The sequence below is a fragment of the Pinus tabuliformis genome, chromosome 8, assembly GCF_031772625.1.
Source record: "Pinus tabuliformis cultivar Carrire ecotype Pingquan chromosome 8, CPIR1, whole genome shotgun sequence".
Taxonomy (NCBI): Eukaryota; Viridiplantae; Streptophyta; class Pinopsida; order Pinales; family Pinaceae; genus Pinus; species Pinus tabuliformis.
In genome coordinates, this window is record NC_142294.1 from 1619106239 (window position 1) to 1619178327 (window position 72089).

The 72089-nt window shown below is 36.9% G+C and overlaps 2 non-coding genes and 1 pseudogene across 2 annotated transcripts; all 3 read left to right on the forward strand.

Annotated features, from left to right (window-relative positions):
- Window positions 1–28088: 28088 nt before the first annotated feature.
- LOC149242284 (U5 spliceosomal RNA) lies at window positions 28089–28156 on the forward strand (annotated as a pseudogene).
- Window positions 28157–29358: 1202 nt separating this feature from the next.
- On the forward strand, window positions 29359–29477 carry LOC149242285 (U5 spliceosomal RNA). The gene has a single exon (XR_016246860.1). It is a non-coding gene; the product is annotated as a U5 spliceosomal RNA (small nuclear RNA).
- A 26453-nt stretch (window positions 29478–55930) lies between these two features.
- Window positions 55931–56046, forward strand: LOC149242286 (U5 spliceosomal RNA). The gene has a single exon (XR_016246856.1). It is a non-coding gene; the product is annotated as a U5 spliceosomal RNA (small nuclear RNA).
- Window positions 56047–72089: the final 16043 nt, after the last annotated feature.

Below are 72089 nucleotides of genomic sequence, written 5' to 3' on the forward strand. Positions count from 1 at the left end.
TCTTTCTGTAGTAAAACAGTAGCAATAGTGTGTTCTGATGCAAATGAAAATATTATGAAGTCTCTGTCAAATTTTGGGCTTGTAAGGACTGGTGTTCTGGTCAAAGCCATTTTGATTTCTTCAAATGCTTGTTTAGCTTCTACTGTCCATTTAACCTTGGAATCTTTTTTCAGCATATTGTTCAGCAATCTAATTAGCTCAGCCAGATTGGGCATGAATCTTCTTAAAAAATTGATTTTCCCTAGGAAAGCTTGAAGTTCTTTGACATTTCTGGGATGGGGTATTTGTAAAATGGCTTCTATTATGTCAGGATCAATTTTGATGCCATCTTTAGAGATTATATGACCTAACAGTTTGCCTTCCTCTAGACCGAACAAGGATTTCTTAGGATTTAAAGAAATACCATATTTTCTGCATGTTAAAAACACTTGTCTTAGATGATCTAAATGTTGCTGATCTGATTTGGAAAACACAGTGAGATCATCTAGGTATATGACTAGAAAATCATGAATTTCTTTAGCAAAAGCTATGTCCATTGCACGCTGGAAGGTTGCCCCTGCATTCTTGAGTCCAAATGGCATTTTCACATATTTGAAAGTTCCCCATGGGGTTGTAAAAGTAGTTTTTTCCTGATCATCAGGGTGAACTAAAATCTGATTGAAGCCTGAAAACCCATCCAGCAGTGAAATTCTAGAGGCACCTACTACCCTTTGTAAAATGTGGTCCATCTTAGGTAAGGGATAGTGGTCTTTCAAGGAAACCTTATTTACATTCCTTAAATCTACACATAATCTGATTTCTCCTGTTTTCTTCCTAGTGGGCACTAAATTAGAGACCCATTCTAAAAATCTGATAAGTACAATTATCCCAGCTTCATACATTCTTTTGACTTCCTTTTCAATTAAAGGGAGTAGTACAGGATTGACCCTTTTGAGTTTTTGCTTGAAAGGTTTCTGATTTTCTTTGAGGGGTATTGTATGTTGAATCACAGAAGTATCATAAGATTTGAGATCTTCATAGCTCCATGCAAAAACATCCTGGAATTCCTTGAACAGTTCAACATATTTAAGCTTTTGGTCAGGAGGCAAAGTTTTGGACAATTTTATCATTTTAGGATTTTGTTCAGTTCCTATATTACAGTCCTCAATGTCTGCGTTTAAAGGCTGCATTTTGGGTTTCTTTGGGATATCATTAGAATCAAAGAAATCTTCCAAAGGAGTTAATCCCGTGGGCAAATAATTGTCTTTTAAATCAATAACTTCGGATTCTCCTCCAATAGCCTCATCAATGTCTATTTCTTTAAGATCTTGCAACTTTCCCTTGGTAAATTTTGTTGGGTGAAGTATTCGTGTTGCAGTTTCTGCTAAAATTTCTGTTTCAATTTTGTTTATTTTTTCAACTTCTCCAACAGTGTTTGTGTCCATATTAGTGTTACAAAACTCTTCCTTTAGGGTCAAGAAATTGTTAATCTGAGTATCATTGTCAAACACTTGCCAATTCTTTACATTGTCTGGTATGGTTGGCCTGTGCCTAATCTCAGCTGTAAACTGATGATTGGGTTCAAATGGCAGTTTACAAGTGCTGGCAAATGTTGCCAAACTGTGAGCATGCAAATTATGTTTCCTTGGAATTTTGGCAAGCTGTGTTTCAAGAAATGTATTGAGGATTTCAATTGCTGCTCCTCTGTAAGATCTCAATCTTGGATCATTTGTGAGGAAGTTCCCTTTCATTTGTTGAATGACTAAATTAGAGTCTCCCAATATTGATACCCTAATTGCCCCTAAACTTTTGATCAGTTTAAGTCCTAGCAACAGAGCTTCATATTCAGCCATATTATTAGTGCATCTAAAATTCACCCTGTAAGCATGTCCTTCAGCATGATCATTTTCTAGGTTGTGCACCCAAATTCCTGCTCCTGCCCCTAGTTTATTAACTAATCCATCAAATTCCAAGTACCAGAGAATTTCATGTTTATAATTGGAATCAGGAGTTCCAACAATCTGTTTGCTAGGGAAATCTGGCTTTTCAGTTTCATCTTGTTTCTTTTTAGTGTCTGATATGTCATTGTTCTTTGAAATTTCTTGAATTTGAATACTAGCCTTTTTGTTTATAACTTTTTCTTGTTCAAGCGCCAGTACCTTGATATTAGTTGCAGGATTAATTTCAACATTGTATAGAATGAAGGAGTCCATGTCAGAATGCATAGAATAGATGGGAAAATTCTTGGGTTTCTCCTGACTGCTTACCACGTATTTCATTAGAGTTTCTCGATACAATCTTTTTGGCTGACCAAATACTGAAATGGTGGCATAGGACATGTCCAACTGTAAAGATCCTTGGAACTTTGCACCCCAAGATCTAGACAACAACATTCCATATTTTGGTGGTATGTCAGCTACCACTACATCCATTAAAATTGTCTTGGCAGGGTGTTGGACTAATGATACACATAAATATTTGATCAATCTTAGACATCTGACCTGGCTAGAATCAAAAGAGAACAAGTCTTTGTATGGCCTGGTCATATCTAGGTCCAACTTTTCCATTACAGATTTAGGCATTAAGTTATGGGAAGCTCCAGAATCAAACATGGCATTATGAAGTATTTTATCATGTATGTTCAGACTCACATAGAAAGGAGGAACTCCCCCATCTACTGATTTTCCGTTTACCTCAGAGCCAAAAATTAATTCTGGTTGGTCATCAAGGACGTTTACTGCATCTTTGTTTTCTGAAATCTGGAGTGATCTGCTAATTTGATCTCTGTAGACATCATGCTTAGCCAATTCTGACAATGGAATTGCTATCTTTAATTTGCCTATTTCGGTCTCAAGGTTGAAAGGTTTTTCTGTTTGTATTTTTGCATTTCGGGCAGTGAGATTTTCTTTTTCTGTTGTTTTTTCTATGTCTTTCTCTTTTATAGGAGTGGTGTTATGAGCTGAAGTTGCTTCTATGTCAATTTCTGGAGGTTCTTCCACCTTCCCTTTGGGAGGAGTGAAAGTTGAAGGTTGTTTATTAGGTTGTTGATTATCTGATACATCTTCAACTATTGGATGATTTGGGTTAGGAGTTGTTTTAGGAGGGGTTTGTACAGGAGGGTTCTTGATTTTAGCTTTGCTAGATTGCTTGGTTTCCTTCTGTTTATTGGTTTCATGGACATCTATCCTTCTATTTCTTAGATTGTACTGCTTGTGAACTTCATAGATGGTTGTATCATATCCTTCCCTAAAATCAAATGATTCTCCTGATTGAACTTGGAATTGATTAAGAGTGTGAGCCTCTTGGTCTTCTTGGGTCAAGACAATTTGTTGTTCACTATTGAGACCCATTAAGTTAATTTGAGTATCTTCTGTGGGCTAACTAGAAGTTGAAGCTTCAACAAAATTTTCTTGGAATGGCGGTCTAATATTTTGGTCAGGGCCAGCCTTTCCAGTATTAGGGTTCTGATTTTTTCTAAAATTTGGATTTCTCCCAATGTTGCTCGGTTGAACATCCTAAGGGGATTTCCTCTCAATTATTTCTACTCTATCATCAAGTCTATCCATGCCTTTGATTATGGCATCTAATTTCTGTTCGAATGCAGAAGGCTCTTCTTTGAAAGGTGTCCTCCTTTCGGCTCTAGCTCGAGCTCGTTTAGAAATCAGGTTGGCCTCAAGACTGACAGCTATACTCTGCATGTCTTCTAAGCTTCGAGGAGCTCTTTCCCTAAGCTGATATGCCATGTCAGAGTCAAATGCATCACGGAATTTGATCAAGGCCAAATCTGGTGGAGGTCTGAGATTCTGAGGAATAGAATTGTATACATTATTAAATCTGGAACAGTAACCTTGAACAGTTTCTTGTGGGCCTCTTTTCAAGTTTTCATATTCTGATAAGATGTGGAGAGGATCTTTCTTCTTTTCCCATCTGTTCAAGAAGGTTTGATAAAGAGTTTCTGGGTCAGCAATAGTGTTTGCAGGGAGTACTCTAAACCAGGTTCTAACATCTCCAATTAAGCTTTGAACAAATACTTTCATTCTCACATCATCAACATCAATCTCATAGTTTTCAAAATAGTCTGTCATTTTCTTAGTATGTTGTTGAGCTGTGTAAGTGCCAGCACCATCAAAATAAGTGATTTTGCTTTGATAATATTGAGGCATAGCCCTTAGATTTTCAGGTAATTGTAGGGGAGCATAACGGTTTGCCATGTTTGCAGAGATAAGTGTAACAGCTGGAAGAGCAGGGATAATAGTGGAAATATATGCTATGGTTGGAGTGGGAAGGATGGTTTGAGATGCTGATGGAGTACTTGAAGAAGCTATAGTAATGGCAGAAAAGATTGGTGTTTTTCCAGGAGTAAGCTCAGATTGGATAGGGTTCTGCTGATGTATTTCACTGGGTGAACTAGCAGAATGTTCTTGGCTCTCTTGGCTTCTAAGGATCTTAGGAATCAGATTAGGATTTTCAAAGTTAGGTGGAGGATTTGGATCTGGATTTGATCTGGTGTAATGGATCTTTTTCTTTGGAGCCAGCTTCTGAGTATGTTTTTTATTTTTCTTGAAATGGTTTAGGAATTTTTAGATGAGGAGTTTATGAATTTTCCTATAGATCTACTGAAACAAGGGACTGATCAAGTATTTGAGACAATTGTTCAGTACATAAACTAGACTAGAAATAGACTGAAGTAGCATTTATTTATTTCTGCAATTGTAAAACAAAAGCAGTTTCAAAGGCTCCCTCGCCAACTTCAGGCTCCATTTGTAGCTTATGAAATAAACAGCAGTAACAAACAATTATTCAGGTCCCCAATGGAGTCGCCAATGATGTTATCACTCAAGTTGTTCCCCAAAGTTGTAAGAAAGGGAATACGGCTGAGGTAACCACAGACCAATCTTTTAGATACAGATTCTAGCCAATCTGCATCCAAAGAGGGCTCTCTCTTTATAATTTAGCTTTGTTTTGAGGTATATTAGGCTAGCTATGAAGTGCAAGGGTTTTGTTTTGAGTTTGGTTGGAGGGATGGAGATTCAATAGAACAGTGAGGTAAAACTGAAAAGTTTCAGTCCATTGGGCATGATGGAGTCAAAGAAGGATAGCTTCCTGGATTAGGTTTCTTATCAGAGGAGGTATCACAGAGCAAGGTACTCAAATATGGAACAATTTATATGCTGGAATCAGATGGAATGGAGTCAATGGGTGAAGGGCAATTAAGAATCCTTCATCATGTTGACAGAGGGAAAATGGCTGACTACTGTTAAGGAGCAGTTAAGAATTCCTTAGCAAATATTCAAGATGAAAGAATCAGGGGAAACAGGAGCAATTAAGAATTCATTGTTTATTCTAATTCTGAAGAAAACATTGATAATAACAAAGACTGAACACAGAGTGCAATCAAGCAAGTTCTGAGTTATTCTTTCTCTCTATTATTTAGATCATGAAACATAGATGATAAAACATAGAAACTGTAAAACACAAGTTAGAGGGGACTTATTGATCCATAAGATGATTCAAGAATTCTGTAAAATGGTCCTCTGCATCAATTCCTCATTCAGTAAGCCAGACAAAAATGGTTCCAACAGCCTTTTTATTCCAAAACTCTGTATTACAGCAATGTCTGAAAATGCTTCCCAATCAACCAACCAACCCCCAATACTTCGTTTGGGGGGGTATTTATACAAAAAACATCAAAATATCTTACATAATATCTGATAGAAATAATATCTGGTGATCATTAATGCATTTTACAAAGATAGAGACAGACAGTCTCGAAAACAGGGGAACAATAAATTGATGTTGTGCTGGCTGTTCCGTCTTTATGAGATGTACTGGAGGTAGGTGCTGTGAGTCGGCTCATGGCCATCTTCCATTGATACTCTATGTTGGTTGCTCTGTCTTGGCCGGACTTTCTTTAACTCTGATGTGATGCGCTTTGACCCGCATGACTCTGATTCATTTCTATTCTCCGCATTATAGTAGATGGTCCAAAATTTCAACTGACTAAAGATAAGTTCATAGAATCTCTAACATACTTTGCCACCACTCTGGTCCTGGTAATTTATGTCTCTGAAGCTTCCTTAAAGTTTCGTCAGTTTCTGTGTATCTGAAGAAATTAGGTGGGATGGTGAACAGATGTTTCACCTCGTGCTCAATGTAGAACAAATTTTCTAGGCTGTCGTAGAGGGCCTGGCCAGATGGAAGTGCCTTCTCTCCTGAAGTACTTGATGATGTATTAACTTGATCAACAACATATGTATTCAATTTATATACATAGTCTTTGTGTTTCATCAGACGATCATTACTTCCCAAAGGACTTGGAAAACCTTTTTCATGCAAGACTTTAAACTTTTCTGTGAAAGAATTAATCTCTACCTGCATGTCCTGGCATCTCCTTTCCAAATTTTGCATTAGATTTCTCATGGTTAGAACTCTCTTGATGTCTAGAATGGTGCATGTTCTGTCTCTAATTTCCAGTGCTTCCAATTCTTCACTAGTCTTGGTGTTCAAAAAATGTATCAGCTGGTTAGCTTGTTCAGGCATGTGTCCCAATAAGGCTCTTGTTTTTTGAATCTCCACTTGGGCCACTCTTATCAAGTCAATCTGCTCATAAATGGTTTGGATAGACCTACATACATCACTAAGGGATTGAGTGATGTTGGTCCACAAAATTCCTCTGATTTCTACTAGAGGTTTATTTAGAGAGAGATCTTTTTCTAATGCTCTCACCTTATTCTCCAATGTTTTGACCTCCCTTGTTTTCTCTGCCACATTCATCTTGGACTTATCATAACTCTGTTCAACTTTTGCCAACTTCTCCTTTACTTGCTTCAGCTCTGACACTTGGAGCTTCAATTCTTCCATGGCTTTTATCAGCTGTTCTGTACTCATAGTAGTACTACTGCTTGGTGCTGTCACTAAGGTACCTGTGATGATCTCTACTGTTGATGCTGGGATAGTGGGAGGCAACGCTGTTATAAGTGTGGAGGGGGCAGTAGTGACTGTTGGGACTATTTCAAGTGGCTGAGAGGTCGACTCTCCCTGCTTTTCTTGTAGAGCTTTCTCCAATGCCTACTCTGTCTCACTCAATCTCTCATTCAGTCTCATGAGCAGGTCCATCATGTTCTCTTCAGATTTTTGTTGTACAACTTCTGCAGTCTGTGGATGCATAGGAGGACATTTTAGCTGTTTTATGAGGGCGGCAATGTCCTCTTCTTTCTTTTTCATCAATGCCTTTATGCCTTTGGCATCTTTGGGATCATGTCCCAGTTCAATGATAATTTCTTCCAAGGATTTGATCCTGTTGTCCTTTGCTAGAGAAGAAGCTTTCTCCAAATCTAACTGAGCGGAGGTATTATTCAATGAGTTTTGCAATTTATGAGCTAACATAGCTTTATCAGCTAGCGTGGAGTATAACATCTCTCCAGTCTGTTTATGTAGCTCAATTTGGTCTATTGGATGAATATCCTTGGCCAAGACCTCCAGATTTTTCCTGATGTAATCAGCTGCTGATTGTGGTTTTTGCACCTTGGGCTTGAAATAACTCATGATCATATTTCCTTCTTTTATGTCATATGCTAACATTAATCTTTGCTGCTTTGTGGGAGCCATCTTAAGATACTGGTTGTAAATTTGAAGCCTTAGTGGATCATTCCTGGCCTTTATCTCAGTGAATGTCCTTTTGATGTCAGAGGGTTGCTTGCCTGGTGGCCTGGTAGATGAAACTTCCACACTATGTTGTCTTTCTAGCTCCTGCCTATGTGAGCTAGTTGATGTCTCTATCACTGGGAGGTCTACTCGCTGGTTACCCTCTCACCTCTTAGACTTTCTATTGTTTCTTCAATGATTTCCTCTTCAAAAAGAGGATTCAGTCTTTGCTTTTTTTCCCTGGTTGTTCTGCAGGCCCACTGATAGGTGTGGCTTCTTCCCTATCTCTTTTCTTGCCTCTTTCCTCATTTAGCGGGGTCTGTAATGTAGGAATCTCTGCTGCTTTGGTCTGGACTGGAGGAATTTGCCCCTGTTGATCAGTCATTGCTTGCTGCTCCGTGTCTGCCACTTCCTTGCCCTTAGAAGACCCTGTAACTGGTGCGCTGGTCTCTTGTACAGGCTGCTGTGAAGTTCCAGCAGAGGATGTACCCACTCTGGTTTGCTGAGGCAGCTTGAAAGATACCTGTCCAAAAGAGTCCATGTCAAGGGTCTTTTCGAGATCTTTCATAGCTTTTTCCATTTTTTCTTGTTCAGTAATCTCTTCTATTAATGTACCCTCTACCCACTCATCCTGATTAGCAAATTGTTCAATTTCAGGGATCCTATGATGTATATAAGCCGATAGCCTATTTCTTACTTTTTTGTCACTTATAAAGCTATTTGGGTCATATGGCACCCACCAGAAACTTTTCTTCAATTTAAGGTCTTCCCCTAATATCTTATCAACATCTTCCCATGCCTCCCTCTTATTGATGATAAAAGGGCCTAACTGGTTTCTTATTCTCAGCTGAGCCTTTTTCTTTACATTGCAAAAGTGGGTTAAATCTGCATTGATAAGCTGCCTGAAATACTCCAGTACAAACAGTCTCATGGGCACATATTTGGGCAGCTTGTAAGGGCACAGTTCACAGCCATATATTCTAATTTTGGTGTGATTCTGGTAGAGGTACCAGTCACCTATTCTGTAGTTTTTGGAGAGCTGTAAGATCTTCTTTATATCACCAGAGAGCCTAGGAGGAGGAGCTCCTATCAATAGAGTGGAGGTTTGATGTACAAACAAGTCAATGAATTCACAGTAGGTATAAGGGGATTCACAAACATTGTGGAAGACCGAGGTCCAAAAGATCACAGACCTCCGCTCTCCTTTGGAATCCAACTTCCTGATGGGAAATGAGAAGCTGTCTGACTGATAATGTAGCAAAAGGTGGTATATGAATGAAGTGTACTTGAAGACTCCTTCTCTGTCCAGATTTATGAATTGCTCATTGATTTTATTGGTAATGAAAGAGGCATAATCATATTTGACAGCAGGGGGCAGTCCTGGAGTAAACATTGACAACATAACTAAGATGGTCTCATCAACAAATTCACTGGTTTTGAATCCCAAGATAAAATAAATCATGTCAAGAATAATCCTACCAGTTTCAGTAAACCAGGAATGCACATAGGGAGGTGCTCCTTGGGGATGGCAATCTAGTTTCATAAATAATTGAGCAATCCGGGTTATTTCTGCATTGGGCAATTGAGAGCCTTGCTCAAGCAAAAATCCCATGGAAAGAGGAGCAAGGGGCTGAGTGGGATGGAAGTGTAACATCTCATTGATAGATTCAACAGTTATGTAAGAGAGAATAGTTTGGGATGGGGTCATAACTGCTTTACTGACAGGGTCATAGTTGGCACAGCAATGGTGAATAATATCTGGGAACACATTAACTGAGGGAAGGTAATACCTGGGGAGATTAGATTCCCATATTCCAAGGATATCAGAGTTACTCAAATGACTATTCCTAATTCGACAAAATGCCTGGAGATGGTTCATATCACCAGATAACTCTTTTATTTGAAAATCTCTGTCAGCCAAGGGTAACCAATCCTAGTCTTTATGAGGTGCATTGAGGGGCGCCACATTGAGGGCTACGGGAGCTTCCATTTTTGGTTTTTGTATCTTTAAACTGGAGGTCGGGCTTCTGTAGGAAAAGGGGCAAAACAGCAGTGGTTCTGGTGTCCTTGTATGGCAACTGTGGACTGTTTTCAGCTTGAATTTGGCTCTTTTAGGTAAAATTCACAGAGGAAAAACAAAATTACAGGTTCGGGAAGTGAAAACGGGGTAAATACCTGTGTTTAGGCGAAAAACAGTGCGATTCGCAGGTTGACCGATGAGTTGCAGAGCATGGCACTGTAATTTCTTGACCGGGTGGCGGACTGGGTGCTCGAGCAATCAACGAACGTAATGTGCATGGAAACAGTTCGCAGATAAAGTAAATGAAAATGACATTTTCCAGATAATTTAACAAAATTTGGCTTTGGCGGGTAATTTTGACATTTAATGACAGATGACATCAGCGAGGAGACAGGTTGTCGTGTAATGGGGGTACGAAATGGTGACATGGAGGTGACGTCACCTGAGGGCCCACGGGAGGGCGGTAAGCGGTTTTGGCCCGCACCGCTTATGGGCCAGAGTGGTTTTGGGCGGAGAGGCAACGAGCACGGCGGGAGTGCACCATGCATCCAAGGTACGGGCGCAATACCGCCGACTCCCCATGCGGTAAACTTCGGCGGTGGAGGGGCTCGCGATATGATCGTGGGCCGTTGGATGAGCAGGCCCAGATCTAATGGTCGACGGCATTGGGATATGGCAGATGGTTAATGTGCGGGGCCCGATATATAACAAACGTTAAAAATATATCAGGGTTGTGCTTATTGGTTGGTGGGGTTTGTTTAAGTCAGGTTATTAATTAACCAGTCGTTAATTAACCCTTTGGATGGCGCAGGGGCGAGTTATTAACAAATCCCGAATGGATCTATTAATCCCCTATTATGTTAAGAGTATAGTCGTATTTCGACCTGGGGCAGGATATTACATATTGGGGGTTTTTATGTGATATATATACAATACGGGGATGGGAATAATTTACATGGGATTTACAGAAAATAGGGTTAGAGTTAATATGAGAAATATGTTGAAAAAGAGCGCTAAGTTATAGAGTTTAAAATCTTAGGCTTAAGGATACAAGTTTATGTGTGACTTTGCACAATCTCCTAAGTAACCAGGGTTTTACTTAGGCCTTTTTATGAAATGAGATGGAGTAATTTGGGGATATTGAGTAGATCTCAATATCTCTGGGGGGAATTAGCAAGTGATTTGGAGAAAGGATGGAGGGGAGTTAGTCATGCTTCTGCCATAGTACCTGTGATAGAAGTAAGATTTAATCATTCTGAGAGACAAAACTTATCACAAGTTTCTTTCTGCAACATCAAAACTACCTACCCAGCCTACAATACCTAACATTTTTTCTTCTTTTGCCATTGGGTGCACTTGAACTGGAAAACCCTCATTCTCTTCTTTTCTTTTCACTGCATTCCTATCTAGATCTACCCTTATCACATCCAAGGGCTCAGGTTTAACAGTTGAGCTCCTTTGCTTCTCTACCTATCTATTTATCTGCCAAGATTGAACAGTTTGGACAGATTCTATTCTCTATCGCTAAAACAGGAAATTGAAACATGAACTAGCCAAGATTAAGCTGTTTGGCCATTCATCAACTGCAGCATGAAGTTCAACAAACTGCACATGAAACTTTATTTACAGAACATGAAATAGTAGTGGCATTTGGACTTGCACACTTTCCTGGTCCTTTTTCTTTGGGGTTCATTTCTTTCATTTTTTCTTTTGACCATTTCATTCTTTTTACCCTTTGATTTTTCTTTTAGGGTATACCCTCTTTACATTTTTTAATTTTTTTGATCTTTCACAATATGGAAACCTGTACAGCAGGGAAAGGATGAACATATTACAGAGCTGATCAAGTCAATCATGAAATATGACACCTATTGGTATAGGAGCATAACAAGTTCAAAGCCTTGGTTGAGAGAGAATCGGGAAAGAATATCAGGGCCTTAAGAATCGACAATGGTGGAGAGTATGTCTCTCAAGAGTTTAAGGACTTATGTGCAGCAGAAGGAATTAAACGGGAGTTGACGGGACCTCATAACCCACATCAGAATGGGTTGGCCAAGAGGAAGAAAAAAAACGATTGTGGGAGCAGCTCGGGTGATGTTGCATGACCAAGGCCTACCACTTCAATTGTGGGCTGAGGCATGCAACACAATGGTTTACTTGCAAAATAGAAGCTTGCATCGCATACTTGGGATGAAGACACCAGAGGAAGCTTTCTCTGGGAAGACACCAGATGTGGGTCACTTTAGGATCTTTGGCTCATTGGTTTATTTCCATATGACCAAGGATGCCTGGAAGAAGCTAGAGCCGATAGCAGAGTTTGGGATACTTGTGGGGTACACTGATACTCCCCACAATTATCAGGTGTATTTGCCTACCAGTCAGAGGACAGTGGTTTGCAGAGATCTTAAGTTCGATGAGCTGAAGGCCATGCGAGTTTCCCTTAAGAGGGAGCTCAAGTTGCAGGCAGAGGAGGAACTTTTGGTTCCTAAGGAGGAGGAGTCTCAGACTCATGCGGAGCAGTTGCATGTAGAGGTTCTAGGAGTGGAGACATCCACTCATGCAGATTCTTCCAGAGAGGGGCGGAAACGCACAAGGGTGGTTGAAAGATTGTTGATGGATGTGAGAGAGAATGTGGGAGAGCCATCTTCTCCGCACAAACAGAGGAGGTCACTTGAGCGGTACATTGGTTACATGGCCCTTGTTGGGGAATGTGTAGATACCAAACCATCTTCCTTTAAGGAAGCAGTGCACCAGCTAGTTTGGATTGATGCTATGGTGGAGTATGACTCCATAGTTTAGAACAGTGTTTGGGATGTGGTTCCAAGACCGGAGAACAAGTCAGTTGTGAGTTCCCATTGGCTTTACAAGGTAAAGCATGCTGTTGATGGTAGTGTGGAGAAACATAAGGCAAGGTTTGTTGCCTGTGGTTTCTCACAGGTCGAGGGGATCGACTATGATGAGACTTTTGCTCCTGTAGCAAGGTAATCATCTATTAGATCGATGTTGGCACTATCAGCACAGATGGGTTGGAAGATCCATCAGATGGATGTGAAGACTGCATTCCTTAATGGCAAGATTGAGGAAGAGGTGTACATAGAGCAGCCGGAAGGTTTTGAGACCTTCGATCATGAGTTGCATGTGTGCTGACTCAAGAGATCTTTGTACGGGCTGAAGCAAGCACCTCGTGCTTGGTACACCAAGATCGAAAACTACTTCACCAGGTTGGGCTTCACAAAGAGTGAAGCGGATGCGAACTTGTACCACATCATGGTGGAAGGTAAGCAGTTGATCATTGTTCTTTATGTTGATGATCTGATATTGACAGGTGATGATCAGTTGATCATGTCTTGCAAGGAGGACCTTGCAAGAGAGTTCGAGATGAAAGACATGGGTCTCATGCACTACTTTCTAGGCATGGAAGTGTGGCAGAAGGATGGGGAAGTGTTTGTGTCTCAAGGCAAGTATGCCAATGAGATACTCAGGAGATTCCACATGGAGAAGTGCAAGCCCATGCAGACTCCTCTAGCAGGTAACTGGAGGAAGGAGGATGCTACTTCAAGTGAGGTAGTAACTGCTACTATGTATTGGCAGCTTGTGAGTTCATTGATGTATTTAGTGAACACATGACCAACTTTGTGCTTTGCGGTGAACCAGCTGAGTCAAGCTATGGTCCAACCTACCAAGCTATTTTGGAAGGCAACAAAGCATGTTTTGAGATACCTCAAAGGCACATCTTAGTATGGATTATGGTATAGACGGACAGAGGGAGTGAAGCTTCAGGGCTTCACAAATGCAGATTGGGCAGGGAGTCCATCAGATCGGAAGAGCACATCAGGAGGAATTTTCAACCTTGGTTCAGCTATAGTTTCTTGGTATAGCAGGAAATAGAGGTCAATTTCACTTAGCTCAGTAGAGGCTCAATACATGGCTACAATCCAGGCAGCATGTGAGGCCATTTGGATGCGGAAAATTCTAGTTGGTTTGTTTGATCAGAGGATGGATCCAACTGTGATCTATTGTGATAATCATAGTTGTATCAAACTCTCTGAGAATCCAGTATTTCATGACAGGTCCAAGCATATCAACATTTGGTATCATCGTCTCAGAGACTATGTGGCAAGGAGGATCATGTTGTTGCAGTATGTTTCGACCAAGGAGCAAGATGTTGGCATTTTGACTAAGGCATTGTCAAAGTGTAAATTCGAGTTCCATAGAGACAGGATCAGGGTGACAGAAAATCCCTTTCTTGTTGAGAGGGAGTGTTGAAAATAGCAACAAGAAATGCTAAAATTAGCATTGCTATAAATAGCATTTCGGGATATATTCAAATTTTGATTTGCCCTTGAATCAAAATTGAGAATTAAAATTCGAATTTAGTCTCACTAGCTGTTTTAAAAAATAATTGATTAATTCATCTTGAGTTAATTAGTTGATGAAATTCAAACATGAAGTCTTTGTGAAGTCATGCAACAATTATCCCTTTGATTGAGGAAGTTATCCCTTAATTAAGGAGATAAGGATGAGTTGTATTTGAGTTGTAATTAGTTAGCTCAGTTAACTGAGTTAAGTCATGTTAAATTAGTTCCAAACAATTTGTGGTACTAATTGTGAGTTCAGTCAGTTAATGCATGCATGCATGCAACTAGTGTTCCCCAGATAACTGAATATTCTCTCATAAATAACTCATGCATGTCAGTTCAAACAAAGACCCGGTTGAAATTAAAGGCATGGACAGTGTACTATCAGTTGCTAGAATATTCCCATGTGAATATCTCTTGCATGCAGAAGGAATTCATTCCTTGAGGATTGCGCAGTTACTACAGAGGTTAGAGCAGTGTGTGAGGTGAGAATCACATAGGTGGCAGCTAGAGGACCCAGGAGAAACGGCGCAAGGTAATAGGAGGCTTCGAGGACTGAAGGTAAGGCATATGTGTTGTCTATTCTATCTATAAGCAGCAGTGGGGGATTGCACTAAGAGCTGAATAGTTGTGAGAGCTAAAGCTTGTGTAATCCTGAGATTTTCCACTTGTATGATAATACAGATAGCGGGGTTTTTAGCTGAGGCTTTCCCCAGAGTATTCTTTTGTGTTTCATGTGTGATTGATTCTTCTTCTCTGTTATATGTGTTCTATTTTATCTTGCTCAAAATCGATTAAGCTTTCGCAAGTTTGATTGTAGAAGTAGATTAAGTATTTTTCTTTAGTACATTACGTAATCAGTTTAATCTACAGTGAGAATTTCTACATTCATGTATGTATTGGTTTGGCATTCCTTAATCAACTAAATAGGTTATTATTGGATCTGCTATTGGTTTTGGTATGTTTTGTTGTCTCTTGGTCACTTGTGCAAGTACATAAGAGCTGGAATAAGTAGGAACAAGTCCGTGGCACAAGCAGTTTGAGGATCACAACAAAGGAAATCGGATTAACATCAAAGCAAGGTAGGCCTTCTCTCTTGTTCTATTTTTCAATTATAATCTAGGAAGATGTCTAGTTGATTATCCCTTCAATTTCTAGACCCATTCATTGGGATAGAGGGATTGTCTCTATCCGTAGAGAGGATTAACCTTGTCAACAGGGTCCACTTGACCTTTTCATTGTTACATGTGCATAGGGCCGACCTGATCCTGAATATATGTATGAATAAAATAATTCATAACTCAACTTTTGCTTGTCCAAATGAGGTGATCTTTAGGTCGATTTTGGTCCTCTCAAAAAGAGGAATTCAATGAAATCATCATATCCATAAAATGAGTATTCCAAAGTGTAATTTGACTGCAATTGCATATTTTTAACACTCCCTCTCAACTAGGAAGAATTCCACCTGCCAATATCGAACCATCGATCAACATGACATACGTCCCATCTCAAGTATATCATCATCTCAGATCATCAATGTACATCTCTTGCTTATTCTTTCTTATGTGTTCCTTCTCATACATTGAATATTCTTGAATCTATAAGAATAAGAATTGGATACCAGAGGGGAACTGAAGCTACCACCCTTTATTTATCGGGCTACAACCCGAAATCTCTACTAGCGGGCTACTACCTGGAATATTTGTCAACGGGCTACTATCTAGAATATCAGTTAGCAGGCTACAACCCAAAATATCAATCGATGGGCAACTACACAAAATAGCAGTCAACGGGCTACTACCCAAAATATTTGTCATGGGCTACTACCCAAAATATCAATCGATGAGCTATTACCTAGAAATATGTCAACTGGCTACTACCGAGAAATTTGTCATCAGGAAACTACTTGGAAATGTGTTATCAGACTACTACCTGGAAAAGTCATCGGGCTACTACCTAGAAATATCGGCAGGGAATCAGATCTATGACCCGCATCAACATCGAAGAGAATATCATCAGGGAGAAGATTTCAACCTGGAACCACATCGGGGAGCTACTACTCAACTAGGAATATCATGGGGGAGTTGCTACTATGACCCCATATCAAGCAATAGGTGATATAGGGGAGCTACTACTCAACCCATCCTATTGCCTATTGATCTTCCCATCAATGACCCTGAATAGTCAAGTGGTAGGACACCTACATCATAATCTTATATTGGGTGAGATACTCGACTTACCAAAGGTAAGCGTCTCATGTCCCCAAGCTTCCTCAATTGTTGGCTAGATGGAGAGGGATAATCCCAACAAGCCCAACTTGTGGGCAGATGCCAACTGGGGTATACTCTACAAAGACCGGGATAACGTGAGATACTACTCCAACCCTATGGGTAAAAGATAGGGGTGATACCTTATTTTCTAGAGTTCCCTCAACCCCAAGAGCCCTCTATCTCAATTCCATAACCTGGGAGCTTAGACCAGAGAGGAAGAGCTTGGCTCAGTGTCCTCGATTAGCGTTGCTCTCATCATACTCATGTCATTGTACTTGTATCAAGTAATCATCATCTATAAGTAGCAATTGTCTCTTGTTTATATAGGACATCAAATCAAATCACGTTAGAGCATAAATAATAATATAAATCACAAAAGGATACCATAATCATCCTCCCTCTCAAGGAGGTGCCAACCACAAGCCTAAGTTTGTCTTGTACAGCCACACTGCCTCAATATATGAGAGTATCGCGATCCCAACTATATATATATATATATATATATATGGGATTCTTTGCCAATCATATCCCACTTTTTATTATCGTAATTTATCCATGTCATATCCAGATCATGTTCAAACAGCTCTCTAAGGAACTTCTTCATCTTGCTCATAGCTATTCATGCTAGCAACATCGTACTCAACCTTGGTTGTGTCATAGACCTTCATCATGACAGATCTCATACTAAGGCAACACTCATATGTGCTCATCTCATCAATAATCAACATTCGCATATCCATACAGTCATATATCATAGGAATAATATCTCAGACCAAGAATAGATCATATCATGCAAACATCTCAAAGGATTCTTGGCGACAATGTGTATGAAGCAGCTCAATCATGAACTTATTCAAGTTCTATGCACATCATATATATATATATCTTTATATATATATATATATATATATATATATATATATATAGATATATATATATATATATATATATATATATATATATATATAGACAGATGGATGTTCAAAAGGGAACATCAATGCTTCAATCAGCAGTCAGATGCCAAGTCAATTTCAACAACATCTTAAACTTCAAATCAGAGTGTCCAAGGATTTGAATTTCCGATTTTCAATTCTTCTTCAATAGCTTCACAATATAGATTTTCATTTCCCAACTTGAGAAATTGATTCATCATGCCATGATATATTATTACGAGCTTCAGAAGACATCTCCCTCTTATATCATTAGAGGCTCTTTACCCGACACCAGTAGATCGTCAATATATAAAAACCAAAATCAAAATCAAAGTCATACCTTGGAACACTTTTGAGGTAAAAGGCTTGGATCAACACATCATCCTGGCTTCATCAGATAACTGTTGATGCGGATGGATCGGGGGGGCTTGCTTCATGGAATGCTCATTGCAACCGTAACACTTTACCAAACCATCATCCTTTCATAAATCCTTATTGTGAAATCAAATAAGCTCATCAAAGTTTAGAAGCCAAATCAATACTAATATCAAAAGTCATCAATATCTCAGTGTCAATTCTTTGAACCAGATGACAAGTAGGGCTTTCATCAAGTCATGACATCATCTATTATCACACCAACAGGTTGTCATCAACCACAAAATATCAATCAAGTCATTACCATAATACAAGTCATAGGAAATCATTATGCTCATATATCATTTCATCAAGGCAAATCATAGGTTGTCAAGTCAAAACATTAGACATCATGTCAATATCCAAATTTTATATCATAGTAAGATCTATAGTTCAAGACATATCTCAATCATTGAGTCAGAGATTTAGGTCATCATCAGACATCATACAACTCATATATATCAATTAGCCAAATCATGTCAAACTCTTGTAGCACAAACTTCAAACATAATGACATATCTATATGTATGTCATGGTCACCTGCAAACATTCAAACTTCCCTGCTTTCAAATCTTTCGGATATCTGCTACTTATCTGTGGAACTGACATCCTCCAGGTGAACATCTTGATTTGGAGTTTAGACAACTTCAAAAATCTTCAGATGATGGTCAATTATAGTCAAACCTCTAGATGCTCCCTTCAAGTTAGCATGGGAGCATATTTATCTACTTGGATGGTACCTAGGCCTTAGCATTCGTGTGTCCAAGGACAAGTATTCCTAGTTCTATGCTTGCGATCGAAGCAGAAACCCTAACTTTTGCACAGGCTTCAGATATGAGACCTTGCTGCAGATCAATAATGTCAGATGCACATAAATCATATTCCAACAGTATAGGATTCAAAAGGTAATCATAGTAAGAATGTTGAGAAGAGATTCTCCCTCTAACTGGGAATCTACTTCATTCGTCTTCTTTCAAGTCATCAACCTGTCTTTACTAGAGTCATGCAACAACAGATCTGTTAGATCCTAGAATCAAACATATATCCACCATGGTCATAACATGCTCACGTCAGCTACTACATCATATCATGACATCAATCTTTCATCAAAGGTTAGATTCACATGATAGAGACAACAGACATGTGGGACAACATACTAATATCATAAGTCGTCGATATCTCAGTGTCAATTCTTTTAACCAGATGACAAATAGGGTTTCATCAAGTCATGACAACATTTTTCATCATACCAATAGGTTGTCATCAACCACACAATATCAATCAAGTCATTCCCATAATACAAATAGTAAATCACTATGCTCATATATCATTTTCATCAAGGCAAATCATAAGTTGTCAAGTCAAAACATTAGATATCACGAAAATATCCAAACTTTCTATCATAGTAAGATCTATAGTTCAAGATATATTTCAATCAATGAGTCAGAGATTTGGGTCATCATCAGACATCATACAACTCATATATATTAATCAGCCAAATCATGTCAAACTCTTATAGCACAAAATTCAAACATAATGACATATCTATATGTATGCCATGGTTACCTACAAACATTCAAACTTCCCTGCTTTCAAATCTTTTGGATTTCTGCTACTTATCTGTGGAACTGACATCCTCCAAGTAAACATCTTGATTTAGAGTTTAGACAACTTTAGAAATCTTCAAATGATGGCCAACTGTTGTGAAACCTCTAGACGCTCCCTTCAGGTTAGCATGGGAGCATCTTTATCTGCCTAGATGCTACTTTGTCTTAGCATTCGTGTGTCTAAGGATGAGTATTCCCAGTTCTATGCCTGCAATTGGAGCAAAAACCCTAATTTTTGTACAGGCTTCAGATATGAGACCTTGTTGCAGATCAATAATGTCAGATGCACATAAATCATATTCCAATAGTATAGGATGCAAAAGGTAATCAGAGTAAGAATATTGAGAAGAGATTCTCCCTCTGACTGAGAATCTACTTCATTCGTCTTCTTTCAAGTCATCAACCCATCTTTACTAGAGTCATGCAACAATAGATTTGTTAGATCCTAGAATCAAACATATATCCATCATGGTCATAACATGCTCACGTCAGCTACTACATCATAGTGTGGCATCAATCTTTCATCAAAGGTTAGATTCACCAGATAGAAACAATAGATAGGTGTGACAACATACTTCAAATATCATGAACACAATATCACTTCTATCAAGTCAATCCATCAGGTTAGGACATTCGGTTTTACCATAATTACTATCAAAGACATGACCACCGTTAATTAGAGATCTAGAGTATCAAACTCATAGTCTGTCATCAATGTTACCATAGGATCAAGGCAGGTTATTCAATAAAACTTTACCAAAACAACAAGAGTGTCAACATACTTTCATCGTACTTATCCCAAGAATTATCAATATTAATGAGGTAACCTTCTATAAGAGATCCATCATGTCAAGTGCATGTCAAGAGTATCATTTACTAGAGTTAAGGTACTAGCCTTCTTTATAGAACCAGGATCTCCAAGAACAATAGATGTTAGCCAAACATCAAGTTATGCCACTATATCTAAGATCAGCAATAAGTAACCTCGTAGAATCAAGAAGATCAACATGATCAAAATATTCAATACAAGGTGCACCATTTCATCATATAAATCCAAATCTCTTTCATATGCAAGCATGAGCCATTTGCGAAGGAGACATTCTCAACATACCATAAGGCTTACCTAGTCATCCAATGTTATCACTAAAACATAACATTGAAACAATATACCTTTCATACCTTGTAGTGTTTAAATACATGTACACCTTCTCATAGGCAGCTTGTAGTGTCTGTCACCTTTTTATCAAGTGCCTCTTTACCTCTTTCAAGATCTAGCTTTTCTTTCCTGCATCCCAAATGATCCTAAAGAGGGATCCACTTATCACATCTCATCAAGGAGGTTAGATACATCCATATACTCAAATATATATGTAGGAAGTATAAGAAATGATCAAAACAATAATCGTAATAATCATATCCATAAGTCTAAACAAGAGTACAAACACAAAGAAACATCATAAGTCAAGGATTACTTATATTCAATGAGAGGTGATCCTCTCCCTCTTGAACCAGCCTTCAAGAGTCATCACTATCCATAGTCCACATAAGATGTTGCCTTAAAACAACTTTATATATAACCAACCATCTAGGGCTTCATCAAATTTGTCCCAAGTGCTTAAGCATCTTCACATAGACCATGCTAGAGTTTCTTAAACCAAATCTCAAGTCTTTGCCATAAAACAGGGTTTCTCTCAAACCCTAACCATCAAATACTTGTGAACTAACTATATAGGGTTCCCTTCATACCCTAGGATTCTTTTAGGTCTCCACCATCCTCTTCTTGCTTCCATCAAAAGTGTCTCCATGGGGGTGATCTCCATGGCTTTTATTCAACACAGCTCTGATAGCATGTTGATTTTTCATAGGGCTATATTGTTCTTTACTTTGATAATTGCATTTCTCTGTTAAAACATTAAGTTCACCCATAGCATCATAACATTATTCATATTTACTTCATTATTCATCAACATATGCAACTATGTAGAAAGAACGATAACATCATCATCGATGCAGCAGAACATAAAGGATCAATAGAAGAAAATCATGCACACATAGAGACACCAGGATTGGTCAGAGACTAAGGAAAAACCCATTATGGGGAAAACCCTTGCAAATATTCTTCTAATAGATTGTCATCAAATGATTCAGAAAAAGAGAGTATGATGATCCATAGCTTTGTAAAAACTAGAATATCCATGAAATGCATCTAAACATCAAAACTCTAATTTAGATAATTGTAATGTATTGTCACTGCCTGTAGCCTGTTGTCGAACACTTCTGTCACTGAGCGATATCTTTGGAATACTGAAATCTCATCTAGGAGTCTCGGATGCAGGGAGGAGTAGCTACGCAAGTGATTATGACAGATCTGGACACTCTCTGTGAACTGCATGACAACGACTATGACAACTCAGACGCTCCCATACCATTTTATGCGGGCATCTGGGGACCAAACTAACCCAGACTCACGAAAGTTCTCATGAAGACTTTGAGCCAGTGTCCAAGGGTCCTTGGACTCTCTCATGGCCATTGTGTTCTCGTGTCTAGGGACTAAAATGATCATCTTTGTGCCAATGTCCAGGAATCAAAAAACCCTAGTTCAGTGTGAGCTTCACCCTGTAGTTTCAGACCCTTGTGTGAGTTTCCTCCGTCAGATATGTGCGAGCCAAGAAAAAATAGAAGAGGAGAAGAGAGATTGATGTGTGTCTAAATGAGATTGGCATCTCTTATATTTATAGGCTTCCATGACGGTCCACTTGACCTGTCCATTGGTACATGTGCATAGGGCCGACCTAATCCAGAATATATGTATGAACAAAATAATTCTTCACTCAACTTCTGCTTGTCCAAATGAGCTGATCTTTAGGTCAATTTTGTTCCTCTCAAAAAGAGGAATTAAATGAAATCATCATCTCCATCAAATGAGTAATCCAAAGTGGAATTTGACCACATTGCATATTTTTAACAAACCACAGAACAATTCAAACTGCACCCATGCCATGGCAACCTTGGCACCCACAATCTCAAAATTCATCTTAGGCACAAGGTTGGAAAAATCCTTATGACAAATATCCTCAATATCCTCAATTCCAACGACGTTATCCTTATTTTCCACCACAATGTTATCCTCCTCAACCAACCTAATCTCCTCAATTTCAGAATCCAAATCAACAACTTGCATTACCATTTCCTCAAAAACCCAATCAACTACTTGCTCAACCACTTCCAAATGCGAACAATAAAAATCAACAAGTTGTTTATAATATTGAAGGACAAAATTTTCAAGCTTGTATGATTACCCCATTAGGTCTAAATGATGTTCAACTTAGATCTGGTAGGTTTTTACAAAAGAAGTCACCAACAATTACCATCCAAAGATCTAACGAGGATGAAGTTCATGAAAAGATGAAAAACTTAATCAAGAAAATATTCCTCTAAAGGAAGATGTTCCTATACAATGAAAGGATGAGCAAATAATGTCGACCTTTTCTAAAGGGATTTAGGCTCCCTGACTTATAATAACAACATTGATCAAATTTATTACCGTTTTACTGTAAAATTGCCAGGAAAGTGATCAAAGACTCTCCTAATGAAATCATTAAGCTTCAGAATATAAGTATATACAAATATCTCTTCAAGAGGAAGAAGAGGTCACATATTAAGAAGAGAGAAGAGCATCTTCTCCACCTTTCTAAATTTGGCGGAGTGTACTTGTTCATAAAACTAAAGATAATTATTCTATCCCCCTAGGAAAATTAGGACAACTATCTTAAGAAGTTGTGTGACTCTCCAGACACCATGGGCACCATCTTAAACACTCATATTAAGGAAGATATATTTTCCCTAGAAGATGTTAAGTCTAGGATTATTAAGCTCGCTATGGGAAATTTAAAGATATTGGAGGATACCAAGTTGATCTCTTTAAAATGGGAAGATCTATCCTCATTCCTCATCTCCACAAGCTTCTCAATTTGCCTACACAACATGGCTTCCCTAAGATTTGGACGCAAAAGCTTTATTGTGCCTATCTTTAAAAATGGGGACAAAAGTGTTCCCTCTAACTACATGAACACTATGATTAGCCACATCCTAGCCAAGCTATATAGGCTCATTTTGGAAAAGAAGCTTAGCCTTTGGCTTGAAAACTATGATAAAAGAGCTAAAGGGCAAGCTAGTTTTAGGAGACATCACTCGACTATCGACCATCTTGTCACTCTTAGGATCATTGTAGAGGAATGTTGCAATAGTAAAGCTGATCTCTTTTGTTGTTTTGTGGACTTTAGAAAAGCTTTTGACATTGTTCCTCGAGATAAGCTCTGGGAGAGACTTGAAGAGATCATGGTTCCTCCTGAACTGAGGATTGTTGTGATCCGCCTCTACAAGACTGTCATTGCCAAGCTTAAGACCAACGAAGGGTGGTCTAAAGATATTAAATGCAATATCAGGGTTAAGCAAGGGTGTCCCCTATCCCCTACCCTTTTTGGCATTTACATCGATAAGCTTGAGGAGTGTCTGGAAATTGCAGGTTGCAAGGGCACCGAGCTTGATGGTATAATCATTACTCTTCTCCTTTATGCTAATGATATCGTTCTTCTTGCAAAAATCCATGATGACCTAGACAAGTAGCTTAAGACTCTTCATGTCTACTGCTCCAAGATGGGTATGACAGTTAATATCGACAAGACTAAAGTCATGATCATTAAATAAAAAAAGATCACCCATGGTAGTTTCGTCTATGATAACCATTGTTTAGAGTAGGTTTCTTCTTACAAATATTTGGGTATTGACTTTCCTCATCAACTCAACTAGAATTATAACATCGAGAAAAGGATTATTGGAGGCTGGAAAGCTTATTATGAGCTTGAAAACAATTGTAAGTCGGTCGATCTTTCCATTTGGAGTAAAAAAAAGGTTCCTTTTTGTGACTCTCTTCACCGCTGTTGTCTTATACGGATGTGAAGTTTGGGGTTGCAGTATATCTAGAGAGTCGTGGAGAAATATTGAGATGATTCAAAAGAAATTCATAACCTAGAACCTAAAGATCAAGGGAAGTACTCCATATCCTATCCTCTTGATCGAAGCTGGCATGCCCCCCATTGAAAGTACGACAATGTTTAGATATCTAATGTATAAGAAGAAGCTTTACAACATGGAACCCAAGAGGCTCCCAAAACTTACTTCTAACTTTAGTCAAAACCCCCACCTTCGCCTCAAGTGCAGGTGGCATAAGGATGCCTAGTCTTAGTTCAACCATTGGGGGATTAAGGAGGAGATCATCATGGGAAGCAAGGATAGTGTCAAAGATACTATTAACTCCAATTTTAAGGACAAGTTGTGGGATGATAAGGAGCTGGAGGGTAAAAAGAAGCTAAGATACTATAAGGAGGTGATCAACCCCACCCTTGATAACCAGAATTATCTCTCTGTGTTGATCAACACTAAGAAAAAAATGAACATCGCTAAGATAAGAACTAATTCTCATGAGCTTCAAAGTCAAACAGAATGGTGGTCTACTCCCAAGACTCCTTGGGATGATAGAATCTGTCAAATTTGTGATACTAAGAAGGTGGAAGATGAAAAACACTTCCTTTTAGACTGCCCAACTCTTACTCACATCCACTCTCAATTCACTAACATTTGCCACACTTCCAATCTTCTTGACTTATTAATCCATCCCAACTATAGTTATCTTGGAGCGCTTCTTTCTCTTATTTTTTATTACAGAAACAAGATTTTGAATAATCACAATTAGATTCCTTTTCTTTTCTTGAGGCCCGATAGACCGCATTGGTCTTAATGGACGTTAATCATCATCATCACCATTTTTTTTATAAACTACTTAAATGAAATTTATCTTGAGTTGATATGTTATAAATTAAAAGTTAAATATATGATAAGCAAATAGTTTTTATATTAATATATATTATTTATTATTGACTAATTTGTATCATTAGTATTTGAAAAAAAAATAACCAAATAAATTATTTTAAATATTTATTTAAAATTTAAATTAAAAATAATTTAAAAATATATATTCAAATTCCAAAATCCCATTAAAAAAAACTAAATACATGAAAAACAAATATAAAGTCAAATCTATTCAAATTCTAAAATCCAATTAAAAAAAACTAAATGCATGAAAAACAAATGTAAAGTAAGATCTAAATTCACATATTTTCATGTTTATTGTATAAAGTTTAAGCTCCGCGAAAAAAAACTTTTGAATGTCTGCAAACCATTCAATATATTTTACGATTGCTCTTATATATGTGAAAATTCTTTAGATTTCATTTATTTTTATACCACTGTCATATTAAGAAAAATAACTCAATAATCTTATACAATTGGATATTAAGGTAAAGGTCATAATCGATTCATCATATGGGCACTATTTCTTAGGTTGACCCTAAACTATTAGAAGACACAGATCCTCGATATTAGTAAATTGCTTGTTATGAAAAATCCTTTTCAAATGTTTAGTTTAATCATTGTTTCACACTTTAATTTTGTGGTTGCTTTTGAGAAATTACATGCAGTTTATTTCCTATGTTTCTTTTGCATAAGTAATTTTTTACTAAATGGTTTTAGTATATAGATTATCCAATTTTTATAAAAATTATAGTAAAAATAAAACATAGTTTGTATGATTTATTAAAGTGAATGTAAATCATTTAGTATATAGATTATCCAATCACTATAATAATAAAAAATTATAGTAAAAATAAAGCATAATCGGTATGATTTGTTAAGGTATTCATCAATCATAAAGTTTTTTCAGCACGAAAAAACTAAATATTTGTATTAATATCCATGATGATACATACAGTGACTACATATTATAACTATGCAACAGCGTGAAAATAACATTGGATAGATGACGTATTCCCACATAGAAACAAGGCTGTGTGGAACACATATGAGATTGAGCTCAAAAATGATTCAAAAAACTGCAGAGAATGTTGTGTATAAAGGAAGAAAATACCAGTACTGTTTGAAACTGAACTGTATGCATAAGACGTATATAAAATTTACCAAAATTTCCCCCAGTTGTCACTATATGCCTTGAAGATGGAAATCCTGGATCTAGTGGATATTGCTGTCCACCTTTATCTGCATTCTCCCTGAGCCCTGGGGCAAAGATAGACCCAATTTTGATAAGGCATCAACGTTTTTGTTTTTGTGCCTGTCTATATGGGATATATAATAGTCCTTCCTGATTCTCCATATTGCTGCTATCCTGTCCAACCATCCAGCAAGGTGGATGTTTTTTACTTGTTGCTTTGACAGAACATGATCCGTAATTACCTTAGAGTCTCCAAAGATTTGCAGTTTTGGAATATCAAGGAAATTGCTGAAAGTGAGGAGACCCGCTAATGCCACAACTTCAGCTCTATTGTTTGTTCCCAGGCCAGCATTCCAGCATATTTCTATAGCTTGTGCATTTTCTATACTGATGAAAACACCACATGCACAAATACCTTATTGGGCAACACCGTTGAAATATGCACATGGAGTTGACGAAACAGATGAAGACCTGGATCTACTACCACTCACATTTCTGTCGATAGAAAACTCGTAATTCCTTCCCTGAGTGTTGTTGTCCTTCCCATGTATATCAAGGGCATAGTACTGGGCAATTATAGAATCAGTTACAGAAGAGCTAGTATCCACCTTTGAGCTGAATATTTTGTCATTCCTCCATTTCCAAATCCCCCAAATAGCCAATAAGGGAGTGGCTCTCCATTCTTTCTTCATGGTGCCCCATATTTTATTTGCTTCAGAGATGGATGGATAAGTGCCAAATGGGAAACCAAATAGATCCACAAGACACTGCCAGATTGGCCGAACCTGTTGACAATTGAGGAGTAAATGAAAATTATTTTCTGAGCTCTCTCTGCACAGTGGACAAAAGGCTGGCCCGTGCTAATTGCGTCTTTGCAGGTTCTCCCATGTAGTATTCCTGTTGTAAAAGACCAGCGAAGCAAAAATGATAATCTTTGTGGGGAAACCCGATTTCCACAGTGAGGGAGGGAAAATTTCGCCAGGAATATCAGCCCTAGTACATAGGAACTGCAAATAAATATGTTTTACCCTCGCCCTTGTGGAACCATCCAAACCTCCCCAAATAAGCTGGTCTTTGTCCGCCGATCGGAAAATTTGGTGATTTATGAATAAAGCATAGTGGATTCCATTTATCAATTCATTATTACATTGATTAAAGACTAACGAGAATAAAAGCTTCGCTGCATTGAAAGAATTTATTTTTAGACACTGAAAATGACAACTTCATTGCATTGAAGGGTTTTAATGCTAAATATTATGATATGAAGAGTTTTAAGGTTGAAATTTTATTATAAAAATGAAGTGTTTTAAAGTTAAACTTTTATTATAAAAATAAAAGTTATTAATATAGCAAAAATCATATTAACTTTGCTATATTGATTAGTTTTAATGTTAATTATTGTATTACTTATATATATAAAATTAAAATGTATAATGTTTAGTTTAAAAAAAAAAAAAAAACCTTCGGAAAAAAAATATCAATATTTTATATAAATTTTTATTTTATTTTAAATAATTTGATATTCGCATATATCATTTTAATCAAATAAATTAAAAACTATATACATACAATTTGTATTATATATGAATAAACAGTAATATACCACCTAGCTCTCGTCAATATTCCTAAACATTTCACTGTCAAGAAATACTTGGTTTTTGTTGAAACACATGCGCTGCTTGAATAAATAAAAGTGAGGTGTGTATGGTGATAAACTGTCCCACATTCATTGTGAGATTAAGAAGAGACAGAGTACGGACTACAAATAAGCGGGCGATCGATGTTAGTAATCACGGAGCCGTGTGGTCAACACAAAGCGAACTATTCTTTAGCCTTTTACTAAAGAATACCGTGTGTTGGCCACAATCATTCCAGATGGGTTGTGTGATGTAATAACACATTTTCCCATTGATGGGTTGTGTGATGTTTGTCAATGGGAAAATGTGTTATTACATCACACAACCCATCCAGATGGGTTGTGTGATGTAATAACACATTTTCCCATTGATGTTTGTCAATGGGAAAATGTGGAAAATGTGTTATTACATCACACAACCCATCTAGAATGAACTGGCGAACACAGCGCCAACGCCGAACACAGCATCCATGCTTGCCAACGCCGAGGTCCCCAATGCAGTGTTTCTGGAAAATTATAAAGAAATTTGGGAACACGTCGCCACCGGTAGGGACATGACTTTCGAACAAGTTTTAGATCATATCATACTCGACAGCCACACACTGAGGCAGATAGAGGGTAGTTCTATGCTTCTGCCTGTGGACTTGTCAGTTTCTGAGGAAAAGGTACTGAAAATGTTAAACTTGGCTGGGTTCTTCCTACAAACGAAGAAGGTCTATTGGCTAATTCCTCTGTTACTAAGCTTCACTTCCACAGTGTTGGAATTCAGCACACCATTGAGGAAATGGATTTACGAAAAGATCAATGCGTTGTTCTGTTGCGCAATGCATGTGATATGTGACCCACTGCCCCGCTCAATGAGAAGCCAGATATATGGTTTAGGTAAGTTGGTGGACAACTTAAAGCCGACGAACGACATAAAGCTGAAGGTTACGAAGGGCAATATAACTGCTACCATTGCGGGAGGTGCCAAAGTTCATACAGAGGGTGCATTAACTTTGGTTCCTTCGTTTGACTTGGAAGAAGAAGCAACAGAAGCCACTTTCCATTATGGCAACATTGAAATACAGTGCAGGTTTCACACAGCCAGCGGAGTCTGCTGCATACGGGCCACCACGTTTGACGAGATTTCTGTGTCCCTTTACAATCGTTTTCAATTTTTGCGCATCCTCACATTGGTTTCGTCAATAGCAAAGAATGGTTCGGGTTCGTTGAAATCTTATGGACCTCACCGGAAGGTATGTGTTCGCGGGTTAAAGGAAACTGTGTACAGCTATGTAGTCAATGATTGTCCAAAATCAGAATAGACAGAGGACGGGCTACAAATTCGCCGGCGATTCAGGTTAACAGAGCTATGTAGTCAATGATTGTCCAAAATCAGAATAGACAGAGGACGGGCTACAAATGCGCCGGCGATTCAGGTTAACAGGTACGGAGCCGTGTGGTCAACACAAAGCGAACTATTCTTTCGCCTTTTACTAAAGAATACCGTGTGTTGGCCACAATCAGCGGCATACGCCAATTTTTGGAGGCTTCTTTCTCACTTCGAGATGTGAAGCCCACAAAGCAAATCCAAAACGGAGTTAGTGACATAGGCGTCTTTCAAGTGTTACTTCCGAATTTCCAGTGTTACATGATACCTATGGTATATATGTATGTGAGATCTTACCTTCTATTGAAGTTACATTTTACGATCTATCCAAAGATATGGTCTAATTTACTGATTTCATGTTGGTAATTAAATGGTGCAAAATCAAATACAATCAATGGTGCTTCTGTTATAGAACATTGTCTTTGTTATGTACAAAAAATTTTACTCACAAAATTTAATGGATTTGCTTCAAAATAACACATTCATCAGTGGAGGCATCATACTAATAGCTATTAGTAATTAGTAGTAGTCATAGCTATTAGTCCTGCTGCATGACCAAAATTTGTTCCTCCATATAAGAGGTCGCTAACTTTGCAACAGAAAACGCAAGCTCCTCTGAATTCTTAACGATCATAATAATCACAAGTCTACAATAAGATCATTCCTTCAAATCATCAAATACGTCTTCACTGCCAAAATTATGGTGATCTGCTAATGGAGAGAAATCGGGCAACTATTATTGATATGAATATTTTCCCAAATTGATCGCTGTATGCAGGGCAGAGCTAGAGTGAAATGATGAATATGAATATTTTCCCAAATTGATCGCTGTATGCAGGGCAGAGCTAGAGTGAAATGATGAATATGAATATTTTCCCAAATTGATCGCTGTATGCAGGGCAGAGCTAGAGTGAAATGATGAATATGAATATTTTCCCAAATTGATCGCTGTATGCAGGGCAGAGCTAGAGTGAAATGACAAATATGAATATTTTCCCAAATTGATTGCTGTATGCAGGGCAGAGCTAGAGTAAATCAAATATTGTTTGATAAATTTTCTCAAAGCAACAAAGCCGAAAGAAGAGCATATAGTTCAACATTCGAGCACACAAGTAAAAAAATTTCGATTCAGAGAGAAGACATTGCACTTCTCTGCTATTCGGAGCTGCAGACCAAGGAACTATGGAAATGGTCGGGCAAGAGTTTATGGATTGAAATAATTAAAAATTATGTCCTCCTTGAAGCTGCTGCTATTGCTATGACTAGTAGAAGCAAAGATCATCATATTCTTATTGCCCAGCAGCTGAAACTTCTTCTCGCCCGCAGCCTCCATATCGTTGAAGAAAGTCGGCCATCTCGTTTCTCCATCGATATATTTGGCTTGCAGCGCCTTCTCACATAATCTTCTGGAATATAAACATCCATAGCCAGATCCATGTAAAACCTGCAGGCGGCTGCTGCTGGAGGTTATCACAAAAACTGAAAAGGGCAAGCTGCGATAAAAGCTTAACTAATTAAAAGCACCAGATATTCAGGATGCAGGAAGACCGAAAAACGGAGTGATGTATCAATGAGGTAAATGGGAATCTGATGATGAGATCGAAAAATGTTCAACTGAAAATTTATAGGAACCGATATGGCATGAGGTATATCAGTAGAAAAAGTAAAAGCAGTGGGCGCTTGGCGTGGACTCGAAAAGGGAGGGGCGCGGATATTATATGATGTATGGTAACTCTAGTATGGGAAGAAAGTAATAAATTGGGACCATTCTTGAAATTTGAGTGCCTACCCAGCGAGTATTAGTGGCCGTGGATTGTGATGTAAACAGTGGGTTTTGGTGGGGACTAAATTAGAATTCACTCCAAAAGCATAGATCCAAATCACCAAGGGGAAATTTCCTACATATAGCCAAGACACTAAAATTGAAAGTGAATATATCCAAGCATGTCACACTGAACACTGTAAATGTTAGAGAGACTAAAGTGAATTTTTTTCCAGATTCTTGGGCGTGCCTTTTATCATACCTTTCACTGTTCAGACCATTTATATTCTCGGTGAAGATAAAAAAAAAAATGTGACTTAACATGAGACACAATGTGCCCAACCTCATGTATGTCTGTACTTTGTGATCAGCTTGATTAGTAGTCTGACACAAAGTTGAAGGAAGCACAAGAGAAATTGGAAAGAGACATTAAAATAGATAGATCCTAGAAAATCAATGCAGAAATAAAAAATTTCATCCTCCTCCTCCATTAGTCAGCTGACTTTGGAAATTGTTGGTGCAAAATTTGTGTTCTGAAAGTGGGAGGATTATAATGCTTCCTTAAGGCAGAATCTTTTATTGCAACCATATGGACAATGGGAAATCGTAGTTGTATCAGGCATGATGATGCTATGCGATGCTTCAAGTTCATTATGGTTGCCGTGGCTGCTATTTTGGCAGATAACCTACATTTACTGCCCCTGTGGTCTTCCAGTTGATGAAGCTTTGACTGCTCTGGCAGAGATGTGGCTGTCCAAAAAGTTTCTTTTTCTGCAGAGATGTGGCTGTCCAAACAGTTGATGAAGCTTGCAGAGATGAACATGAATGAATTTAAATATTTGGTTAATTTTAATTAAAATTATTATGGGTTAAGCTGATTATTTAAAAAATAAAAGAAAAAAGTTTAAAAAAAATTACATGGTTATATATATAATCCAAAAAAATAATTAAAGTAATTCATTCTATTCCTAATATAAATTTATTTAGTATTGAAAATATATTAATAAAAATAAAAGATTCAATGTATTTTTTATTTGTTGGAACTGTAAATTTAAGTTGTGTAGTTTACACAATTAATTGAGAATGACATTTTCAAGGCATTGTATCTGTTTATGATGTTGATGATGATGATTAACGTCCACTAGACGGATCACTATCGGACTTTAAGAAAAGAAATTAGTTGGGACTTAGTTGAGACTTTTTAAAATATTATTTCTATAATCAAATAGAAGGGAGATAGATTTCCGAGGTGGTTGAACAAGTCAAGAAGGTTGGAAGTCTGGCAATAGTTTTGGAAATGAGAACTGATGTGAGTGAAGGTAGGACAATCCAAGAGAAAGTGCATTTCATTTTCAATTTTCTTAGTGTCACACAATTCACTGATTTTTTTCTTCCCATGGTGTTTTGGGGAATACACGAACACTCAGTTTCACTTTGAAGCTAATGGGAGTTAGTTTTTATCTTCGCAATGTTCATTTTCTTCTTAGTACTAGTCAAGACAAAGAGGTAATTCTGGTTAGTGAGAGAGGAGTTGATTACCTCCTTATAGTACCTTAGTTTCATTATCTCGAAATTGGAAAGAGATTTATGGAAAAATTGTATAGTTGCTTTCTCTTTTAAGGAGCATTGTACGTGTTCAACCAGAAGCGATGATGTTGAAAAAAACGATTGGGCTGTTGTGCCTCTCTTCTTCCACAATTTGTTGCTAATAAAACACATCTCTTATCTGTTTAATGAAACACATATCTTATTTGTTTAATCTATCAATTTGACGAATGAAACAGATAAACAATATAACTCTGTTTACAAAAATCCAGTTGCGCCATTCTCTAACACATATAACAAAAATCCAGTTGCGCCATTCTCTAACACATATAACATTAACAACATATAACATTAGCAACAGGCTGTGAAAAAAAATTAAAAACACCCAATGGTTTTTTTCACCATCCTACTTCAAGGCCTCTTTGTTCAATGAAGGCGTACAACTCCCCTGAAGAAAAAGCAACCACACTTCTCCATAAATCTCCCTACAATCTCCACATATCTTCGCGGCTTCTCCAAGTTCCTGCTCTCGGGTCAAAAGTATGTTTCAAGATCTGCTGATTCAGATTTCAAAATTTGTCCCACAAAAATATTGTAATAAAACCTGCAATGGGTTACTGCCCTTTTACAGTTATAAGAGCTAGTAATGGCACTGTTATACAAAATGACCAAAGGAGCAAAACACGTAAGTAATTAATCCTATTAAAAAGTTAATTAATTATTAATGTGAAGTACTTAATCTTATTAAAAATGTTACAATCTTATTAAAAAGTTACTTATTAAAGGTGGTCACTGCTATTTTTATTTACAAGGAATTTAGTTAAAAATAAATTATTTTTTGGATTTCAGGATATTTTAATTGTCTTTTAAGTTTTATATTTATTCTTTAAAATATTTAATTTATAAAAAATTGAAAAAACACAAAACTGTGAAACTTTATGTAATATTATTGAAAACAAAAATAAATTAATAAATAAATTTATTTATTTATTTTCTTAAATTGACCGATTTTGTATTTTTTTTTTCTTATAAAGTAAGGATTTTGCATATTTTGTTAAAACAATACAAAATTGTTCAGAACAAAATCTATACCCAAAACGAATAAAAAATATATATTGATTTATACCATTTTTTATATAGATATCATTTTTTTTTCGGATTAATCACATCTTCAGGATTGGGTGGATGTTTCAAACCAACTAATGTGGTTTGGATCTGAAGGGATAAATAGTATGGACGCATCATTGCCTAGAGTCAACCATTGAAAATCTAGCCATTGTTTAATCTGTTACTAAGTTAAAAACTCGCCAACTAATGTGGTTCATCCTCAGGACAAGGAGAGAAATCATTGGATCTGAAGCGATAAATAGCATGGATGCATCATTGCCTAGAGTCAGCCATTGAAAATCTAGCCATTGGTTAATCTGTTACTGAGTTAAAAACTCACAGCTGTTATGTGATGAATAAATATTTTATTTCAAAGTTATAAATAGAATATTAAAAATAATTAATAATTTGTTGAGGTTTGATTTATTTAAGGTAAATTTGATAATATTTCAAAGTAAAATATTATAAGATAATTATGTGTTAAATTATTTTGATATTATAAATTGAACAAGTTAAAAATATTAATTTATATAATGTGATTTGTTAGGGTATGACTAAATAAAATAGAATAATAAAAATAAATAACAATTTGCTAGGGTTTAAGGTAAATTTGTTAATATTTCAAAGTAAAATATTATTAATTACTACAATAAGAATGTTAAATGTTAAATTGTTTAATATTTAGTTAGTTATGAATAATTATTTTATTTCCAACATTATAAATTAATTAATTTAATAATATTAATTTTTAGAATTAATGGGATCAGAATAATTAATTTATATAATGAGATCTCTCAGAGTTGGATTGATCCAAGGTAAATTAGGTTGAGGAATCAGTTAAAAATTATTGACTTTCATTAATAAGACAATTATTAATAAGACCACACAATTTGCGAGGAAGAACCAACCTGGATTACCACAATTTGCAGGGAAGAACCAACTTGGATTATAAAAGAGCATGGCTAAGAAAAATAAAACATTTTTGGAGAGGCTAGGTCAACCAAGGGATTCGAAATTAAATCACGAGGTTAGAAAATGAGGTAAAAGGAATAAACCGAAACAAGGGAGGACCAGAAGACTAAAAGAGAGAAACAGAAAATCAGACAAGAGAAAGAGAGGAAGGGAAGAGTCAAGAGGAGAGAGCTCGAATCCAAATTTTACTTAATTTCCAACCATCATCCCTATTAAGGTTTCTAGGAGAGAGCTCGAATCCAACTTTTAATTAATTTCCAACCATCATCCCTATTAAGGTTTCTGGAATGCCTCTCAATTTCAATTGCTTCCTTGAGTTTCCTGTGGTGGAAATGATCAACACAAGCAATGATTTTGGATTATTCAATGCAGACATGATGTTTCGTTTTCTCTGCATGAACACAAGCAATGATTTTGGATTATTCAATGCAGAAATGATGTTTCATTTTCTCTACATGTTCCGCAAGGGCTGATGTGCGGGATCGATTGTGCGTCTAAGGTCAACAACATGTTCGATGATTCGTTGTTTAATAAATCTTTCCGTTTCTCCAATATAGGGGATACCACAGGAGCAAAGAATAAGGCTTTGTGAAAGGCCTTGAGGCTCTGGGGCCTGTTATACCCATTATTTTTAAAAACTTGAAGATGAGATTTTTCCTGATCAAGGTGGCTATCATCAGAGATTCTTAGAGCAGTGGCAAGAGTGCTGAGAACCCTGAATTTCTGAGCTGGAAAGTGATGAGAACTAGCATAGAGATATTATTCCTTGCTCGTGCGGTATCCCCTATATTGGGGAAACGTGGAGATCTATTAAACAAAGAATCATCGAACATGCTGTTGACCTTAGACACAATCGATCCTGCACATCAGCCTTTTCCAAACATGCAGAGAAAGCGAAACATCATGTCTACATTGAAGAATCCAAAATCATTGCTGGTGTCGATCATTTCCACCATAGGAAACTCAAGGAAGCGATTGAAATTGAGAGGCATGCCAGAAACCATAATAGGGATGATGGCTGGAAATTATGTAAAAGTTATTCGAGCTCTCTCCTCTTGGCTCTTCCCTTCCTCTCCGTTCTCCCATCCGATTTAGGGATGATGGCTGGATATTAAGTAAAAGTTATTGGCCCTCTCATGTTGACTCTTCCCTTCCTCTCCGTTCTCCCATCCGATTTTCTGTTTCTCTCTTTTAGTCTTCTGGTTCCCCCTTGTTTCAGTTTATTCCTTTTACCTCATTTTCTCAGCCCATGATTTAATTTCGAATCCCTTGGTTGACCTAGCCTCTCCAAAAATGTTTTAATTTTCTTACCCATCCTCTTTTATAATCCAAGTTGGTTCTTCCCCGCAAATTGTGGTCTTATTAATAATTGTCTTATTAATGGAAGTCAATAATTTTTAACTGATTCGACCTAATTTAGCCTAGATCAGTCCAACCCTAACAGATCTCATTATATAAATTAATTATTCTGATCCCATTAATTCTAAAAATTAATATTATTAAATTAATTAATTTATAATATTGGAAATAAAATAATTATTCATAATTAACTAAATATTAAACAATTTAACATTTAATAATATTTTACTTTGAAATATTAACAAATTTGCGTTAAATAAATCAAACCCTAACAAATTGCTATTTATTTTTATTATTCTATTTTATTAGTCATACCCTAACAAATCACATTATATAAATTAATATTTTTAACTTAGTCAATATATAATATCAAAATAATTTAACACATAATTATCTTATAATATTTTACTTTGAAATATTATCAAATTTACCTTAAATAAGTCAAACCCCAACAAATTATTAATTATTTTTAATATTCTATTTTTAACTCAGTAACAGGTTAACCAGCGGCTAGATTTCAACCGCTAACTCTGGGCAATGATGCATCCATGCTATTTATTCCTTCAGATCCAATGATTTCTCACCTTGTCCTGAGCATGAACCACATTAGTTGGTTTGAAACGTGGACTCAATCCTAACGAAGTGATTAATCCGAAAGACTTATATCTACATTATTGATCACAAAAGTCTTAGATCTAACATTATCCCATTTTTATTAAACGTTTATATGAACTCTTTTTCTAAGATGTTATTTTGGATTATCGTGTTAATAATGCATTGGTTAACTTTCTTGACCTTTTATTAGGTGGAAAGATCGATCACATTCTATTTTACCCAAAATATAATCAAAATATTTAATAATCAAAATGTAATGTCAATTATCCAAAACATCTTAAAAATTTGAGAAAAAAATGTTAGTGTCTATTTATAAATTTTTCAGTGTTTTATTTAACAAGCCTAGATCCATCTGAACTCCAGATCTACCAAGCACCGAGATGATCAAATCTCTTTGCAAAGAAATTTGATAGAGATTTGAGAGGATATATCTAGGCTGGTATAATTTCCTCATTTAAATAAGCTCTATTGCACATGAATACCATGGGTCAATACCATAGGTTCTCATCAACCTGGCGTTGTTGACCACCACACCAAGTCAATTTTCCTTTATTATTTTAAAGTTATTTTTATTTTAATGTAGAATTATTTTTATTTTATTTTGACCGAGTAAAAATGTTTACAGGGCAAGGTCGTGGAGGCGGCGTAGTGGTAAAGTCGACCTCGTCATGACAGACCGGTCTTGTGTTTGATCCCGAGCAAGGTCGTAGCTTGTCGTGCGAGTAGTAACCGAACTGGGCCAAGCCCACTACCTTTTAAGGTCGTGGAGGCGACGTAGTGGTAAAGTCGACCTCATCATGACAGACCGGTCTTATGTTCGATCCCGAGCAAGGTCGTAGCTTGTCGAGCGAGTAGTAACCGAACCGAGCCAAGCCCACTACTTTTAAAGGTCGTGGAGGCGGCATAGTGGTAAAGTTGTCCTTGTCATGACGGACCGGTGTTGTGTTCGATCCTGAGCAAGGTCCTAGCTCGTCGTACGAGAAGTAACTGAACCGGGCCAAGCCCACTACCCTTTGGCGCGCGCTTCCTGACCTAGCCGCCATTGCTGCCTCTTGCAGCTCCCCTGCTTGGCAACCACCTGCTGCTGAGCTCTCCTTAGCACTGCTCGGTCCCCTCAATGATCCTCTTTCTTCTGAACTGCTCATGTCTACGAGCTGTTCCTCCTTCACCCTTTGCAGCCTCACGCTGTTCCTTTACTCGGTAACCTCCTGCTGCTGAGCCCCTGCTGCGCACTCTCTTGACCTTCCTCGGCTCCCATGGCCCCTCCGAACTTCTCACCGGAGGGGGGCGATCCCCAACATGCATTCTCTGCTCTCGTCAAATCTCTCCCACCACAACGACCTCGCCCAACAATATCGAAGTTTGTCAAAAATCTGGACATTCTCCAAGAAGTTAATCTACCTCTAGCCATTCCTCGCATGGCAGCCCTCTCTCTTGCAGAAAAAGGTCTCATCGGCTAGTTCACGAGCCTTTGGCCATCTCCAAGAACTGTGCAATGTTGGGTTGAAAGAAATTGGTCCAACAAAATACAAGGTAAAATCTCCATCAAATTCTGTGGAAAGGGGTACTTTACCTTCCACTTTGAATCTAAAGAAGGCAAGGATTTAATCTTCAGGAATGGGCCTTACTTCATGGACTCCAGAGGACTATACTTAAACAAATGGACCCCGGATTTTGATACGGAACTGGATGTCCCCAATGTTGTCCCTGTCTAGGTCAGACTCCCTCATCTCCCTCTTCACTGCTGGGGAGATGACTCGGTTCGTGCTATTGGAAACGTTGTAGGCAAGTACATAGATCGCAGCAAGCCAAAGGATAATATGCAAGCATGCGCGCGCATTTGTGTGGAAGTGGATCTCGGCAAAGGCCTACCGAAAGCCATCAAACTCAAAGTGGACGATTGGAGCCATATTCAGCAACTTGATTATGAGAAAATACCATTCAAATGTAAGGTATGTCACGAATACGACCACTTTGCCAATCTCTGTCCCTCTCTTGCTAATGATGAAAATGACCCACAAGAAGAATAGTGGGAAACAGTAAAAAAAAAGAAGTCGGCTCCCTCAGCTAAAGCACCGCCAGAATCTGAACCCCCTGCCTCTAAGATTGCTTGCCCCTCCTCATCCTCCCCTCCCTCATCCTCCCTTCCTTCTCTCTCCCCTCCCCTGCCCCCTTCTACCTCCAATCCCTTCTCGGTTTTATCTGATGCTCCACCCTTGGAACCCTCGCATCTTCCCTCGATTCATTCAACGGCCTTTGATCCCTCCCCTCCTCTGGTTATCCCTTCCCAATCTTCCCTTGAACCCCCCCCCCCCCCCCCCCCTCCAGACTCACCAGGAGCTCATCCAAAGACCATGGAGCCTCTAGCGACTCTCTTAAGAAACCTGGCCCAGGCAGAAAATCTGCAAAACAACACCGAGATGAGAATGCCCAAAAGGACATAGTAATGGGCACTCAAAGCCCTATTGAATCTTACATTTTAGGACAACATGATAAGGAGAAAACTCACAAGGATCAAGGGGGGCGAGCACCTCTCCGCACACCACCCTCCCAATGATGAAAATCCTATCTTGGAATTGCAGGGGTATAGAGCAGCCCTCCAAAGTTGCAACCCTGAAAGATCTTATTTATTGTCAAAAAAACCAGGGATCTTTTTGTTACAGGAAATAGAGCAAACCCTGCAGGATATGACTAAAATCATTGAACAGAACAAGCAGTACAATGGAAGCATCAGTGAATCTAGGGGAGCTTTAGGAGGAATCGCTACAATCTGGAATCAAAACATTTGGAATTATAAGTTAGAAATTATTAACCAACATTGGATCCAAACAATGTTAGAAAACAAAGAAGATCAACAGATTCTAGTTGTATACAACATTTATGCGCCTAACCACTTCAGGGATAAGGAGTGTTGTTGGGAGGAAATCAAAGTCAGCATGAACGCAAAGGAGAATACCAATGTCATATTAGGAGGAGATCTAAATCTTGTTCTCCATGCTAATAAGAAAAGAGGAGGTATTTTCTCCCCGGATCCTTTCAGAACTCAGCTAGAAGACATTATGCATGACCACGATCTAGTCGATATCATTCCAAAAAATAGGAGATACACTTGGAGCAACCGCAGGCTAGGTACAGGCAACATAATGGAGAGACTAGACAGAATTCTCATTAACGTCATGCTTCTCTCTTCCTTCACTGCTGGGTACGCTAATATTATTCCCTGTTCAGCTTCCGACCATTATCCAATTTCTCTTAATCTGGAAAAGCATTGCCCTCTCGGACCCATCCCGTTTAAGTACAACCCGCTTTGGAATGGTATTACAACAGTTAAAGATATTGTGGAGAAATCGTGGAGGCGGCATGTAGAAGGATCTCCCGTATTCATTTGGGAATCCAAGCTTAGAAACACCAAACAAGCGATAAAAGAATGGGCAAAAATCAATTATAAGGAGCCTGAAAGGATAAAAAAGGAGATCAAAAATACACTAAACAGCATCCAAAAGGAAATAAAAGAGCAGGGCCTCACCCAAGAGAGAAAAATGCTAGAAAGCGAACTATATTCTAAGCTTTGCCGTGTAAACATAGAGGAGGAATCTAAATGGAGGATTAAATCGAGGCAACTCTAGCTACAAGGAGGGGACTAGAATATAACTTTCTTTCACAAACAGACTACTGTGCTGAGAGTAAGCAATATCGTCATCTCAATCTTGGACGTTGAAGGTAACCTTCAAACCACCCAAGAAGCCATCAGACAGGCTGCTACCAACCACTATCGGGACCTTCTAACTGAAACAATAGACGAAGAGGATTACGATGACCTACTACAATTTCTTCCCAAAAGCATTAGCAAGGAAATGAATGATACCTTGAATAAGGAAATTGATGAGGAGGAAGTTAGAAAAACCATATGGGCTCTTCAACTGGATAAAACACTAGGACCTGATGGCTTCCCCATTTGCTTTTATCGCGCTTTCTGGGGAATTATAAAAAGAGATCTGATTAAAATGCTCAAATGGGTCCAGCGGAAAGCCAAAATCGGTGGTTACACCAATGCCACTCATTTAGCCCTCATTCCCAAAGAAAACCGACCTTCTTCTTTTAGTCGATTCCGTCCCATCTCCCTTTGCAACTCGTCCTACAAGATTCTAACAAAAATTCTTGCTTCTCGCCTCAAATCCTTTCTCCCTTCTCTCATTTTTGAAAACCAAGGGGGTTTTTTGGCCAATAGACAAATTACAGACTCTATCCTCCTCGTCCAAGAAGCTGTTCATTCAAGCCAAATTAGGAATGAGAAAGGATTTGTCCTTAAACTTGATTTAGCCAATGCCTTTGATAGAGTAAGGCACACCTATCTTTTAGCTGTTTTAAAAAGATGGGATTTGATGCAACTTTTTTAAATCTCATCAAAGCTTGCATCTTTGGGCCTTGTATCTCTCCTCTTGTTAATGGACGACCTGGAACTACTTTTCAATCTTCGTAGGGTCTTAGGCAAGGTTGCCCTATTTCACCTTACCTCTTCATTCTGATGGTTGAATCCTTCAGCAAAGCGCTGGACTTCAAGAGGAGAGTTGGTCTCATCATTGGAATAAAATTTGGGAATGGTGTAAATAACATTAACCACTCTCAATTCGCTGATGACACCCTTTTACTTGGAGGAGCATCCACGATAATAGCCAGGCGATTTAAGCTTCTGTTGGACAAACACATGAGGTATTCGGGTGGTCAAGTCAATCAGCGGAAAAGTTGTATTTATGGATGGAACACTCCAGCACAGGTTCTGCACAGCATAGCCACTATCCTTGGGGTCTCCTGCAATTATGAATGGTCACATTTCACTTACCTGGGCCTGCCAGTAAGTATAGGTCCATTGAAGGCTGAAGTTTGGGACACAGTTATTGACAAGATGAAGAGAAAGGTGCAACATTGGGGTTCCATCTGGCTCAACCTAGCTGGCCACCTCATCCTTCTCAAATCAGGTATCTCCTCCCTACCTCTATATCAATTTTCTCTTCTTCAAGCTCCAGCCTCTTTCCACTACAAAATGGAAGTCATCCTCCACCAATTCCTCTGGCAAGGAGGGAAAAATGACAAAAAGAAATTCAATTTAGTTAGCTAGAAGCAGGTCATCCAATCTCAAGACAGAGGTGGTCTTGGGATTAGATCCCCCAAATTTCTTAACCTTTCCTTTGGAGGCAAGATTGTCTGGAGGCTTATCACTGGTCTCTCGGCTTGGTGGAAACGAGTGTTGGAGGTCAAATACCTAAATTTCCCAAGGCAACGGCTCCTTGATCAGGATATCCCTATCAGAGACTCTTCCAAAATTTGGCGTCTATGTAAAAAAGCAATTCCTCTCATGATCCAGAATATCTCCAAAGTTCCCAAAGGAGGTGCTAATATCAATATTGGATCAGACAAAATAATGGGTAGGCAGCCATTAAACAGCCATGCTGGAGTCATTCCCATTCTCACTTATTTTAATAGTATAGGAATTCACCACCTAGACCAGATCTCTCTGTGGGACAATGACTCCAATTTATGGTCAGGATGGACATTCCCAGCCATTCCTGTTCATCTCATGGCCAGTATTCAAGCTCTCCAATACCATTTGCATGGTATAGCTCCATTTAAAAAGAATGAACCTGATGGCTTTCGCTGGGACCTGTCAGGCTCAAAGTATACTGTTCAATTTGCTCACCAGTACATTTGCAACAGCCATTACCCCATGACCACTTGGAATCGTTGGAAAATGGTTTGGAAATCTGAAGCTCTGCCCAAAATTAAATTCTTTCTGTGGACCCTTCTAAAAGGGAAAATACTCACTGCTGATAACCTTCGGAAGCGGGGTATTATTGGTCCTTCACGTTGTCCTAACTGTCAATCTGACGAAGAATCTATACAACATCTTTTTATTGCCTGCCCTTTTGCTAAAGTCTACTGGAGAAGTATATCCCATAACAATCACATCCCTTGGAGTGATCAGGACTCCATAGGAGAGGTTATTCAACAATGGAGGAAAAATTACCCTTGGAAACAAAGAAAACACAACACAGTAAAAAGGGTCTGGGACGCCCTACCCCTCACTATTTTATGGTCTATCTGGCTCACCAGAAATCGTAAAGTTTTTAAGGACAAGGACACAATCACTAGGAATCTATGCAACAAAGCAAGGGGTCTTGCTTTGGAAACTATTTCAGTCAAAAACTGTAGAAGCATAGACATCACTGATCTTAATGTGGAAGAGCGAATTTTCATTGGCTATATACTGAACAGAAATAATAATAATCAGGTTGAGGCCACCACCAGTAGCAGGCAAAGTAAAATGTATTACAGTTGGAAAATCCGTCTTAAGGAGGAAGAATTTGCTAAATGGCTTAAAAACTGCAACACTTATTACCTCTTTTTCGACGGTGCCTTGAAATCGAATCCTGGGATTGCTGGAGCCGGTGGAGTGATTTGCAATGCCAATGGAGATTGTATGGTCTCATATGAATGGGGGCTCGGGCACCTTTTTAACAACAAGGCTGAGGCTTTAGCCTTGTATCAAGGAGTCATTCAGCTCAACAAGCTCGGTATAGACACAACTCACATCTTTAGAGATTCAGCAGTTGTTATTGGCCTCATGGCCCAAAACAAAGATTCGCCCAACATCCTTCTCCATTAGTCCATCAACAGGTGCAAAAGTTTGAGCCAGTCCTTCATCACTCTGACCTTCCATCACATCCTTCGTACATTCAACAAGGATGTTGACCTTCTTGCCAACAGGGCATGCAATAGAGCACTGGGCAGCCTACGTTGCAATAATGAGGAATCTCATCAATATCTGCCATGACATCGAACCTCCTCTGTTCTTTCCAAGCCCCCAAATCAGAAATCCCTGACACTTGGAACTGGTTCAAGATCCTCATGATCCATGTCCAAGACTCTATCTGCTCGATGATCCACCTTCTTTTAGAAAATACATTCCCCTCTTTTGCAAACATGAAACCCGCCGGCTTATCTCATTTCATGACTTCTATTCCGCACTCGTTGTCTCCCTCCCGTGACTCCTCCTCCCTGCTTAATCCTCTGCGCCTCCCATCTTATTTATTCGCACTCCTCTCTTCCCCTTCTCATTCTGTCCTCAGGTCTTCCAGAGCTTTCCTCCCGTTGGTTTTTTCTTCTGCCGATCTAAAGGAACAACACCTTTGGTTTCTGCTGTTCCTTTTTCCTGAAGGAACAGCAAAAAGGAACAACAGAAAAAATGGAACAGCAGAAAAGAAAAACACAGCTTCAACAAGTTCATCAAGCTTGAAGCAAGTCGGCGCCGACGACAAACCTAAAGAGTCCACTACTCAACACATCAACCACAATAATATAGATTGATATGCTTTGTAAATGTTGTTATTTATTACTGCAATTTGTTAGGCTTTACCTTTGGTCTTTGGTTTTTAGAAGCCCAAAAGGCAAGATTAAGGAGGAATTTTGTTTAAGTTGTAACTCCTTCTTCCCTAGCTCTTCTTGGCACCTCAGCATGTATTTGAGGAGCTCAGTCTCCCTCTTTTTTCAGATTTATAATAGCAATCGAATTTGTCAAAAAAAAAAATGTTTACAGGGCTCCAACATCTCTACTATACTAGGTTATGTTTACAGGGTTCCAACATCTCTACTATATTGGGTTGGAGAGCATTATCAATAATTAATAAGTGGATGGTAGGGATTTAACCTATACAAATCAAAAGTTGAGATTTATCTCCAAAATATTTGTGTTTTTTGTCCTTTGAATTAAATTGAATGTTTGAGAAAATATGTATTATGGTTTTTTTATGCTGTGATATTGATAAGCCATTGTATAGGCTCATGATATTGTAACAAATCTTATTTAGTGCGTGTAGAGATGCATTTTACAATGCAGTAAGAGGGAAATGTACTATTCCAACATGTAGTTGACAAGTGTCCTTCTTAAAATAATAATAAAATATTCTCTAAATAGAAAAGCAGTGTGGGCTATAATAAAAAATAAAAATGATTATGCATGTTTAGTTAGTTTTAATTAAAAGTATTATAAATCATCAACAATCTTATCTTCACTATGGTCACTTGATATGTTGTTGACATTACAACCTAATGTGGTAAAAATATTTCACTCACTCTCAATCATAAATAAATATTTCAATGCCCACATGACATAATATAATTTCATGTCAATTTTAAAAAGAGATAAAGTGATTAGAAGTAAAAAAAAGTATAGTTAACATGCTTAAACCTTATACTTTTAAAAAACAACACCGACTTTAAATGAATCATTTGAAAATATGTGTTAATTAATTTACGTTGATATCAATTTCGTATATATCTACATCTAAATAAATAAAATGTTTAAAGAAAATATTTTAATGTAGTATATAATAAAATATTCAATGACTAAAGAAAAAAGTAATTGGAATTTGAAAAATAAAATAAAAAATATCAAGTACTTTTTAATAATAATAATAAAAGAGAGATATGAAATTCATTCAAATCAAGCCTTGAGGGTTAGCTCAATTGGTTGAGTTCCTGTAGCTAAGCACCTTGCTAAACAAAATGTAGTTCGTAAGTAAAATGTCTCAATGCACATGTGTCATGACTCCAATGCTAAGTAACAATTTTATTTTATTTTTTATTTTTTATTTTATTTATTTATTTATTTATTTATTATTTTTTTTTTTTTATTTTTTTATGGTCCTAACGTTACCATGGTTTACACATTATAGTTATAATCTCATTCAACTATTGGTAATCACATAGTATCACCATATGCACCCCTTGACATGCGGCATTGGTTTGTTTTATGTACTAACGTACTGGATTTAGAAATTATTTAAATCACTGATTTGGTATCTCGCATGTTGTCCACGCGGCAATTGGACAGTTGGTAACTTTTCCTTTTGTCCCTTCGCCATCACATGGCTTTCCTTATCTGTTACTGTGTGTAATTAATCCTGCCCTGCTCCATTCTGTACGAGGCCGGCAGGCTGTCCAGTCTCTCGGCTTGCGTGGTATTTCCCGCCTCATCTACGGTGGAGATCGCCCTCTGCCATCCAACGGTGGCAGCCATTCGTGGGTTTCCGACCTAATCTATCGGTTTCTTTGGGTGATGGTGCTCATTTGGATAGGCAACTCTCTGTGGGCCTGTTCTGGTTTAGTCCATGCATTCAGCTCCAGAGAGCCAACCCTTTAGACCCTACTCAATTGCCGGCGGATTTGTCACCCAAACCCTTCAGGTAATCAAATGATACAGAGTTTTGTTTGTTCTGCTTTCTTTTGGCTAAGCGCTTCTTCGATTTACTGAAAGAATCCTTGACTCGTTCATGGCTCATGCAAACTGCAGGTTGGTTTGGTATTTGAGGGCATCCTACAGCGCCGGAACGAGAGCTGTTCATACGTTGGTTGAAGCATCCTTTAGCGGGTAAGTTCTTGTCAAAGAACGAAGATGGTTTTCTTCTATATTTCTACCGCAATCCGCATTCCTTCCATAGTTGTCTAACTTTGTGTTGCGTGGCTTGCTCTCATGCAGGCTGGGCGCCTGTCCCTCATGCGGTGGCCTAGACTCGCCTAAAGGAAACCCTCCTTCAGCATGTCCAGGGTTCCAGGTATGGAAAAGCCTTCTGGCCGAGGCCTCGATTGTTTGTCTCGGAGGTTTTCCTGTGTCCAATAGAGGGTAGCCCTTCTGGTTTCTTTTATATTCTGTTAAATATTGGAGTGGAGGGTATTTGCGTCCCCTCGAGGGCTCCAGGTTCCCATTGAATGGCATGTATAACTTATTTACTAGAGTTTGGCGTCCCACTTGAGTTTCACTGCTCGAACATTATGGTTGTATTATCTTAATGCATAACTGTGCACATTATGCTTGCGGCATATTTTTTCCTCTTTACTGTTGTACTGTATTTACCGTGAAGGTCTATTGAGTTTATAGATAGAGTGGTCTCCTTGTTTTATTCACGTTTAAAATATTGCCGCACCGCGGACTTGCCTGTACTGAAAATCTGGATGTAACTTCCTTTTCTGGAATGCTTGGTCTCGTCCAACGTTTGATTATGTAATACATTTTGTTTAGCATTCAAATAAATGTACAGTTTTATGGTATTTTATGTATTCGACTTTGGGTTGGACATGTTCCACTTGCATGCATCTTTCAGTTTGAGAGGGTCCGAACCCTACTCCTCAACCGTAGTCTTAAGTTTCTTTTCAATAGCTCTTATATACTACTATATTCTTATCTTTGTTTTAATATGGAAGAGTTAAAGCGCTGAAGGGTTTCAAGCCCTACCCAACCTATATACACAGCCATGCTTCAAACCCAGCGTTCTTGGGTTCCCTTTTCCTACTGCCTGTCCTCTACCACACAGTTTTTTCCCCCTCTCCCACTCCTTTTCCTAGAAACCATTCCACGGTTAGGGGGAAGAGTAGTTAGAGTTTTAAAACTGTATATATATATATATATATATATATATATATATATATATATATAACTTCTCTCCTCAGAAGTTACATGATATCCCTGTTACTAGGAAAATCATTTCTCATTTTCATTTACTAAAAAAAATATTAATTTATGCAACAGATAATATCACCATCCTTCAGTTTGTTTCTTTTTTTAACTATGGTAAATAAAATATTTACAATATTCTGGGGATATGACATCTCCCCCTCCTGAAATTAGACATCGTCCCGATGTCCTTCGGTTATAAACAGCCCTGGGTAAGCCTGTTTCATGAGTTCTTCATCCTCCCAAGTGGCCTCATCAGGCCCAAAGTGCTGCCACTGCACTTTAACTTGGGTAATATCCCGCTTCCGCAGCGTTACTTCTCTCCGGTCGAGGATGCTCAGCGGTTCGACCAAGATTTCTCCTTCCGGTTCGACCTGCAACATGCAACATCCTAAGTCAGTTTCTTTTAAAAGAAAACATTTAGACTGATCTATCAGAGATAATTCTCACCTGTATATCTTGCCATTTGATCACATGTTTAGGATCATAAACATATTTTTTTAACATGGAGACATGAAAGGCATTGTGGACTCGTATGTGACTTGGTAGAGCGAGCTGGTAAGCCACCGGCCCAATTCTTGCTAAGATCTGGAATGGTCCATAGTATCGAGGTGCCAACTTAGCGCACCCGCTCCACTGTAATGTGCTCTTTTTTGCTTGAATTCTCACATACACATGATCACCGACTTGATACTCCTTAAACCTCCTTTTCTAGTCAGTGAAGTTCTTTTGCCTATCCTGAGCTGCCTTTAGATTAGAACGTACCTTTTTAACCAGTTCCTCCATCTCCTTAAGCATTTCAAGACCTAACATCAATCTTTTTTCTGGTCCACTCTAGCTCGAGGGGGTGCGGCACTTCCGCCCGTACAATACTTCAAAAGGGCTCATTAGCAATGATGTGTGGTAGCCATTGTTGTATGCGAACTCAACCAAGTGCAGATAGTCCTCCCACTTGGTTGGTTGCTGCATCACATATGCTCTTAACATATCTTCCACCACCTGGTTCACTCGTTCGGTTTGCCCGTCAGTTTGAGGGTGATAAGCCGTGCTGAAATTCAGCTGAGGGTGATAAGCATCTTCACATAGACCATGCTAGAGTTTCTTAAACCAAATCTCAAGTCTTTGCCATAAAACAAGGTTTCTCTCAAACCCTAACCATCAAATACTTATGAACTAACTATATAGGGTTCCCTTCATACCATAGGATTCTTTTAGGTCTCCACCATCCTCTTCTTGCTTCCATCAAAAGTGTCTCCATGGGGGTGATCTCCATGGCTTTTCTTCAACACAGCTCTGATACCATGTTGATTTTTCATAGGGCTATATTGTTCTTTACTTTGATAATTGCATTTCTCCGTTAAAACATTAAGTTCACCCATAGCATCATAACATTATTCATATTTACTTCATTATTCATCAACATATGCAACTATGTAGAAAGAACAATAACATCATCATCAATGCAGCAGAACATAAAGGAACAATAGAAGAAAATCATGCACACATAGAGACACCAGGATTGGTCAGAGACCAGGGAAAAACCCATTATGGGGAAAACCCTTGCAAATATTCTTCTAATAGATTGTCATCAAATGATTCAGAAAAAGAGAGTACGATGATCCATATCTTTATAAAAACTAGAATATCCATGAAATGCATCTAAACATCAAAACTCTAATTTAGATAAATGTAATGTACTGTCACTGCCTGTAGCCTGTTCTCGAACACTTTTGTCACTGAGCGATATCTTCGGAATACTGAAATCTCATCTAGGAGTCTCGGATGCAGGGAGGAGTAGCTACGTGAGTGATTATGACAGATCTGGATGCTCTCTGTGAATTGCATGACAACGACTATGACAACTCAAATGCTCCCATACCATTTTGTGCGGGCATCTGGGGACCAAACTAACCCAGACTCACGAAAGTTCTCATGAAGACTTTGAGCCAGTGTTCAAGGGTCCCTGGACGCTCTCATGGCCATTGTGTTCTCGCATCTAGGGACTAAAATGATCATCTTTGTGCCAACGTCCAAGAATAAAAAAACCCTAGTTCAGTGTGAGCTTCACCCTGTAGTTTTGAACTCTTGTGTGAGTTTCCTCCATTAGATTTGTGCGAGCCAAGAGAAAATAGAAGAGGAGAAGAGAGCTTGATGTGTGTCTAAAGGAGATTGATGTCTCTTATATTCATAGGCTTCCATGAAGGTCCACTTGACCTGTCCATTGGTACATGTGCATAGGGCTGACCTGATCCAGAATATATGTATGAACAAAATAATTCTTAACTCAACTTCTGCTTGTCCAAATGAGGTGATCTTTAGGTCGATTTTGTTCCTCTCAAAAAGAGGAATTAAATGAAATCATCATCTCCATCAAATGAGTAGTCCAAAGTGGAAGTTGACCGCAGTTGCATATTTTTAACAAACCACAGAACAATTCAAACTGCACCCATGCCATGGAAACCTTGGCACCCACAATCTCAAAATTCATCTTGGGCACAAGGTTGGAAAAATCCTTATGACAAATATCCTCAATATCCTCAATTCCAACAACCTTATCCTTATTTTCCACCACAATATTATCCTCCTCAACCAACCTAATCTCCTCAATTTCAAAATCCAAATCAACAACTTGCATTAACATTTCCTCAAAAACCCAATCAACTACTTGCTCAACCACCTCCAAATGCGAAAAATAAAAATCAACAAGTTGTTTATAATATTGAAGGACAAAATTTTCAAGCTTTTATGATTACCCCATTAGGTCTAAATGATGTTCAACTTAGATCTGGTAGGTTTTTACAAAAGAAGTCACCAACAACTACCATCCAAAGATCTAAAGAGGATGAAGTTCATGAAAAAGATGAAAAACTTAATCAAGAAAATATTCCTCTAAAGGAAGATGTTCCTGTACAATGAAAGGATGAGCAAATAATGCCGACCTTTTCTAAAGGGATTTAGAAAGGGATTTAGGCTCCCTAACTTATAATAACAACATTGATCAAATTTATTACCATTTTACTGTAAAATTGCCAGGAAAGCGATCAAAGACTCTCCTAATGAAATCATTAAGCTTCAGAATATAAGTATATACAAATCTCTCATCAAGAGGAAGAAGAGGTCACATATTAAGAAGAGAGAAGAGCATCTTCTCCACCTTTCTAAATTTTGCGGAATGTGCTTGTTCATAAAACTAAAGATAATCATTCTATCCCTCTATGAAAATTGGGACAACTATCTTAAGAAGTTGTATGACTCTCTAGACACCATGGGCACCATCTTAAACACTCATATTAAGGAAGATGTATTTTCCCTGGAAGATGTTAAGTTTGGGATTAATAAGCTCGCTAATGGGAAATCTAAAGATATTGAAGGATAACAAGTTGATATCTTTAAAATGGGAAGATCTATCCTCATTCCTCATCTCCACAAGCTTCTCAATTTGGCTACACAACATGGCTTCCCTAAGATTTGGACGCAAAGCTTTATTGTGCCTATCTTTAAAAATGGGGACAAAAGTGTTCCCTCTAACTACAAGACCATTATGATTAGCCACATCCTAGCCAAGCTATATGGGCTCATTTTGGAAAAGAAGCTTAGCCTTTGGCTTGAAAACCATGGTAAAAGAGCTAAAGGGCAAGCTAGTTTTAGGAGACATCACTCGACTATCGACCATCTTGTCACTCTTAGGATCATTGCAGAGGAATATCGCAATAGTAAAGCTGATCTCTTTTGTTGTTTTGTGGACTTTAGAAAAGCTTTTGACATTGTTCCTTGAGATAAGCTCTGGAAGAGACTTGAAGAGATCATGGTTCCTCCTAAACTGAGGATTGTTGTGATCCGCCTCTACAAGATTGTCATTGCCAAGCTTAAGACCAACGAAGGGTGGTCTAAAGATATTAAATGCAATATCGGGGTTAAGCAAGGGTGTCCCCTATCCCCTACCCTTTTTGGCATTTACATCGATAAGCTTGACAAGTGTCTAGAAATTGCAGGTTGCAAGAGCACCGAGCTTGATGGTATAATCATTGCTCTTCTCCTTTATGTTGATGATATCGTTCTTCTTGTAAAAATCCATGATGACCTAGACAAGTAGCTTAAGACTCTTCATTTCTACTGCTCCAAGATGGGTATGACAGTTAATATCGACAAGACTAAAGTCATGATCATTAAATAAAAAAAGATCACCCATGGTAGTTTCGTCTATGATAACCATTGTTTAGAGCAGGTTTCTTCTTACAAATATTTGGGTGTTGACTTTCCCCATCAACTCAACTAGAATTAAAACATCGAGAAAAGGATTATTGTAGGCTGGAAAGCTTATTATGAGCTTGACAACAATTGTAAGTCAGTCGATCTTTCCATTTGGAGTAAAAAAAAGGTTCCTCTTTGAGACTCTCTTCACCCCTGTTGTCTTATACGGATGTGAAGTTTGGGGTTGCAATATATCTAGAGAGTCGTGGAGAAATATTGAGATGATTCAAAAGAAATTCATAACCTAGAACCTAAAGATCAAGGGAAGTACTCCATATCCTATCCTCTTGATCGAAGCTGGCATGCCCCCCATTGAAAGTACGACAATGTTTAGATATCTAATGTATAAGAAGAAGCATTACAACATGGAATCCAAGAGGCTCCCAAAACTTACTTCTAACTTTAGTCAAAACCCCCACCTTCGCCTCAAGCGTAGGTGGCATAAGGATGCCTCTTAGTTCAACCATTAGGGGATTAAGGAGGAGATCATCATGGGAAGCAAGGATAGTGTCAAAGATACTATTAACTCCAATTTTAAGGACAAGTTGTGGGATGATAAGGAGATGGAGGGTAAAAAAGAGCTAAGATACTATAAAGAGGTGATCAACCCCACCCTTGATAACCAGAATTATCTCTTTGTGTTGACCAACACTAAGAAAAAATGAACATCGCTAGGATAAGAACTAATTTTCATGAGCTTCGAAGTGAAACAGAATGGTGGTCTACTCCCAAGACTCCCTGGGATGATAGAATCTGTCAAATTTGTGATACTAAGAAGGTGGAAGATGAAAAACACTTCCTTTTAGACTGCCCAACTCTTACTCACATCCACTCTCAATTCACTAACATCTACCACACTTCCAATCTTCTTGACTTATTAAGCCATCCCAACTATAGTGATCTTGGAGCACTTCTTTCTCTTATTTTTTATCACAGAAACAAGATTTTGAAGAATCACAATTAGATTCTTTTTCTTTTCTTGAGGCCCGATAGACCGCATTGGTCTTAATGGACGTTAATCATCATCATCACCATTTTTTTTTATAAACTACTTAAATGAGGTTTATCATGAGTTGATATGTTATAAATTAAAAGTTAAATATATGATAAAATTAGTTGTTATTATACATTCACTCAGTGATATATAACAAAAAAAAAATGTTAATTTAAATATATATATATTTTTTTATAAATACAAATAAGTAAGCAAATAGTTTTTATATTAATATATATTAGTTTTTATATTAATATATATTATTTATTATTGACTAATGATATTAATATATATTATTTATTATTGACTAATTTGTATCATTAGTATTTGAAAAAAAACCACATAAATTATTTTAAATATTTATTTAAAATTTAAATTAAAAATAATTTAAAAATATATATTCAAATTCCAAAATCCCATTAAAAAAAAAAACTAAATACATGAAAACAAATATAAGGTCAAATCTATTCAAACTCCAAAATCCAATTAAAAAAAACTAAATGCATGAAAAACAAATGTAAAGTAAAATCTAAATTCACATATTTTCATGTTTATTGTATAAAGTTTAAGCTCCAGGAAAAAAAACTTTTGAATGTCCGCAAACCATTCAATATATTTTACGATTGCTCTTATATATGTGAAAATTCTTTACATTTCATTTATTTTTATACCATTGTCATATTAAGAAAAATAACTCAATAATCTTATACAATTGGATATTAAGGTAAAGGTCATAATCGATTCATCATATGGGCACTATTTGTTAGGTTGATCCTAAACTATTAGAAGACACAGATCCTCGACATCAGTAAATTGCTTGTTATGAAAAATCCTTTTCAAATGTTTAGTTTAATCATTGTTTCACACTTTAATTTTGTGGTTGCTTTTGAGAAATTACATGTAGTTTATTTCTTAGGTTTCTTTTGCACAAGTAAATTTTTTACTAAATGGTTTTAGTATATAGATTATCCAATTTTTATAAAAATTATAGTAAAAATAAAACATAGTTTGTATGATTTATTAAAGTGAATATAAATCATTTAGTATATAGATTATCCAATCACTACAATAATAAAAATTTATAGTAAAAATAAAGCATAATCGGTATGATTTATTAAGGTATTCATCAATTATAAGGTTTGGTTATTTATGAATAAAGTATAATTATTAAGGTATTCATAAATTATAAAGTTTTTTTAGTGCGAATAAACTAAATATTTGTATTAATATCCATGATGATACATATAGTGACTACATATTATAACTATGCAACAACGTGAAAATAACATTGGATAGATGACGTATTCTCCCACACAGAAACTGACACAAAAATTTTAGAATACACTCAGAAGTTGATGGAAGGCTGTGTGGAACACATATGAGATTGAGCTCAAAAATGATTCAAAAAACTGCAGAGAACGTTGTGCATAAAGGAAGAAAATACCAGTACTGTTTGAAATTGAACTATATGCATAAGACGTATATACAATTTACCAAAATTTCCCCCAGTTGTCACTATATGCCTTGAAGATGGAAATCCTTTACCAAAATTTCCCCCAGCCTTGAAGATGGAAAGTTGTCACTATATGCCTTGAAGATGGAAATCCTGGATCTGGTGGGTATTGTTGTCCACCTTTATTTGCATTCTCCTGGTGGGTATTGCTGTCCACCTTTATTTGCATTCTCCCTGAGCCCTAGGGCAAAGATAGACCTAATTTTGATAAGGCATCAGCCTTTTTGTTTTTGTGCCTGTCTATATGGGATATATAATAGTCCTTCCTAATTCTCCATATTGTTGCTATCCTGTCCAACCATCCGACAAGGTGGATGTTTTTTACTTGTTGCTTTGTCAGAACATGATTTGTAATTACCTTAGAGTCTCCGAAGATTTGCAGTTTTGGAATATCAAGGAAATTGTTGAAAGTGAGGAGACCCGCTAATGCCACAGCTTCAGCTCTATTATTTGTTCCCGGGCCAGCATTCCAGCATATTTCTATAGCTTGTGCATTTTCTATACTGATGAAAACACCACATGCACAAATACCTTATAGGCAGCACCGTCGAAATATGCACATGGAGTTAACAAAACAGATGAAGACTTGGATCTACTACCACTCACATTTCTGTCGATAGAAAACTCGTAATTCCTTCCCTGAGTGTTGTTGTCCTTCCCATGTATATCAAGGGCATAGTACTGGGCAATTATAGAATCAGTTACAGAAGAGCTAGTATCCACCTTTGAGTTGAATATTTTGTCATTCCTCCATTTCCAAATGCCCCAAATAGCCAATAAGGAAATGGCTCTCCATTCTTTCTTCATGGTGCCCCATATTTTATTTGCTTCAGAGATGGATGGATAAGTGCCGAATGGGAAACCAAATAGATCCACAAGGCCCTGCCAGATTTGCTGCACCTGTTGACAATTGAGGAGTAAATGAAAATTATTTTATGAGCTCTCTCTGCACAGCGGACAAAAGGCTGGCCCGTGCCAATTGCGTCTGCAGGTTCTCCCATGTAGTATTCTTATTGTAAAGGACCAGCCAAGCAAAAATGATAATCTTGGTGGGGCAACCCGATGTCCACAGTGAGGGAGGGAAAATTTCGCCAGGAATATCGGCCCTAGTACATAGGAACTGCAAATAAATATGTTTTACCCTCACCCTTGTGGAACCATTCAAAACTCCCCAAATAAGCTGATCTTTGTCCACCGATCGGAAAATTTGGTGATTTATGAATAAAGCATAGTGAATTCCATTTATCAATTCATTATTACATTATTACATTGATTAAAGACTAACCAGAATAAAAGCTTTGCTGCATTGAAAGAATTTTGCTTTGCTGCATTGAAAGAATTTTTAGACACTGAAAATGACAACTTCATTGCATTGAATGGTTTTAATGCTAAATATTATGATATGAAGAGTTTTAAGGTTGAAATTTTATTATAAAAATGAAGTGTTTTAAAGTTAAACTTTTATTATAAAAATTAAAGTTATTAATATATCAAAACTCATATTAACTTTGCTATATTGATTAGTTTTAATGTTAATTATTGTATTACTTTTATAATGTATAATGCTTAATATTTATTAAAAAAAAAAAAATGGGAAAAAATAATCAATATTTTATATAAATTTTTATTTTATTTTAAATAATTTGATAATGATATTCGCACATATCATTTTGATCAAATAAATTAAAAACTATATACATACAATTTGTATTATATATGAATAAACAGTAATATACCCCCTACCTCTCGTCAATATTCCTGGACACTTCACTGTCAAGAATTACTTGGTTTGTATTATATATGAATAAACAGTAATATACCCCCTAGCTCTCGTCAATATTCCTGGACACTTCACTGTCAATAATTACTTGGTTTTTGTTGAAACACATGCGCTGCTTGAATAAATAAAAGTGAGGTGTGTATGGTGATAAACTGTCCCACATTCATTGTGAGATTAAGAAGAGACAGAAGACGGACTACAAATAAGCGGGCGATCGATGTTAGTAATCACGGAGCCGTGTGGTCAACACAAAGCGAACTATTCTTTCGCCTTTTACTAAAGAATACCGTGTGTTGGCCACAATCAGCGGCATACGCCAATTTTTGGAGGCTTCTCTTTCATTTGAGATATGAAGCCAACAAAGCAAACCCAAAACGGAGTTGGTGGTATAGAAGTCTTGAAAGTACTACTTCCAAACTTTATTTTCAAGTGTTTCATGATACATATAGTATATATGTATGTGGGATCTTACCTTCTATTGAAGTTACATTCCAAAGATATGGTCTAATTTACTGATTTCATGTTGGTAATTAAATTGTGCAAATTTACTGATTTCATGTTGGTAATTAAATTGTGTTTCTAAAACAAATACAATCATATGTGTTTCTATTACTTACAGAACATTGTCTCTGTCATGTACAGAAAATTTAACTCTCAAAATTTTTGATGGATTTGTGTAGGTCACTAAGGTGATCCCATTCAGGTTGCTTCAAAATAACATATTCATCAGTGGAGGCATCATAGTAGCTATTAGTAATTAGTAATAGTTAATTACTAATAGTCATAGCTATTAGTCCTGCTGAATAACCAAAATTTGTTCCTCCATATGAGAGGTGTCTAACTTTGCAACAGAAAACGCAAGCTCCTCTGAATGCTTAACGATCATAATAATCACAAGTCTACAAAAAGATCATTCCTTCAAATCAACAAATACGGCTTCACTGCCAAAATTATGGTGATCTGCTAATGGAGAGAAATCGGGCAACTATTGTTGATATGAATATTTTCCCAAATTGATCGCTGTATGCAGGGCAGAGCTAGAGTGAAATGATGAATTCATCCACTAGAGCACACAAGCAGAAATGCATAAGAATAGTTGGGGCAAAATGAATAAATGCTCACAAAATTGAGTTTAAAATTTTTTCGATTCAGAGAGAAGACATTGCACTTCTCTGCTATTCGGAGCTGCAGACCAAGGAACTATGGAAATGGTCGGGCAAGAGTTTATGGATTAAAATAATTAAAAATTATGTCCTCCTTGAAGTTGCTGGTATTGCTATGACTAGTAGAAGCAGAGATCATCGTATTCTTATTGCCAAGCAGCTTAAACTTCTCGCCCGCAGCCTCCATATCGTTGAAGAAAGTCCGCCATCTCGTTTCTCCATGGATATGTTTGGCTTGCAGCGCCTTCTCACATAATCTTCTGGAACATAAACATCCATAGCCAGATCCATGTAAAACCTGCAGGCGGCTGCTGCTGGAGGTTATCACAAAAACTGAAAAGGGCCAAGCTGCGATAAAATCTTAACTAATTAAAAGCACCAGTTATTCAGGATGCAGGAAGACCGAAAAACGGAGTGATGTATCAATGAGGTAAATGGGCATCTGATGATGAGATCGAAAAATGTTCAACTGAAAATTTATAAGAACCGATATGGCGTGAGGTATATCAGTAGAGAAAGTAAAAGCAGCGGGCGCTTGGCGTGGACTCGAAAAGGGAGGGGCGCGGATATTATATGATGTATGGTAACTCTAGTATGGGAAGAAAGTAATAAATTTGAGTGCCTACCCAGCGGGTATTAGTGGCCCTGGATTGTGATGTAAACAGTGGGTTTTGGTGGGGGCTAAATTAGAATTCACTCCAAAAGCAGGGAAATTTCCTACATATATGCAAGACACTAAATTTGAAAGTGAATATATCCAAGCATGTCACATTGAACACTCTAAATGTTAGAGAGACTAAACTGATTTTTTTTTCCAGATTCTTGGGCGTGCCTTTATCGTACCTTAATACTTTTCACTGTTTAGACCATTTATATTATCGGTGAAGATTAAAAAAAATAAATAAAAAAATTGTGACTTAACATAAGACAAATGTGCCCAAACTCATCTATGTCCGTACTTTGTGATCAGCTTGATTGGTAGTCTGACACAAAGTTGAAGGAAGCACCAGAGAAATGGGAAAGGGACATTAAAATAGAGAGATCCTCCTCCTCCATTAGTCAGCTGACTTTGGAAATTGTTGATGCAAAATTTGTGTTCTGAAAGTGGGAAGATTATAATGCTTCCTTAATGCAGAATCTTTTATTGCAACCATATGGACAATGGGAAATCGTAGTTGTATCAGGCATGATGATGCTATTCGATGCTTCAAGTTCGTTATGGTTGCCGTGGCTGCGATTTTGGCAGATAACCTACATTTACTGCTCCTGTGGTCTTCCAGTTGATGAAGCTTTGACTGCTCTGGCAGAGATGTGGCTGTCCAAAAAGTTTCTTTTTCTTGAGAGATGTGGCTGTCCAAATAGTTGACGAAGCTTTGATTGCTCCGGCAGAGATGAATATGAATGAATTTAAATATTTGGTTAATTTTAATTAAAATTATTACTTTTTAGGCTGATTATTTAAAAAATAAGGGAAAAAGGCTTTAAAAAAGTTACATGGTTATATATATACCATCCAAAAAAAATTAATTAAATTTAGTTACTTTTTAGGTGTAATTCATTCTATTTTTAATATAAATTTATTTAGCATTGAAAATATATTAATAAAAATAAAAATATTCAATGTTTTTCAATGATTTTTTTTTCTAAAAATATTGAAAAAGATTTGTTGGAACTGTGAATTTAAGTTGTGTACTTTACACAATTAATTGAGAATGACATTTTCAAGGCATTGTATCTATTTATGATATTGATGATGATGATTAATGTCCACTAGTCTGATGACTATCCAACCTTAAGAAAAGAAATTAGTTGGGACTTAGTTGAGACTTTTTAAAATATTATTTTTATAATCAAATAGAAGGGAGATAGATTTCCCAGGTGGTTGAACAAGTCAAGAAGGTTGAAAGTCTGGGAATAGTTTTGGAAATGAGAATGGATGTGAGTGAAGGTCGGACAGTCCAAGAGAAAGTGCATTTCATTTTCAATTTTCTTAGTGTCACACAATTCACTGATTCTTTCTTCCCAGGGTGTTTTGGGGAATACACCAACACTCAGTTTCACTTTGAGACTAATGGGAGTTAGTTTGTATCTTCGCAATGTTCATTTTCTTCTTAGTACTAGTCAAGAGAAAAAGGTAATTCTAGTTAGTGAGAGAGAGGTTGACTAACTCTTTATAATACCTTAATTTACCTTAGTTTCATTATCTCGAAATTAGAGAGAAATTTATGGAAAAATTGTGTAGTTGCTTTCTCTTCTGGAGAGAGTTAGTTTGTATCTTCGCAATGTTCATTTTCTTCTTAGTACTAGTCAAGAGAAAAAGGTAATTCTGGTTAGTGAGAGAGAGGTTGACTACCTCTTTATAATACCTTAATTTACCTTAGTTTCATTATCTCGAAATTAGAGAGAAATTTATGGAAAAATTGTGTAGTTGCTTTCTCTTCTGGAGAGAGTTGTACGTGTTCACTGAACCAGAGGTGATGATGTTGAAAAAAATGATTGGACTGTTGTGGCCTCTCTTCTTCCACAATTTGTTGCTAATAAAACACATCTCTTATCTGTTTAATGAAACACATATCTTATTTGTTTAATCTATCAATTTGAAAAATTAAACAGATAAACAATATATTTCTTACATGAAAACTCTGTTTCCAAAAATCCAGTTGCGTCATTCTCTAACACATATAACATTAACAACATATAACACCTGTGAAAAAAAAATAAAAAACACCCAGTAGTTTTTCTCACCATCCTACTTCAAGACCTCTTTGTTCAAAGAAGGCGTACAACTCCCCGGAAGAAAAAGCAACCACACCACTTCTCCATAAATCTCCTTACAATCTCCACATATCTTCGCGGGTTCTCAAGTTCCTGCTCTCGGGTCAAAAGGTAAGTTTCAAGATTTGTTGCTCCAGATTTCAAAATTTGTTTCACAGAAAAAGATTTAATGGAACCTGCAATGGGTTACTGTCTGTTGGAAATTTTTGGTAATTTCAAACAAATATTGAACAGAGGAAATATTCTGTTTCTGCCACAGGATCTTTTGCACAGGGAAGCTTAAAAAAAAATTTCTGAGTAGAGCAAAGTTTCTCAACCAAAATAAACTTGTATTAATTTATAAACTGTCTGGTACAATTTTCTTCCTCTCACTCAGAGGGATTCACCAAAAATTTTCACCAAAATCAAAATACTCTGTCTCTCTTTTACAAATGATTTTTACACTGCTGTGTAAAATCTTCATTCATATTCACGGTTGTAAAAAGGGTTTTTACATTTACTGCTGTAAAATGAAATTCTTACATATGCTGTAAAAATTTCTTACATAACTTTTCAATCTCAAAAATAAAATTCACACAGTCATTCTTCATTCGCTCTTGCTCCTTCTCATTTGAGCAAAACAAAAAAAAATTACATTTCAACCCCCTTCTTTATGTTTCGCACTGTTGTGCGTTATATGCCTTGCATCACACAATAGTCAACACATAACAAAAAGAAATTGCATATACATATGCGTTCCTTCTTTTTTTGTTATAAATTTTCAACCTTGCACTGCTGTGCAAACCTCTGGTTCTTCAACCCTTGCTGCTGCGAACACTACTTCTTCTCCTCCCGCGTGCAAAAAATACATTAAAAAGGTCAACGCTCACACATTATATGGGTTAACAAAAAAAACAAAAAAAAATACATGCCGTATGAAAAACTTAAAGTCTTCACCTAAAACTATGACACTTCATTAAATACATTAAATGAAACTGGCGGTAAAAGTAAAAATAACGTTCTGGCAGGTTCGAGCGGGTTGACCACATCGGACGCTTTTCGGATCCTACAGCCACACAACCCAAACGAACTTTAATGTCCGAGAGATGGGTAGTATTTGGTTCATACACAGGACGCGTCGCTGGAGCTGATTGTGTCGAATGCCTCCAGGGAAAAACAGCCTTTGCCAAAAGGCGGTGCGATAAGGGACAATGGTTTTTTGAAGTGGTTTTCGGTTGCCGTTTAATGCTCCCGCACGGCAGGTGAAATTAATGTTTCAATACTCGCCTTTAATTTCAGCTGCTGGGCATTCAGTCATACCCAAACACTTCCTCAAAAATTCGAAGCTTTTCTGATCCAGTGGCTTGGTCAGAATGTTTACTACCTATTCCTGAGTCCTGCAATGTTCTAGAACAATTTCTCCATTGCTCACCAATTCCCTGATGTAATGAAACCTTGTGTCAATGTGTTTCGTTCTCTTATGAAACACGGAATTCTTGGATAATGCAATAGCAGAGCTATTGTCACAAAAAATCACTGTTGCTTTTGCCTGCTCTTGGCCTAAGCTCCTCAACATTCTTCTCATCCAAACTGCGTGACATGCTGCTGCTGTAGCTACCACATATTCTGCCTCTACTGTAGACAATGCTACAATGGACTGCTTCTTAGAAGCCCATGAAATAGCTCCTGAACCCATGTGAAAAACATAACCAGAAGTATTTTTCCGATCATCTACACTTCCAGCCCAATCACTATCAGTTTATCCAACTAAATCTGAATGTTCTGAGACATTATATAAGATGCCAAAACTTTTAGTACCTTTAACATACCTCAGAATTCTTTTTGCTGCCTGCCAATGTGCTTCCTTTGGCCTCTCCATGAATCTGGAAATTAAACTAACAGCAAACATTATGTCAGGCCTAGTTGCAGTTAAATACATAAGGCTGCCAACTATGCTCTTGTACAAACTAGGATCAAAATCCTTGCTGCTGTCCTCTTTGCTGAGTTTTAATCCCATTACTGTGGGAGTGATTGCTGCCTTGCACTCTTGCATATGGAATCTTTCCAACACTTCATTTACATATTTTGCCTGTGAGATAAAAATTCCATTTTCATTTTGATCTACTTCTATTCCTAAGAAGTATCTCAGCAAACCCATGTCAGTCATTTCAAATTCTTCTTTCATGACTGTTTTGAATTGTTCAATGAGGTAGTCATCATTACCTGTAAAAATCACATCATCAACATATAACACAACAATTAGCAATTTACCATCCTTTTCTTTGATGTAGACAGTGGGTTCTCCCTCACATTTGTCAAATCCATTCTCCAGTAGATAGGAATCTATCCTACTGTACCATGCTCTTGGCGCTTGCTTCAGCCCATAAAGAGCTTTCTTCAATCTGCACACTTTGTGCTCTTGGCCTTTCTTTTCATAGCCTAGAGGCTGTTCAATGTAAACCTCTTCCATTAACACTCCATTTAGGAACGCTGATTTCACGTCCATCTGGTAAAATTTCCACTTGGTTTGAGCTGCTATGGATAGCACTGCTCTCACGGTTTCCATTCTAGCAACCGGTGTGAAAGTCTCCTCATAATCTCTCCCATACTGCTGCTTGTATCCCTTGACAACCAGCCTTGCTTTGTGTCTTTCTATCTTGCCTTCAGCATTGCACTTGGTCTTGTAGACCCATTTGACTCCAATGACTTTTTTACCTTTTGGTAGCTCAACCAAATCCCATCTCTTGTTTCTTTCTATGGCATTGATCTCCTCATCCATAGCTTCTATCAATTTCTTATCTTTAATAGCATCTTCGAAATGAATAGGGTCATCAACATGACAATACAAAGCAAACAATGAATTCATACCTTCATCATAAATGTCACTTAAGTTTCTGAATTTCTTACCTCGTTCATTTGGTGTGCAAGTGCTTGAAGAAGCACTTGAATTTCCTCCTTGTGGTGTGCTTGGAGAAGCACTTTCATTTATCCTCAAGGGTGTTCCTTGCTGTCCTTGTGTTGGCGCTAATGTTTGGAGATATCTTTCAGCCACCTCCTCATCATCTTCATCATGAGACAAACAGTTTTTAACATTCACTGTTTTCTCTATGCTTCCATCCCAAGCTTCCTCCTCAATGAACTGAACATCTCTGCTGACAAAAAACTTCTTGGTGGATGGGATATACAACCTGTAAGCTTTGGATTCCTCACTGTATCCAATGAAAATACATTTCTCCCCTTTGCTGTCCAACTTCCTCCTTAGCTGATCTGGAATGTGTGCATAGGCCACACATCCAAAAATTTTCATGTGGGTGACTCCTTGCCTTCTCCCACTCCATGCTTCTTCCGGAACTTTGTTCATCACTGCTTTTGTAGGACACCTATTCAAGATATATACTGCACAATGTACAGCTTTAGCCCAATAATCATTTGGAAAATGCTTTGCCTTCAACATGCTCCTCGCCATATCCATGATGGTCCTGTTCTTCCTTTCAGCAACTCCATTTTGTTGCGGGGTGTACCTAGCTGTAAATTGTTTGTGTATTCCATTTTCTCTACAAAACCGTAGGAATTCCTTGGAGATGTACTCACCTCCTCTGTCAGTTCTCAAAACTTTGATATGCAGCCCGCTTTGATTTTCTACAAGTGCCTTGAAATTTCGAAATTTTTCAAACACTTCACTTTTGTTCTTAAGGAAATAGACCCAAGTTTTTCTTGTAAAATCATCAATGACTGTTAGAAAATATTGGCTGCCTGCTAGTGATGGAGTTTGCATCGGTCCACATAAATCTGAGTGGACAATCTCTAAGGGTGCCTTTGCCCTTATACTTTTCCCTGATGGAAAACTTTCTCTGTGTTGTTTACCCAATATGCAACCTTTACAAAGGCTGTTCGGTTTCTCTATCAATGGTAATCCTCTTACCATTCATTTTCTTCTCAACAAGTTAAGACCTCCAAATCTCAAGTGCCACAACCAATTTTCATCCTTTGGTACGCTTTGGAAAGCCTCTTGGGTAACTGCTGCAATTACTTCTTTGTTTTTCAGATCTGCTCTTATTCTGAGAGGGAACATCATGTTCCTTGTCATCTTCACTTCAGCAATGCATCTTTCGCTGGGTGCTCTATCCATGATAGTGCATACATCATTCTCAAAGAAAACATTGTACCTCTTCTGAACAAGCTGTCCAATACTCAAGAGGTTACATCTCATTCCAGGGACATAGTAGACATCTGATATGGTTTTCTTCTCACCTTTCTTTGTAAATATTTTTACCTCTCATTTTCCCATAACAGAAATTTTGCTATCAGTTCCTTGTGTGACTTTGGATCTCACATTTTTATCTAGGGCAGAAAACAGGGCTAAGTTTCCTGTCATATGGTTGTTGCAACCTGAGTCTAAAAACCATATGTCTTCACTGTTTGTTTCAGCCATGTTACAAGCTAACAACACATTATCTTGACTGATGTTTTCTTTAGTGACAATTGCATTTGGTTTATTACTCATATCATGCTGCTTCTTCCTACATTCATTTGCATAATGCCCATATTTTTTACAATAATAACATTGGACATTGGATTTTTCATACCTTTGTCCTTGAGCATGATGTTGTCCTCTTTGTTGACTGCTGCCCTGGCCTTGGTTCTGATTTGGATTGCTGCCTCTTCCTTGAGCATTTGCTGGACTGTTCCTTCCACCTCTGTTTTGGCTTCTGCCTCTTCCTCTCTTGTTTCCTCTGCCTTGACCTCTTCCTCTTCCAAAGGACATCTGGGTCTTGAAGGCTTGCTCTAGAGATGAGTTTTCATTTCTACTCAACCTCTGCTCATGTGTTATCAGTGATGCATGTAGCTCATCAACTGAAAAATTTGAGAGATCCTTTGTCTCTTCTATGGTGGTGACAATCACATGGAACCTTGAGGGTAGGACTCTCAATATTTTCTCCACAATCCTCCTTTCTTCAAGAGTTTCTCCATGAGTCCTTATCTGTGTGACCAGACCAATCACATGTGTGAAGAATGAGTCAATATTGTCTGACTCCTTCATGCACAGGTTCTCAAAATCTTTCCTCAGCAACTGTAGTTTTGCAGTCTTCACTTTCTCCATGCCTTGATAGGCTGTCTTGAGAGTTTGCCATGCTTCTTTGGATGTCTTAGCTGCTGCTATCCTTGGAAACACACTCTGGTCCACTGCTTGATACAAAAATACAAAGGCTTTTGAATCCTTCTTCCTATTGCTCTTCAACAAATCTTTCCCTGCCTGAGTTAACATATTAAACCCATTTTCATCTGCTGGTTCTTCAAAACCATATTCAACTAATTCCCATAGATCTTGTGAGACAAACATGGCTCTCATGGTTATTGCCCAGTAGTCATAGTTTTTCTCATTAAACTGTGGGAGCTGAGTATTAAACATGGCCATGTTAATGTTTGTGCTAGCCATTCCTTGCATTCTCAGCTATGCTTCTAAATCCTTGACTGTATATTAAAAAAAACTGACTGTTTCTTCAGCAGTAACAAAAAATACTTTGAGGAATACGTGGGTTCTTTTGCCTGAGACTTCACTTTGCTGGAGAGGATTTACTGCTGCAACTAAACTCCTTCCTTCAGCTTCTTTATCACCTTCAAAGAGCCTGGATCAGCTCCGATACCATGTTGGAAATTTCTGGTAATTTCAAACAAATATTGAGCAGAGGAAATACTCTGGTTCTTCCACAGGATCTTTTGCACAGGGAAGCTTAAAAAAAAAATTCTGAGCAGAGCAAAGTTTCTCAACCAAAATAAACTTGTATTAATTTATAAACTGTCTGGTACAATTTTCTACCTCTCACTCAAAGGGATTCACCAAAATCAAAATACTTTGTCTCTCTTTTACAAATGATTTTTACACTGCTGTGTAAAATCTTCATTCATATTTACTTCTGTAAAAAGGGTTTTTACATTTACTGCTGTAAAATGAAATTCTTACATATGCTGTAAAAATTTCTTACATAACTTTTCAATCTCAAAATAAAATTCACACAGTCATTCTTCATTCGCTCTTGCTCCCTTTCACAGTCATTCTTCATTCGCTCTTGCTCCCTTTCATTTGAGCAAAACAAAAAAAAATCACATTTCAACCCCCTTCGTTTATGTTTCGCACTGTTGTGTGTTATATGCCTTGCATCACACAATAGTCAACACATAACAAAAAGAAATTGCATATACATATGCGTTCCTTCTTTTTTTTGTTACAAATTTTTCTTCTCCTCCGGCGTGCAAAAATTACATTAAAAAGGTCAACGCTCACACATTATATGGGTTAACAAAAAAAATACATGCCGTATGAAAAACTTAAAGTCTTCACCTAAAACTATGACACTTCATTAAATACATTAAATGAAACAGGAGGTAAAAGTAAAAATAACGTTCTGGCAAGTTGGAGCGGGTTGACCAAAGTCTTCACCTAAAACTATGACACTTCATTAAATACATTAAATGAAACCGGAGGTAAAAGTAAAAATAACGTTCTGGCAAGTTGGAGCGGGTTGACCAAATCGGACGCTTTTCGGATCCTACAGCCACACAACCCAAACGAACTTTAATGTCCGAGAGATGGGCAGTGTTTGGTTTGTACACAGGACGCGTGGCTGGAGCTGATTATGTTGGATGCCTCCAAGGAAAAACAGCCTTTGCCAAAAGGCGGTGCGATAAGGGACAATGGTTTTCTGAAGTGGTTTTCGGTTGCTGTTTAATGCTCGCGCACCGCAGGTGAAATTAATGTTTCAACACTGCCCTTTTATAGTTATAAGAGCTAGTAATGGCACTGTTATACAAAATGACCAAAGGAGAAAAACACATAAGTAATTAATCCTATTTAAAAAGTTAATTAATTATTAATTTGAAGTACTTAATCTTATTAAAAAGGTTACTTATTAAAAGTGATCACTGCTATTTTTATTGACCAGGAATTTAGTTAAAAATAAATAATTTTTTGGATTTCAGGGTATTTTAATTATTTTTAAGTTTTATATTTATTTTTTAAAATATTTAATTTATAAAAAATTGAAAAAACACAAAACTGTGAAACTTTGTGTAATATTATTGAAAACAAAAATAAATTAATAAATAAATACATTGATTTATTTTTTTAAATTGACCAATTTTGTATTTTTTTCTATAAAGTAAGGATTTTGCATATATAGTTAAAACGATACAAAATTGTTCAGAACAAAATCTATACCCAAAACAAATAAAAAATATATATATTGATTTATACCATTTTTTTATAGATATCATTTTTTTGGATTAATCACATCGTTAGGATTGGGTCGATGTTTCGAACCAACTAATGTGGTTCATCCTCAGGACAAGGTGAGAAATCATTGGATCTGAAGGCATACATAGCATGGATGCATCATTGCCTAGAGTCAGGGATTGAAAATCTAGCCAATTGTTAATCTGTTACTAAGTTAAAAACTCAGCCAACTAATGTGGTTCATCCTCAGGACGAGATGAGAAATCATTGGATCTGAAGGGGTAAATAGCATGGATGCATCATTGCCTAGAGTTAGCCATTGAAAATCTAGCCATCGGTTGTTAGTAAGTAAAAACTCGCCGTTGTTATGTGATGAATAAATATTTTATTTGGAAGTTATAAATAGAATATTAAAAATAATTAATAATTTGTTGAGGTTTGATTTATTTAAGGTAAATTTGATAATATTTCGAAGTAAAATATTATAAGATAATTATGTGTTAAATTATTTTGTTATTATAAATTGACTAAGTTAAAAATATTAATTTATATAATGTGATTTGTTAGGATATGACTAAATAAAATATAATAATAAAAATAAATAACAATTTGCTAGGGTTTAAGGCAAATTTGTTCATATTTCAAAGTAAAATATTATTAATTACTATAATAAGGATGTTAAATTGTTTAATATTTAGTTATTTATGAATAATTATTTATTTCCAATACTATAAATTAATTAATTTAATAATATTAATTTTTAGAATTAATGAGATCAGAATAATTAATTTATATAATGAGATCTGTCAAAGTTGGATTGATCCAAGGTAAATTAGGTTGAGGAATCAGTGAAAAATTATTGACTTTCATTAATAAGACAGTTATTAATAAGACCACACAATTTGCGGGGAAGAACCAACCCGGATTACCACAATTTGTGGGGAAGAACCAACCTGGATTATAAAAGAGGATGGCTAAGAAAATTAAAACATTTTTGTAGAGGCTAGGTCAACCAAGGGATTCCAAATTAAATCAGGAGCTTAGAAAATGAGGTAAAAGGAATAAACTGAAATGAGGGAGGACAAGAAGACTAAAAGAGAGAAACATAAAATCGAACGAGAGAACGAGAGGAAGGGAAGAGTCAAGAGGAGAGAGCTCGAATCCAACTTTTACTTAATTTCCAACCATCATCCCTATTAAGGTTTCTGGAATGCCTCTCAATTTCAATTGCTTCCCTGAGTTTACTGTGGTGAAAATGATCAACACAAGCAATGATTTTGGATTATTCAATGCAGACATATGTTTCGTTTTCCCTTGAGTTTCCTGTGGTGAAAATGATCAACACAAGCAATGATTTTGGATTATTCAATGCAGACATGATGTTTCGTTTTCTCTACATGTTCATTATTCAATGCAGACATGATGTTTCGTTTTCCATTGAGTTTCCTGCGGTGAAAATGATCAACACAAGCAATGATTTTGGATTATTCAATGCAGACATGATGTTTCGTTTTCTCTACATGTTCCGCAAGGGCTGATGTGTGGGATCGATTGTGCGTCTAAGGTCAACAACATGTTCGATGTTTCTTTGTTTAATAAATCTTCCCATTTCCCCAATATAGGGGATACCATAGGAGCAAAGAATAAGGCTTTGTGAAAGGCCTTGAGGCTCTGGGGCCTGTTATACCCATTATTTTTAAAAACTTGAAGATGAGATTTTTCCTGATCAAGGTGGCTATCATCAAAGATTGTTAGGGCGCATATGGCAAGAGTGTTGAGAACCCTGAATTTCTGAGCTGAAAGTGATGAGAACTAGCATAGAGATATTGTTCCTTACTCGTGTGGTATCCCCTATATTGGAGAAACATGAAGATCTATTAAACAAAGAATCATCGAACATGTTGCTGACCTTAGACACAATCGATCCCGCACATCAGCCTTTGCCAAACATGCAGAGAAAACGAAACATCATGTCTACATTGAAGAATCCAAAATTATTGCTCGTGACGGTCATTTCCACCATAGGAAACTCAAGGAAGCCATTGAAATTGAGAGGCCTGCCAGAAACCTTAATAGGGATGATGGCTGGAAATTAAATAAAAGTTATTCGAGCTCTCTCCTCTTGGCTCTTCCCTTCCTCTCCGTTCTCCCATCCGATTTAGGGATGATGGTTGGATATTAAGTAAAAGTTATTCGAGCTCTCTCCTGTTGACTCTTCCCAGTTATTCTAAGTACAAGTTATTCGAGCTCTCTCCTGTTAACTCTTCCCAGTTATTCGAGCTCTCTCCTGTTGACTCTTCCCTTCCTCTCCGTTCTCCCCTTCCTCTCCGTTCTCCCATCCGATTTTCTGTTTCTCTTTTAGTCTTCTGGTTCCCCCTTGTTTCAGTTTATTCCTTTTACCTCATTTTCTCAGCCCGTGATTTAATTTCGAATCCCTTGGTTGACCTAGCCTCTCCAAAAATGTTTTAATTTTCATACCCATCCTCTTTTATAATCCAAGTTGGTTCTTCCCCGCAAATTGTGGTCTTATTAATAACTGTCTTATTAATCGAAGTCAATAATTTTTAATTGATTCCTCGACCTAATTTAGCCTGGATCAGTCCAACCCTAACAGATCTCATTATATAAATTAATTATTCTGATCCCATTAATTCTAAAAATTAGTATTATTAAATTAATTAATTTATAATATTGGAAATAAAATAATTATTCATAACTGACTAAATATTAAACAAATTTAACATTTAATAATATTTTACTTCGAAATATTAACAAATTTGCCTTAAATAAATCAAACCCTAACAAATTGTTATTTATTTTTATTATTCTATTTTATTAGTCATACCCTAACAAATCACATTATATAAATTAATATTTTTAACTTAGTCAATTTATAATATCAAAATAATTTAACACATAATTATCTTATAATATTTTCCTTTGAAATATTATCGAATTTACCTTAAATAAGTCAAACCCCAACAAATTATCAATTATTTTTAATATTCTATTTTTAACTTAGTAAAGATTAACGAGCGGCTAGATTTTCAACCGCTAACTCTGGGCAATGATGCATTCATGCTATTTATTCCTTCAGATCTAGTGATTTCTCACATTGTCCCGAACATGAACCACATTAGTTGGTTCGAAATGTGGACCCAATCCTAACGAAGTGATTAATCCGAAAGACTTATATCTACATTATGGATCACAAAAGTCTTAGATCTAGCATTATCCCATTTTTATTAAAAGTTTATATGAACTCTTTTTCTAAGATGTTATTTTCGATTATCGTGTTAATAATGCATTGGTTAACTTTCTTGACCTTTTATTAGGTGGAAAGATCGATCACATTCTATTTTACCCAAAAATATAATCAAAATGTTATGTCAATTATCCAAAACATCTTAAAAATTTAAGAAAAAAATGTTAGTGTCTATTTATAGAGTTTTCAGTATTTTATTTAACAAGCCTAGATCCATCTAACTCCAGATCTACCAAGCACTGAGATGATCAAATCTCTTTGCAAAGAAATTTGATAGAGATTTGAGAGGATAGATCTAGGCTGATATAATTTCCTCATTTAAATAAACTCTATTCCACATGAATACCATGGGTCAATACCATAGGTTCTCATCACCCTGAAGCTGTTGACCACCACACCAAGTCAAGTTTCCTCTATTATTTTAAAGTTATTTTTATTTTAATGTAGAATTATTTTTATTTTATTTTGACCAAGTAAAAATGTTTACAGAACTCCAACATCACTACTATACTGGGTTACAAGGTTCCAACATCTCTACTATATTGGGTTGGAGAGCATTATCAATAATTAATAAGTGGATGGTAGGGCTTTAACCTATACAAATCAAAAGTTGAGATTTATCTCCAAAATATTTATGTTTTTTTTGACCTTTGAATTAAATTGAATGTTTGAAAAAAAATGTATTATGGTTTTTTAGGCGTGTGATATTGATAAGCCATTGTATAGGCTCATGGTATTGTAACAAATCCTATTTAGTGCGTGTAGAGATGCATTTTACAATGCAATAATAGGGAAATGTACTATTCCAACATGTAGTTGACAAGTATCTTTCTTAAAATAATAATAAAATATTCTCTAAATAGAAAAGCAGCGTGGGCTATAATAAAAAATAAAAAAGAATATGCCTGTTTAGTTAGTTTTAATTAAAAGTATTATAAATCATCAACAATCTCATCTTCACTATGGTCACTTGATATGTTGTTGACATTACAACCTAATGTGGTAAAAATATTTCACTCACTCTCAATCATAAATAAATATTTCAATGCCCACATGACATAATATAATTTCATGTCAATTTTAAAAAGAGATAAAGTGATTAGAAGTAAAAAAAAAAAAAAGTATAGTTAACATGCTTAAACCTTATACTTTTAAAAAACAACACCGAATTTAAATGAATCATTTGAAAATCTGTGTTAATTAATTTACGTTGATATCAATTTCATATATATCTACATAAAAATAAATAAAATGTTTAAAGAAAATATTTTAATGTAGTATATATAATATTTTAGCTAAGCACCTTGCTAAATAAGCCTCCAGGGTGTCAATTGTTCATAAATTGCTAAATGTCTCAATGCACATGTTATATAAACTATTTCAATGTCAACTATGCATATATAATATATTGTTTAAAAAGAATTATGTATATATCAAATAAAGCAATATGTCAATTGGTTGAGTTCCTGTTGCTAAGCACCTTGCTAAATAAAATGTAGTTTATAAATAAAATGTCTCAATGCACATGTTATATAAAATATTTCAATGCCAACTATGCATATATTATATATTGTTTAAAAAGAATTATGTATATATCAAATAAAGCAATTGAAAAAAACACTCAATTGGTTGAGTTCCAGTTGCTAAGCACCACGCTAAATAAAATATAGTTCATAAATAAAATGTCTCAATATACATGTTATATAAAATATTTCAATGTCAACTATGCATATATTATATATTGTTTGAAATAATGAACATAAACAACAAGAAATCCCAATGGAGAATATTAGTCATAAGAGGAGAGGATGAGTACTGCAGTATTCCATAAGGGTTTTGGTTAAACCCTAGGTTTTATTGCAGGTTTTTTACAATTACTGAGCTGCATACCCGTCGCCGGCAGTACCGCCCGTTGTCCCCGTTACTGGCCCATCTGTCGTTTTCAGGATGTCATCCTCAGCTGGTATATTGGGAGATAC